The sequence below is a fragment of the Scardinius erythrophthalmus genome (genome assembly GCF_964197995.2).
Source record: "Scardinius erythrophthalmus genome assembly, chromosome: 2".
In the NCBI taxonomy this organism is placed as follows: Eukaryota; Metazoa; Chordata; class Actinopteri; order Cypriniformes; family Leuciscidae; genus Scardinius; species Scardinius erythrophthalmus.
Window position 1 is genome coordinate 51,597,294 of NC_138222.1, and position 72,089 is coordinate 51,669,382.

Here is a 72,089-nt window from a genome sequence, read left to right on the forward strand (position 1 = left end):
TTTTTGTCGTTGTTCTCTGTATTGACAGCACTCCAAATGTGCAAAAAAATGTCAATGTTAGAATTGATCGGAGTTCTCCTTTAAGGTAGTGCTAGGTAACAATGGTGCTCACACAAAATATTGACACTTTGGACACAGTTTTGATATGTTCACATTAGGTGTACTCACTTTTGTTGCCAGCTATTTTGACAATAATGGCTGTATGTTAAGTTATTTTCAGAGGACGATAAATATATGTTGCTATACAAGCAGCACATTGACTGCTCTACAATATATCCAAGTTTCATTTCTATAGTATTTTTCCTTGAGAAGATATACTAAAATGTTTGCTGAAATGTGAGGGGTGTACTCACTTTTGTGAGATACTGTATGTATGTATACGTTTTGTGAGATACTGTATGTACAATGTCATGAGCTTCTTAATTTTTTTTCTGAATTTTACTGTTCATGTTTATTTTTATCAATAGTTACAATACTTATGTATTGTATATTTTTTAATGAATGTAGGCTACATAAATGCATTCCTAGCAGACATGTTAGTACCTGTGTAACTGAGGGGTTGTGGTGCATTAGAGGTTTAATCCTGTTGAATGCAGTGAGTCTGCGTCCTGCTGCCGGACTGTCTTCCTGGTTTCAGTACAGTTTCAGTCAGCCTCCCCTGTCAACACAAGAGCTCGTCTGTCGCCCTGCTCATTTCACCATCTCCAGTATTTTTCGTTTCGACGCCCTCTTTTCTTCTCATCGCTTTGTTATAATGGATACTTACGTGTTCCGGTCGCTCTGACAGGACGTGTTGCAGCGCCAGACACATCTGAGGTGAGAATTCACACAATTTCAGGTCTCGACAATGAATTATTCGGAGCTCTAGTGTTACATAATCGATTTTTTTTAAAGAATATATATGTTTGTCTGATTTAAGAGCATCATTATAAGATAATAATGTTTTTGTATTCATGTTTCATTGACCGACATAATAGAAGAGACGATTCTGTGACGTCACGGCGACATCCCCTTCAGACAATAAACAATTTATTTTTCAGCTCTGTTAATGTAAAATATATTTTTTAATAGAGTTCTTTCTTTGGCTAGTAACTTTGCGCTACATGTCTCTCAACTCTCATTAATTTGCACTAACGTTACATGTCCACTTACTCATTATTCAGAGTAGGCAACTCGAATTTCTATTAGTAGAACAAGTTGACGTTCTTGCAAAGTTACTTATAGTCAGTGGTCAGACTGGTTGTAAAGTAAGTTACATAAGTAAAAGTGGACTGTCGAAATAAAGTACCTTTACTTGTTTTAAAATTATTATTTTTTTTTTTTATCTTTGAACATCTGGTTGCATATTTTTTAAACGTAATGTCTTCCATCTTATTACAGTTAACCAAATGTGACTAATGTCTAATGAGTAAACACCATATCTACACAAACCAAAAATGGAACAATATCAATGTATTTTTCTTTCTGTAAGTAGACTGTATGCACTGTAAATCATTAACTTTTTCAGCATTGTTCCTTATGACTGAGCTGTTCATTATAAAATAACCTTTCACATCTGAAATGATGTTGCTCTACGGGAAGTGGTCAGTATAAACAACATCACTTTTTTTGTCCTGAATTGCCACTGAGGAAATGAAAGCATTTGAAAACTCCTACTTTTTTTGCAATAAACTTTGCGACAGGCACTCAAAATGCTTTAATTATGCCATGAAATGCACATTTAGATATTTTGAAATTCTAAAATAATCTTCCTCCTTCCGTAGATCTCGATTTGTGTTGTTTCTCATTGATCTGACCAGAACGTTTGTTTTACCTGCATACTGCTGCTGACAGATAGGTAATTTGACGCTTTGTTATTGTTTTTGACAACATTTTCACACACATTTGGAACATCAGAAAACAGCATGACATCCCAACGATGGTAACGATGCGCATGTTTCCCAGACAGTTGTAGTGAGCTGCAGGTATGGGCTTTGCGGAGGACTTGTGGTGCCCTCAGGGTCACGCCGCCCTAATGAAACTACAAGACTCTGAGCTGCGTTTGATGGAGGTTATGAAGAAATGGATCACGCAGAGGGCCAAGAGCGATCGCGAGTTCTCCGTACAGTTGCATCAGATGTCAGCCATTGTTGAGAAACTGGAGGGTTCCCAGCCTGGAGGAGGTATCGACTACATCAGCCAGTTCAATAAGGTTGGAAGCGTCTCCTTAGCAAGTATAAAGTTCCCATGGTTGATTTCAATGTATATTGGAGATTTAAGATGATATATTATCCACACTAAAATGGTCTTAAGTAATGCATTGAGTCTGAATCCTTACTTTCCACATGATGTTAAAGGGATAGTTCTCCCAAAAATGAAAATTAGCTCATGGTTTACTCACCCTGAAGCCATCCTAGGTGTATATGACATTCTTCTTTCAGACGAATACAATCAGAGTTATATTAAAAAATCTCCTGGCTCTTCCAAGCTTCATAATGGGAGTGAATGGGTATCAACTCAAGTCCATCAAAACGCATCCATCCATGATCAAAGTGCTCCACACTGCTCTGGCGGGTTAATAAAGGCCTTCTGAAGTGAAGCGATGTATTAGTGTTAGAAAAATATCCATATTTAAAACTTTATCGACTAAAATAACTAGCTTCCGGCAGACGGCCTATGCAAGTCGACTTGCGCCAAAAGAGTAACACTTGACGATGTATGTTGTAGAATGTAGGAGTAGCGTAAGCTTTGACGCCTCTCGCGGTTCACACAAACAGGGCTGGTCAACCGCTTTCGTCTTTACGTTGTGCTTCAAGTTCAAGGGTTAGTCTTTCGCCGTAAGTCGATGCGTACGGCTGTCTGGATATAGCCAAAATGGATATTTTTCTTACACAAACGCATCGCTTCACTTCAGAAGGCATTTATTAACCCACCAGAGCAGTGTGGAGCACTTTTATCATGGATGGATGCGCTTTGATGGACTTGATACCCAAGTCTTTTTTGGATTCTTGCCTTCACTTTAGCACTTACAAGCATTGATAAGTGCACCACAATAAAATATAATCATGCATTCAAATGTTTCAATGCCTTGTAAATCCTAAAATTGCATTAATTTCCTCGTTCTTACAGTCGTGGAATGTGCTGGTCAGTCAGACGGAGAGTCTCAGTCGGATCATGCGCAAGCATTCGGAGGATCTGATGGTGGGACCCCTCAGCAAACTCACCCTCCTCATCCGGGACAAACAGCAGCTGAGGAAGACTTACGGGGAACAGTGGAACCTTCTCAGCCAAGAGATGTGCAGGGTCAGCGCCACACGCACATCACTTCACTATTACGCTCTCGTAACAAGTACATTCTCACACGTACAGATGTGTTTCTTATTAGCGGAGCTTAAAGGCACTTATTGCAACTATTATTAAAAACGTTTTTTATTAGTATTCAATGCCAAATGTAGGACATGAAACTAGAACAGAAGGGAAATGCAAAAAATATTTTATTTTATAGCAATAAACAATGTACATAATCCAATCAAAACTCTCATCATGAGGACAGAAAGTTAACGAGTAATTTCAACGTTTTTTTTTTGTCTTCCCTTGCCATCTCTAAATAGTTTTCCAAATTGTAACATTGTTTATTATGAAATGCTCTTTTTATGCTGATTAATAATACTAAATGATTGAAAGACGCCACACGTTAACTTGTCTCAAACCTGGTTTAGTTAAACAGTCAAAATAAATGTATTAGCTGAATTCTCGATTTCTGCAGTGTTTTAGTTTAGCGAAAGTATCTACTTTTGGCTCTAGATAAAAAATATTATAGATATAGTTCCAAAAGATCATTACCTGAGTCCTTGTTGTGTGAACCGCTCTGTTGTTTTGACGCGCTGCTCACTTTAATCTGTAGAAAATGTAAAATGGTGCAATTATGTCCGCCATTTGAATAACACTGTCGTAAGGCAACATTTACTGTTGCTATCTGTATTAAATGATAATTTTACAGGACACTGTACAGACTGTACTGTAAATGTTTTCTGCAGAACAGTAACTGTTGTAACTATGATAATTTGCTGAACAATTTTCAATATTAATAATTTTCTATATATGCTACCGTTGGAAATTGAGTTCTTTTTGTAATTAACTATTCATTTCTAGTTTTAATAAAATTCAAAAGCATATACGGAAAAAAACTTCACTTCTCCCACTTAAAGGGCTAGTTCACGTTGGAGATTTAACTACTGGAGTTACAATGATTACTTTATTGATGTCTTTACTACCTTTCTGGTAGTTGCGTAGCTGTCAATGAAGGTACAGAAAGCTCTCAGATTCCATCAAAAATATCTTCATTTGTGTTCCGAAGATGAACGAAAGTCTTACTGGTTTGGAATGACATGAGGGTGAGTAATTAATGACAGAATAAATATTTTTTTGGGTGAACTAACCCTTTAACATAAACTGCACATATCCTAAAATAACATACCCTCCCCTGCCCAATTGGACCCTGTACGCAAGGAAAGGGCCCTTAAAGGAACAAATTAATTCTATAAATTAAGATCAGCTACATACTGACATTTTCTTTTCTTGCACCATGACATCGAGCCACTGATAATTCCATATATATGCAATGTCCAAAAACTCAGTATACCACTGTTTTAATTATAAGTACTAAAGCCATTGAAATATCTTCCCAAAAGTTATAAACCCCTTCACAAGACCAACCCATATGTATAAAATGATTTCTGAAGCAACAGAAGATAGTCAAGGGTCAGTAAAAGTAGTTGCACATTAAATGAGGAAGTACTATTTGTGAGTGTGAGTGTGTGTGTGTGTGTGTGTATGTATATATATATATATATATATATATATATATAATGTATGCTCATATCGAGCTTATTTGAGCTCAAAATTTTTCCTTTCCTATTCCCTTTTACATTTACCCTCATTACATTATAAATGTCTATGCTGTCACTTTTGATCAGTTTAATAAAGCAAAGGGAGGAGGCTCTTTTTAGGGCTGGTAATCAACCTCATAGCATGCTAAAATCCACTCGTAACACATTACAAACCACATAGCTCCACCTTTACAGGCTGCTCACTACTATAATATTATTATATGAGCACACATCTGGCTTTGTGTATGTGTTTAGACGTCTGGCAGAATCTAATTTTAGATAGAGGAAATGTATGTGAACAAATAGCACTTCTTTTTGTACTCATTTAGTTTGAGTTTAGAAAATCATTAAATGAGTTTAAATGAACTTTTTAAATAATATTTTATTAAACGAGTTTTCAAAATCATCATTTAGAAAATCATGTAGTTTGATGTCTTTAATGAAGCAATTACCAATGCACGAGTTGCCTGCTGGTCTTTAGATTCTAGAATGGTTTAACGTTGAGAACCTTTTTTTTTTCGTGGGTTTTGTTATGTTTAGCCTGGAGGCTTTAAAAACTATTATTAGCTGAATATGGTGCATATTCTTCCTCATTGCTAAACCAGGCTAATAACATGTGAAATGAATTGTCAGCAGTGAATCTAGCAGTGAATCCTTTCATGATTGCACATGACACGTGTCTCATTTTGATGCACAAACCTGGATTTTTATTTGTTTCTATTTTGTGTCCTGTTGTGGAAGGTTAGGTCACCCAAATCGAACTAGACCGGCTCAAGTCCAGTTACAGACCACTGGTACGGGACGCGACCCAGGCGAAAAGAAAATATCAGGAAGCAAGCAAAGGTATGATGCCTCCATGTTATCTAGTTCTCTAAAAAGCATGGCCACTTTCCTTTCATTTTGACTGAATAGGGTACTTTGTACTGAAAGAGATACACATACATAAGAGGAACTGTTTAATGTTTAAACACGAATGGTTTTATGATAGTATGTGTAAATAAGGCATCTGTTTACTCAATAGGAGAAAAACCTGCCTTTAAACGAAGACACTTGTTTCTATGTAACACTGACAGAGGAAACTAAATGTGGTTTCTCCAATGACCCAAGTGTGAACGCTCCACAGAGCACATTTTGCAGCACTTATATGGGCCACAATGAATAGAACATTAAATATATAAAGCTACAGACAACAGATATGAAGAGCAATGGCAGATATATTTGCACTGTGCAAGGCAGTACTTACAATGAGCTTCAGTGTACTATGATAGATGGGTACTTTATATCAGACTTTTATAGGATAAGCAAAGTGTTCACAACCTTTAGCACTTGGCAGATGGGGGAGTATAGTGGTTTGATGGCTTCCTGATTAAATATAGGCTATGCTCATTTCTACAAAAATACACACTACTGCTCAAAAGTTAAATGGCCCTATCTTGCACCCAGCGCAATTGACTTTGTACACCGACGCATGTATCATTCCTATTTTGCACCCGCGCACAGCGGACTTTTCCCTCCACAGACTCCACAAACGGTTCAGGGCAAAGAGGAGGCGTGTTCCGGCACAAACGTTCCCTGATGCTATTTTGCAGGTTTAGAAAACAATTGCACCACTGACAGGAAAAAAATTGTTTAAAGTCAGTGGCGCGTTGCGCATGTTATTCATATGCTATTTTAAGGGCGCATGCTTGGCCATAATCAATGTAGCGTGTGCACAACGCACATACACTTTGATCCTCTCATCTACACAGAAGCAGCAGTTTTCATTTTTGCAAATCATACATTATTCCGATAGATAGATAGATAGATAGATAGATAGATAGATAGATAGATAGATAGATAGATAGATAGATAGATAGATAGATAGATAGATAGATAGATAGATAGATAGATAGATAGATAGATAGATAGATAGATAGATAGATAGATAGATAGATAGATAAAAGTATACATCTAGCTTACACAATTACCCAAATTATTATACGCCTGTTTAACCGAAGCTAATTTGGGTGGGTTTCTCCATCCCCAATGTCACTTTTCTCTCTTTTACGGCCGTGTCAAGAGTGTTGCTCTCCTTGGCTGTGAACCGCTCCTGGCGTGCGCCTGGCAAATCCGCCGTTATAATAGCAATCTTCTATGGAAAAAGCGCGTCTGCTCTTAAAGCGAATGTGAGATGTCGCTCTGATTGGTTTATTTCACGTTACGCCCAAACCACACATATGAATAATAAAGCTACTTCAGACCAACCCATTTAAGATTTGCGTCGGGTGCAAGAGTCATTTATTCCGCCGGTATAATAGCAACAGCGCCAAGACCCGTCCACAAAGTTACTTGCGTTTTGCGCTTGATACTTGCATTTCAGATCGTTAAAATAGGGCCCAAAGTCTCTTACGCTCACCGAGACTGCATTTATTTGATCAAAAACACAGTAATAATATTGTGAAATATTATGACAACTTAAAATAACTGTTTTCTATGTATATTTTTTAGTGCTGGGCAATGATTAATCACGATTAATCGCATCCAAAATAAAAGTTTGTCTTTACATAATATATGTGTGTACTGTGTATAATTATTTTGTATATATAAATACACACATATGCATGTATTTATTTAAGAAATATTTGCCTGTATATATACTTATACATCATTTATATTATATAAATAACACATTTTCCTTAGATATATACATACATGCATGTGTGTGTATATTAGGGCTGTGCAACGATTAATCTAATTTATTTTGGATGCAATTAATTGCGAATTCATCGTTGCCCAGCACTAAATTTTATTTACAGTTCTAAGCTATTCCATTTTTATTTTTCTGTTTCATTTTTGTTAGACTGAAATGCATTCATTAAATTTACACAATGAATGGTAGGCAATTATTGGACTGATTCCCCCTACCACCTGCACGCATACAAATCCTTCTGCACGAATCACATAAATGACATATTTTTAATATTTTGAATTTTAAATTATATATCATTTACCAAAAGTCAACAACTTTGTGGCATTTATAATTTTGTAATGGTGGAATTTAATTATAAAGTTGCAGGTTACCACTTTTGTTGACAGATATACAGCTGTCATGTCACCTTTCACTTGCATGTTCATTTATGTTTGTGGGTTGCCTTTTGTACAGACAGAGAACGGGAGAAAGCGAAGGAGCGCTACATCAAAGCCACTCTGAAACTGCATGAGCATCACAATGAATATGTGCTGTCGGTGAAGGCCGCCCAGGTGCATCACCAACTCCACTACGGCCAGAGTCAGCCGGCCCTGCTGGGAGCCCTGCAGACGCTGCATGAGGAGATGGTGCTTATTCTGTGAGTGAACATCAATAACACCAGCACTATAATGTTAAACAGGGAAATCAGTCCTTTACAGGGGTTATTAGGTGATTAGGGTGTTATTAGGGTATTTCAGTGGTTAGAATTAGTAAGCTAAAGTTAGATTATTTTTAAATACTATAATAAAAAGCCAAGAAGACCCATTCTCTCACAACTCGCGAGTCAAGTATTGCGGTACACGAGTACACTCTCTTCTCGTTCTGTTCCCGCGTTTTTTAACGCATATGCTAAATAGCAGGCTAACTAAACAAAATGTATATTCAACGTTTTTTTTTTTTAATAAACCCACAATTAAAGGAGTGGGGGGGCTCTAACTCTGACTCTTCAACTATCAACATCTACGCAACTCTGAAAAAGAAACGGCTTCTTCTGCATTAGGTAGGCCTAAGATATTTTTAACTTTTTGTACAGCAGTCGTTCATTGTTAATGTATCTTAAACTTTGAAGATGTATGAAATGTAGAAGATATGATATATAGGGCTGTAACACCATAGAGCAGGGGTGCCCAATCCTGCTCCTGCCCATCAACAGTCCTGCACAGTTCATCTCCAACCCTAATCAAACACACCTGAAGCAACCAATTAATGTCTTCAGGATCACTTGAAAATTAAAGTCAGGTGTGTTTGATTAGGGTTGGAGATGAACTGTGCAGGACAGTTGATCGGCAGGAGCAGGATTGGGCACCCCTGCCATAGAGATTGAGAGGGACAAGTCCCCCCATAAAATTAGAAATGGCCAGTTTTTGATATTCTTGATGCTGCTCTGTTTGTTGTTAGGTTGACAAAAAGTTTTAAAAGTTCAAATTTTTGTTTGCTCGCTGATAGCACACGTACATCACAGAGACATCTATTTGATGTCTGCATTTACGTCTGCAAGATGATTTTTTAGACTGTTTGCTCATCTGCAATACGTTTCTTGTCAGATGTTAAGTAGACATTTAGACATTTGATTAATGTAATTCATAACTGAATATAACTGCCAGCTTGTGCAGTGGTGAACCGTCTGTGGTTGTCGCACCCCAAAGCATAAAAGTGAAATTCACACTATGAACTCGTTGCCTTATTTTAAGAAACACAGCACAGTGACAGTTATAGACTTCTGCTTTTTTGAATGGATGATATGTCATCCTGTTCAGTTCTCACAAGCAATGTTAACAGTCGTTACTCACATAGTTTACAGTTAGTTGAAAAGAAGAAGTAGTTTTGCTGAGCGTCTTGTGCGTTAAAACACATATGACTAGTGTGGTTTACTTGCTTTTTTTTTTAGGAAGGAGATTCTGCAGGAATATTTTGATCTGTCTAATTTGCTTCATGATGAGGTAGTGAGTGTTCACACTGAAATGGCCAACGCCCTGAAGGCCATCCAGCCTCACAAAGAGTACGAGAGCTTCATTCAGCAGAACAGGTACATTAACATTCCCTTTTGTTCCCAGTTTTTGTGGAATGCAATGGGAAACTAGACCAGAAGAACAAAGGATGTTGCACACATTTGCTAACTTCCCGTCTCGTGGAGTCGACATGAAATCAAAATGGATCCTGTTTACTTTCATAAGAAATGTTCCAGGTCTTATTGTGCATGATTCATCAGTGATTATTATTATAAAGAAAAAAAGCTGAGGTCAAACAGTTGCTCACAATCTCAGGCCTTTTAATAGGAAGTACCTTGCTGGTGCATGAGCTGTGTGAAAGTGGAAGGCTACTATAAATAACATAAAATAAGTCAATTTCAAGCTTTTCCTCCAAAAATAAATGGTCATTGGCAAAACAGCTATTATATTGTAATTAAATATTTTCATACAATCATAAATAAATAAGTTGTTTGTGAATAAATGTGACCAAACAAGTGTCACAATGCTAAATGTCTGTCTATATAGAATGAAAATGTTTTTCTTGCATAAACAACCAAATATTAACTAAGGCCATGTGGGCGAGGCAACATAATATAACTAATAACATAGCCCAGTTTTTACAGTCCAATCAAATCATGATTGATAAAATCAAGTCCTTCCCTGCATTATTTCCTGTTAAATATTCTGCTTTATACAATGCATTTGGAATGCATTGCAAATGTCCTTTCATGTTGCCTTTGAATGGCCACATCTTTCTTCATGCACATGTATGTACTATATGTTTCTGTGCAGGTCAAGAGGAGAGATTCCTGCATGTGTGGAGTTTGACAGCAGTTTGTTGGAGGATGCTGAAGGTCTAATGCCTGAAGATCTGCAGCTCAATGAGCTCACAGTAGAGGGAATCCAGCATCGGTGAGTTTATTCTTTCTTTACATCGCTGTGTAGCATAGTAGTGCAAGTGAATGCACATATGTTATAGAAAGACAGAAGTGAAATCACCCACTGGAGCCTTGTTTTTGTTTCTGAAACTGTCATGTGAATTTCTGGAATTGTCTTTTTTGATGTGTGTGTGTGTGTGTGTGTGTGTGTGTGTGTGTGTGTGTGTGTGTGTGTGTGTGTGTGTGTGTGTGTGTGTGTGTGTGTGTGTGTGTGTGTGTGTGGGTGTGTGTGGGTGTGGGTGTGGGTGTGGGTGTGTGTGCGTGTGTGTACGCGTGTGTGTGTGGTTTTTTCTTAACACACATTTAGTAATTCACAATGTGTTCATGCAGAAACCACAAAACCACACATTGATCATGGGATCATCTAAATACTGAAATGCAAGAAAAGTAATATGTTTTTTTTTTAAAGATTTTTTTTTTAAGAAATTATACTTTCATTCAGCAAGGATGCATTCAATTGATCAAAAGAGACAACAAGGACTTTTATTTGACCAAAATATCTGTTGATCTGTTGAACTTTCTATTCATCAAAGATGCATCATGGTTTTCACAAAAATGTCAAGCAGCAGAACTGCTTTCAACATTGATGATAAAATGTTTCTTGAGCAGCAAATCAGCATATTAGAATTATTTCTGAAGGATCACGTGACACTTAAGACTGGAGTAATGATGCTGAAAATTCAGCTTCGCATCACAAGATCAAGTTACTAGGGCTGTCAATCGATTAAAAATTTTAATCGATTAATCGCATGATTGTCATGAGTTAACTCGTGATTAATCGCACATTTTTTATTTGTTCTAAATGTACCTTAAATTAATACTTTTCAAGTTTGTAATACTCTAATCAACGTGGGCATGGATAAATATGGATGCTTTATGCAAATGTATGTTTATTATTGAAACCATAGTCAACATAGAGCATGAAGACGAGACATGTTTCAAAGGTCATAGATGTTTTTCAAAGAACTTGTTCATGTCTATTAGACACATGTAGAAAGAACAAAGAAATACCAGGTTCCCATTACTTCTCTTTCTCTGCACTGAGCAATTAACACAAACATGTTTAGATTTTTGCATGACAGGGCAGCTCTTCTGAAAATGATAAATGTACATTTATTATTTATTATTAGGCTACATTATAGTTTGTCTCTCTCTGTGCCCATTTTGATGAAGCTAAATTCTCAATAAAACTGTTTTCATTGGTATATTTTACTGTTTCTGTTGTCAAACAACAGAATGAATATGAAATGGTGACTGAAACGCGACCCATTAAGGGTCCCACGCGACCCATCTCCCGCGTGCTGGGAGAGCAGTACCGGCGGTACCGGTAGATTCTCAGAAACTAAATAAGGTTTGGGCGCTTTGTTGAAGGGAAAAAATCGCTAAAGGGGTCTGCAATGTCGCTAAGTTGGCAACACTGTGTATCTCCATTTCTCCAACTAGGTTTTGGGCCACGGGTCAAACAGAAAATACACGCTGCGTTGATCGAGCGTAAAAAAAATAGTGCCGTTAATATGATTTTGCGTTAACGCGCTATTAACGCGCTAACTTTGACAGCCCTTTAAGTTACATTTTGAAATATATTAAAATAGAAAACAGAATGATTTTAAAATTTCACATTTTTACAGTTTTTATTGTATTTTTGAGCAAATAAATGCGTGCTGAACATAAGAGACCTCTTTCAAAAATCTTACTGACCCCAAACTTTTCAACAGTAGTATGCAAATATATGCACATGCAAGCAAATATAGTCATGCTCCATGATTCACACACATATTTACATGATGTTATATAATTTGTAACTCACTATTTCTGGCCCTCAGCATTTTGGCTATCTTCTAACGCATCACAACTCATTTTGCGCTGTTGTGGCTTCTCATATTTTCTCTCCTCCAAGGCTCACCGCTGTGGAGGAGGAGCTCTTGTGTCTTTCTAGTACTCTTGGTTCCCAGCAAGCCACTGTCAACCAGCTGGAGTTGGATCTACAGAATGAGGAAGGCTCTGCAAACATAGGCCAGAGGTGAGTCTGTGAGCTCTCCAAACACACCACAGTACGCTTCTGCTTCCCTCGCTGAACTTTCTAAATAATTAAAACATTAACTGAAAAATAGGTCCATTACCTGTTACTGATAAGAGATTAAAATAAAGAACATTAAATGTTAATATACTCCAAAGGGTCAACAAAAACACCAAAATCCAAATGAAACTATAACCAAAGTTAGATTACTCCAGCAAAGAGGAGAGAGGCGTAAAGATCCACCATGAACATCCAACAAAGAGAGAGAACCGCCATTGACGCCATCGAAGCTTTTATAATAGAAATCCAAGCTGATGTCACTCCTCTTTTGAGGATTGGGGAAATCCCTCACAACGTTCATCTATGGACTAAAATAAAAATGAGACACACATTACATTTATGACACAACGCCTCCCCGTCATTGATGGGAAATTTCTGGTAGTGTTGGGCGGTATGACCAAAAATCCAAAATTTTCAAAATAATACTGGTTTCATGCTATATGACATTTTTTTTTTCCAAGCATGACTAGGTGTTAACCATATTTTCTACTGAATGAGAGAGGAAATACTGCGGTTGATTGACTTAGAATGCCCTATTTTACTGTCATGAGTGAATATGGTAGAAAAAAAATCCACACTAGTATTAATACATTAAACAGCACTTTCAACAGTTTTTCTCAGAAATTGCTTACTGCACCTTTAATGGAAGCATTCTGCAATATATAGTATATCAACTAGTCTTCTTGTGCTTCGACTGGCAATAAAAGGAACTGAATCAAAACGAATCTAATCAAATCGTTTTGAAACAATAAGAACATTTAGATTTCACTAAATTCTCAACAAAAAAAAGTGTATTAATGAGAGCTTGTCCTCCTCTGTTTTTTTTGTTTTTTTTAGGGTGTATCAGTTCAGTAAGCGTAATGCTCTGGAGGACAGCAGACAGCAGGTAGTTCTGTCCATGGTGGCTCGCGCTCGTCTGGAGGCCCAGCGGAGAGTTCTTTCCGATAAACTTCAGTCTCTGGGCAATAATGAGGTCTCACCTATAGGCCTGGATGATGATCGGATATCTGTCACCTCCAGCAACTCAGTGAGTCCACTCTCATCTCAGTAAATCTGTCCTGAGAGCTTCAGTTTTTTTGAATAATCTTCTCATAAAAGTTCATTGTTACCGTATAGGAACATATACGGTAGCTTCCATAACTTAAAACTTCCTCCCCAGTGAGGAAAGACTATTAGTTTAAACAAATCTGCAACTTTTTGACGTCAGGTCAAACTGGTCAGGTCAACACAAGGCCATGCATTGTTTTCATGTTTGTTTACATGACACAATTTTTCATCTGAAATTGTCATTCTCATTTTAGAGCTGCTTTACAACAGAATTGAATTCTTTTTGCATTATTGATCATTAGTTTCCTGTTATCACTGTAAAGCTGCTTTGAAACAATCTGTATTGTATAAAGCGCTAATATATAAATAAAGGTGACTTGACTTGACACCTGTAGACTTGGTTCATTTAGTCAAGGTAGAAGGAAGTAGCATAGATAACTAGTAATATTTTTAAAACCCAGAGTAAATAATGATAAGAGTAAAATGTTGGGAAATTAGTCAAACTTGCAGAAGAGGGTGTTTTACAGAACTCTTAAAGGCACAGGAGCAAAAATGTCCCATCTATTTATAAGGGATAAAGAGAAATGGACATAAAAAACTAAATTATTGCAGAAAAACTTTTATAACAATAGAACATTATAACTAGACTGAAATAAAATCACAATATGGCCCGTGTAAAGAATCTAGTGGCTTCTTCAGAGCTGTAAAATGCAGCACCATAATGATGTACAGTAAAGTATCAAAGCCAGTCATGCTGTGTTTTTACATTGATTTTGAAATATGAGAATTGCGCAACCTTTGTTGACTCTGAACTCCTGGTACTCACATGCTGCTGGTTGACCTCTCTGAATATGGATGTTTCTCTTACATATATCAGAAGACTGAGACATGAATTGTAAATCATTTTCATTTTTGTTTGACCTCCCGATTTAACTGTACGTTCTCCAAACAGATATGTTTTGCTTAAAAGAAAAACATATTTCAAGCATGTGCGCTTGGGGGAATATAAATGATGTGAATTTATTTAGTTTAGAATACAAGGTTTATTTTCATTTTCAAAAAAATCATAATTTATTCTATAACTAAATACAACAATCAAAGCATCATGTGCTGAAGTGCAAGAACTTTTAACAAAAGTACTATTTCGTTTATCATGCCGTTGTGTTATTCGTCATGTTGTTTTCCTGCAGGAGCGTGACAAAGACCATAAGCACCTCAACATAGACGTAATCGTGAACCATCTCAGCAGCTTGTTCAAGCCCAAGTATATGGTTAGTGGTGTTGTGTTTGGTGGCAGTCTTTCTCTCTCATCTCCTCCCTGCTCACTGTTGTGTCTACAACTTTCTGTAGAGTAGCGTGTTTTATGCATCTCACCAGGTTCCCCCCGCTCTGACGCCGGTGCCCGAGATAGAGAAGCCCTTGTCCCAGCAGGGCTGGTATCATGGTGCCATCCCCCGTCTGGAGGTTCAGGAACTGCTGAAGAATGATGGGGACTTCCTGGTTAGAGAAAGCCAGGGAAAACAAGAATACGTGTTGTCTGTGCACTGGGGAGGCCAGTGCCGGCACTTCCTTATTCAGAGTACAGAAGTGAGTGTTTTATAGGTGCTTTTGGTAACTCTTTATTTTACAGTGTCCTTGTTACATATGTTACATGTACTTACCATAGTAATAACAGTAAATTAAGCATAATTACATGCAACTAACCCTAAACCAAATCCTAATCCTACCCTGACCCTATAGTAAGTACATGTAGTTGCTTAATATTACTCAGTACTTAAATGTATAATTACTCTGTAACAATGACACCATGAAATAAAGTGTAACCGTGCTTATGGTTAGCTGTCATTTATATGATGATGGCATGTTTATGTGTGTATTTAGGGTGTGTATCGTCTTGACGGTGAGGGCTTCACCTCCATACCACTGCTAATGAATCATCTCCTCAGCTCCCATCAAAACGTCACAAAGAGGACAGACATTGTGCTGAAGAGACCCATCCTCAAGGTTTGTCACTGATCCCAAACCAGTTACACAAGTACTATACATATTACTGCTGAGTAGTGACAGGTTGATATCTATTGGCCAAGGTTATTAATAAAAACTTTTTTTTTTTGAGCGGTATCAGTTCCTCTTTGGCCAAATTAGAGCTTCCCTTTTCCCTGTCCACTTCAGAATGTACTAACTACATGGGCACCAGTGGTCTCTACAATTAACTTAGGCCTGTTCATTTGATTAACTATTCATAAACTGTTTTCAAAATTTTGGGGTTTTATGTATATTTGCAAATGATATTATAATAAATAAAATAATAATATTAGAAAATATTATTAGAAAAAAATCCATAACTCACAATCCAAAAATATTAGTTTTAGTCAGAAATAAATTAATAATGACATTAAGATTACGTTGTTAAACTGTTAAATTATTCAAATATGTAATACATCAATAATAATAATAATAATTGGTATTAATTATTAAATTAACTAATAATAAGGATTTTTTTATTTATTGTTTGTTTGTTTGTTTGTTTGTCCTTTAAGGTTCACCTTGAAAAAAAGTTCATAAATGTACACCTTTTTGTCACAAAGTAACCTTTTTTACGCAAAGATTCTTAAAGAACATTTAAAGGTCCCATGACATGAAATTTTCACTTTCTGAGGTTTTTTAACATTAATATGAGTTCCCCTAGCCTGTATATGGTCCCCAAGTTTCTTGAAATTTTAATCGGTGTAAATCGAGCTTTTGCTATCTTTCTCTGCCTGTGAGAAAATGGAAGCTCAACCGCGCTGATCTTGAATCTCCTCCTTATGACGTTATAAGGAGAAATGTTACCTCCCCTTTCTCTGCTTTGCCCGCCCAGAGAATATTTTCCGCCCATGAGAAAAAGAGCTAGGAAGTAGGATTTTAGTTTGTCCACGAGAGATATCATGGCTTTTGAGCGAGCGAAGCATAATAATTGCTCAATAATTGGATGTACAAATGAACATCGAAGCATTTTTTTAGTTCCTTCATCCAAGCCCCAAAAGAAGAACCAGTGGATTAGTTTAATTTTCTCTGTCTGGAAATGCGCCGACTCAACTTCCCAAAGTTGTGCATGTCTGCGGCAAACATTTCACCGACGACTGTTTCCTCAACTTGGGTCAATACAGAGCTGGGCTTGCTGAACGTCTGAAACTAAAGTCTGGATCAGTACCAACTCTCTTTGGCTCAGCTACACACCTCAGACAACTAAGTCAACTAATGATATCAAATGATAAAGGACGTTTATAGAATTTGGAAGATTACCTTAACGTTTTCAGAAGTTAAAAGTTTATAGTTGAACTTTTATATTTGAAGTGTCTTCTAAGAGAATGGGCATTATAGATATCTAGATATGGGCATTGGCCATTAATATTATTATCAGTCGACCACTGCTGCTGAGTGCTGTGATTGATCAGTCATTATGATGTTTGCATCGATTAATACAGTTTTTGTGGGGGTGTTTTTAGGATAAGTGGGTCTTGGAGCATGACGATGTCATCCTTGGACAGAGCATTGGTCGGGTAAGCCTGGATATCTTCTGTGTTATATAAAAGGATTGAAATTTCAGTAAAGATAAAAAATATGATCTAACTTGCTGCTTGTAACATTTTGGATGATATTAGGGCAACTTTGGTGAGGTGTTCAGTGGCCGCCTGCGTTCAGACAATACGCCAGTCGCTGTGAAAGCCTGCCGAGAGAATCTGCCTGCAGAACACAAGAACAAGTTCCTAATGGAGGCCCGGTTTGTAGATACACTGATTAACACACACATACCGTGTACTCACACATACACACTCATTTAACTAACTTATCTCCATTTTTGTCTCAGGATCCTAAAACAGTACGACCACCCAAACATAGTGAAGCTAATCGGCGTCTGCACTCAAAAACAGCCAATATATATCATCATGGAGCTAGTCCAAGGTACATCTAAACCTTTCATTTAAAGGGACAGTGCACCCAAAAATGAAGACTCTGCCATCATTTACTTCTCTCAAGTTGTTCCAAAGCTGTATGACTGTCATTCTATCACAAAACTCAAAAGATGTTTAGCAGTGTAACAGTGAAAGTAGATCATGATTTATATTGTTAAGCTTAAAAAATGGTAAAAAGCACCATAAACATAGTTCACACGTCTCGTGTCTTATATTGCAAATCCTCTTAATCTATATGATAGGGTTTTTTTTTTTTTTTGAAGAACAAAAGTTTATTTGCTTGTTTATTATTATTAAATTAATATATATTTTTAATTATTAAAAGTATTAAATCATTGAATAAATGATGAACTATTACTTTAAAATGTTCAAGTCTCTTGATGGCGTATTCTTCTGACAGGAGGGGACTTTCTAACCTTTTTGCGCACAGAGGGCCACAACTTGAAGCCCAACATGTTGATCAGAATGGCAGAAAATGTTGCATCTGGCATGGCGTACCTGGAAAACAAGAAGTGCATTCATCGGTGAGAGTTTGAAAATTAAATAGAAAGACAATGAAATATAGTGATATACTGCATAAGATCCTAGTCTCAACGCTGAAAAACTATAGTAGATCCATAAAGCGCTAGCAGACCTCATAAAGAGCTCACAGCTGTTTTTTATTGAATCGAATAAGTAGACTCTAGGTATTTCTCTATTATGGTTAAGTCTTTTTACCAGTGGTTTGCAAGCAATGCCCGATGGGAAGATTTTGGGATAATGAGACTGAGAGGAAATCTGATAGTGCCTGTTTCCCTCATGCTGTGTCAAACGGTTCAGTGTCTCTCGAAAGGATTGAGTTTTAATAGAGCCAGTGCATTCTGTGTTTCTCTGTCTGTCATTCTTATACTTTTTTTTCTAGTGTGCTCTGGTTGCTCTCTCTCTACACTATGCTTTCCTTTTTTTCAGAGCAGCCTACAATAAATCCCAATTTTCCCTGTCTCTCTCTGTAGAGATCTGGCTGCCCGCAACTGTCTTGTGGGAGAGGAGAGCGTGGTGAAGATCAGTGATTTTGGTATGTCTCGTGAGGAGCAGGATGGTGTTTATTCTGCTACTGGAGGAATGAAGCAGATCCCAGTCAAATGGACGGCACCAGAGGCCCTCAATTATGGTACCAACAATCACTTGAAGGAGCCTATTATGCTTTTTTACATTTCTGTAGGGAGATATTTTCAATATCAGTGCGCACTGTGTCTGAACTCCCTGAAACGCCTCGATAAGTCGCGAGTTTTCTTCAGGGAACGTACACATCACAATGTTCCTCATTTAAATAATTAGAGGCCTGGTTGAGTTGCGTCTGTAGTCTAGTCACCTTTATTTATATAGCGCTTTATACAATACAGATTGTTTCAAAGCAGCTTTACAGTGATAACAGGAAAATGACGCATTTCGGCTGTTGTTCTGCTCAAGTCAGTTCAGTGTTGATTCAGCTCCGTTGTAAAGATCATCAGTTAATTTCATCTATAAAGCAGTTCTGCAAAAAAATGATGTCATCGTCCGGCTGAGTTCAGTTCTCATTCAACATCGTCAGTAAGTCAGATCAATAATGTTGTTGAATATTAAGTTTCCACAACTAAGCACGACAGTGGCAAGGAACCCAAACTCCATCAGGTAACAGAATGGAGAACAAAACCTTAGGAGAAACCAGGCTCAGTTGGGTTTCTCCCAAGTTTGTAGTCTGTTAAAGCTCTGGGTTATGGAAACACGCATTTCTGAAGCAGTTGACAAATCACAACACAATGGTCCAGAGCCCAAACAGAGCACATTGCACTTTTTCGTAAAGAGGGGATTCATAGAAACCGGAACTAAACGGAGTGTTACTGACTAATGGGAAGAGAAGTGCTGCATCAATGTAAAATATGTGAAAAATCACACGTTTTTTGAACATTTAAGCATGAAAACCTATTCTACTAGACCCCAAAAACTAAATCAAGACTTTGTATAATAGCTCCCCTAAGCAAACATTGCCAATAGATTGATCCATTAAAAATAGGGTGACCAGACATCCCGTTTTCCCTGGGATAGTCCCGTATTTCAGCTCTTTTTTTAGTGTCCTGACTTATTATGAAAAAAGCATGCTTTGTCCCGTATTTTCTTATTTCCTTAATTGGTATAAAGGGATATTAAAGAGTGTGGAGGAGATCAAGTCAAATGCAATGTCAAAAAAGCATGTTTAACAAATATATTTAAAAAGAGTTTATCAAGTTATAATGCGCAGCAAGTTGTGAAAAAAAAAGATGCCTGTCCATCCCGTTTTGAATTCCACCATGAGAAATCTGGTCACCTTCATTAAAAAAGAACTAAAACAGATGTTAGACACTATATGTGCTGCTTTAGTTCTGTTTCTTAAGTATTTTATGCTAAGTTAAGGGGGATCAGTCTGTACCCGAAGCACACAGTATCCATTATGTTTGACTGGTCACGATTGAGGGTTTCATGTCTCAACGCTGCCCTCTGTTGTTTCATCAGGCCGATACACCACTGAGAGTGATGTGTGGAGTTTTGGAGTGCTGCTGTGGGAAACGTTCTCCAGAGGAGTCACACCGTATACCATACCAAATAACATGAATAACCAACAGACCAGAGACGAGGTGGAGAGAGGTACTTCACATACTGTACACATACTGTACCACACACACCAAACTATGGCTTATTGCCTGTTTGCAAAGCAAGTGTTGTTTAAATCTTTTTTTATGTCTTGTTTTTGTTTTTAGGATATCGTATGCCGGCCCCGAATAACTGTCCGGATGAAATCTATGCCCTCATGTGTCAGTGCTGGCAGTATGATCCAAGAAAACGACCCTCATTTCGCAAACTAAAGGCAGATCTGTATGCTTTAAGTCGGTAACGCACACACACACACACACACATGCTTACAGTGCAGATATTTTAAGATGAGGCCAAAGCAAAGGATTTATTTTTTTAATTTGTGTGCCACAGTTGAAAAAAGCATTCTGAATGAGTATTATTAATAAGAATAGATTATAATTAAAAATATTTGATTTTATATATTAAATTCTGTGTAATGTGGTGTTCCAGATGTTTTTTTGGGTGACATCCCGATGTTTAAATAACAAATAAATTATTTTTTTGCAGATGACAAATGTGATCTTATATAAGTCTGTACATTCGCTGTTTTTTGTATGAAAATACTGTAAATAAATGTAATAATTATTGATAACAATTCGAGTACTTTTTTTATTATTATTATTAATCAGGAGACATTAAAATGTATCAAAAGTGACGTTAAAGTCAATTATAATCTCACAAAATATTTATATTTCAAATAAATGCTGTAAAAGTTCAATCGAACTTTCTATTCATCAAAGAATCCTAAAAAAAAAATACTTTTGGTTTCCTTTAAAATATTAAGAAGCTCAACTGTTTACATCATTAATAATGAGAAATGTTTTTTTTGCATCAAATCTGAATTTTAGAATAAGTTCTGAAGGATCGTGTGACACTGAAGACTGCAGTAATAATGCTGAAAATTATAAAAAATAAATTACATTTTAAAATATATTAAAATAGAAAACAGTTATTTTAAATTGTACTTGATTTTTGAGCAAATAAATGCATCATTGGCGAGCAGAAGAGACCTTTTTCCAAAACCAAAAAATATTTTAACAGTACTATATAATGCTAACATTATCTTCTTAGAGGCAATTTAGTTTTTGTTCACTCCACCAAAAATTAATTTAACTGTTGGTGTATTTCTGGCCTTTCAGTGCTGCAGTTTCACCATGAAACATTGGATAGATTCCATAAAGCATTCCATTCTCCTAAGCATTAATGCACTGCAGAACTCACAGCCACACAGGTGTGAATGGGTGTGTCTATCTGGTCATGTGTCTTATCTGCCTTAGGGATGAAAGAAGACAAAGCAGTCTTATGACATGTGACTCACAGCCAAACCTGCTGTTAGGCTTTAACACTTTGCATAACTGAAATTGATTGCATGATACAAGACTATCATATGACACTTCTTGGATTTTTCATTTCTGCTGATCCAGGATTCATTTTGCTTAGAAAACTGATAGAGATTATTGGGACAAGTCACAGATAACCCAAGCTGAGAGGCTTTACTGCTAACATGCTATAAACATGGGTCCAGAACAGTTTTTGAATTATAAGAAAATACTTCAGTGCATTGTCAAACTGCCAATTTAAACTCTATTAAACCATTATTTAGCATTACCCTTTTTTTTCATCTTTATGTTCTAAAAATGCTCAACATGGGTTAATGCAGTGTGAGGTAATGAAAAAATGGGTCCCACTTTAGTTTGGGGTCCAATTCTTACTATTAACTATTAATTATTTATGACTTTTGCCTTAATAAACTCCTAATTACTGCTATTAATAGTTAAGGGTAGGATTAAGAGATGTACAATATGGCCATGCAGAATAAGTGCTTTATAAATACTATAAACAGCCAATAATAAGCAAGCTAATTGGACCCTAAACTAAAGTGTTTACAAAAGATAAAAATTCTTCTCGCAAAAGAACAACCATTGTTTCTGCACAAATGCAACGTACAGAGGCCATGAAAAGTATTAGGACACTTAAACCAGACTATAATATAATATCAAAGCATGCATTTATTTAACAGATAGCACAGGCACACTGCTTAATCAAAACATTTCACAAAAAGAAGTTTGTTAGGTTTAATTAAAGTCCATAGTTAAACACCATTTGGTTAAATGGCAATGCAAAAACTACGAAAATTCAAGAAAAGATCTAGCATTGTGTGTTTGCAGATTCCAGGGATATTCTATCTATGCAATGACGTTTATAAATTAAGTGAGGGTTAAATGTCTAAATACTTTTTGGGGTCGAAAATCACAAAAAGCCTATTTGGGCTCAGGTCTAAGACAAAAAAAAAAAAAAAAAGAACGATAAATAGAAAAAAACATAATGTCTGCACACTGAAGTTACAGCTTCGCTACTATATATTATTATTTCTGAAAAGCGCAACGTTTCAACAGATCTGTTCATAAAAATATCTTATAGTTGTATTTATATATTCATATTATAGAGCTGTAACTTCATTGTGCAGACATTATTCTTTATTTTTTGGTACAGGTGTATCTTACGGACTTTAAATTCAAATATTTGCAAATATTTCATCATACCTCTACATTTACTGTGTGTGACACATTTGGAGACGTTGAAACTTGATGCTGGCACATATTTGAGCATCTTGAATGAAACCATGTCCACGCGCACAGCAGTCAGAATAAACGCATTCTGATCTATATCAGTTTTTCTGGCGCAGAATAATCAGCTGCATGATGAGAGAAATGAAGATAGAGTACTGTGATTTTTAAAGACGGGTGGATAAATGGGCTTTTCCTCACTTTGTTGTCTCTCAAAGTTGCTTTGCATTTGCTTTTGCAATGTATTTGACAGAGGAGCCCCAAGTTCAATTTATGGAGCGTTAAAGACGTCATCATTGTTCTGAGAGGGTGACATTGATGGTCCTGAATTGATAAACAACATGTCACTGTGACATAATGAGTGTCAGCTGACACATCTCGTGATGCAGCCACACACTACAGCAAATACCGTTTGAAAGGGCCGTAGGTATTCACGCATGGAGCGCCTGCTTCCTCACAACACTCACTGGTTGGTGCTGTCAAGAGTGTTCGATGTTTGCCATGTGTGTTAGGTTTATACAACTTATTTTTTATGCACAAAAAATAAGCACATTGGACAAATGTTCCCATCTAAACGCTTGACAGGATGATCAACCTCAAAGGGGGTTAAGACCAGGCATGTAGCAGGACGCTTTTCTTAAAAGGGCGTTTCAAAGCATTGCCTGTAGCAGATTCTCTAGTGTTTTTTTTTTTTTTTTGTTATGTTTTTGACAGATCTGTGGTCAAATTACACCTTTAATTGGTTGCTTTTGTCCACATGCAATTAAAAATACAGCTCAGGAAACTGGACATATACCAGTTCTGAGTTTGCCAGAGGACGGTACCAGTTTGCCTGCTAGTTCATGTTCTGCAAGTGGTTTTGCTACACATGGAGTGTTATTTCAGCTTCCCTGTATTGATTATTACAGTTCGGATATTAGCATTTGTGTACAGTAGAGACTGAATCTTGAAAGGTCTAGGAACTGCACTACCAAAAAAATTTACACAACTTATCCTATAATTATGAACGAATGGAAAAACATCAAGTATATTCATTGGTCATAAATGTGTCATTAGTATTATTGAGTGTATTTCATGTATTTTGCTATTTATTATACTCTATATGCATGTATGCTGAGCTCATAGGCAGCACAATGAGGGGAATCCGGCAAAAGTCAAAGCCTGTACTGTGCAGATCTGTGGACAACCGTGTGAAATTGCATGTAGTGTAGTGTAGAGGAGCAGTGATTTAACCTTCACCACTTCTCTATACTTCACAAGTCACCCTTAATCATGAGTGAACCTGTGGCATTTGCATTATGAGCACACACACACACATTGTTTATCCTTTTGATCTTTCATTCAATGAAAGGTTAGATTTTTGCTAATTTTTTTCAGTAAAAGAATTGAAAGTGGGGGGTAAATCACATTATGAAATAAATGCTTTTCTCCAAAACATGCTGGCCATAATTATTGGGACTTGGGACTAGTTTAATCCTCAGTTTCCACTGGTTTAGCAGAAACTAGTGTCATAGCTTCACATTTTTTATAACTCAATGCATCTACTCATTGTTTGTTATTATCTTCCACCTTATATAAATATCCAAATTACACATAAGTATGTATTTTTTTTTTTTTGTTAATTTTTTTTTGTTGCTAAGGTCTAGAAATTGCATCTTTTTTTAATATCTATGTCCATGGCGTCACATGCCCAGGCATGTGGCACATAACGTATACTGCACACTGTTACTATAAGCCTCACTATCGGTAAGGCATTGTCTTTGTGACGGTATGACTAGCTGAAATTCGTTTGTCTTTGACGGTTCGCTTCATAGCTTGTCATTCCAGGTAATTCTCCAAACCGTTTGGCTGCTCACAAGGTGAGATCATAAAGATCTGATCCTAATCAAAGCATGTCTATTTCCGCCAAGACTCTCTTCCCAGTTTGTGGGTGTGTTTTTGACAAATTGACCTCACTCCGCTTGTCATTGAGATGATTTAAAATGTGATGGTTTATAATTTTGCTTATGATGGTTTTGTAAGATGCTTTTACTTTCATATCTTGGTCACATGAACTCCGACACGGATAAATGTAGACTACGCAGCAATATATAATGAATGTTCCTGGGAGATCCGTAGTTGCGCACGGTATGTGAAAGCGCGCAAAAGTTCCATAACCTTCTACTGCCTTGAAAAAAAAAAAAAAAAACACGTGCTGCTGGCCGCTGCTTTAGCAGCAGATCAATTTTGTCAAGTTCAGCACAACGTTGGTTGTACAAAAAGTGCCCTGGCCTTGAATGACAAGGTAAGGAAAAAATGTTTGGCACATTGTATAGGTCACTATCATAACAAGGTAATACAATGTGTAATCAAGCGTTTTATATTTAATATGAGGGAAATAGGCTACACATGCTGTGGACATGACACAAAAAAATCTTTAACTTTTAGGTGCCAAAATATTTTTTTGTAATTCTGTGAATTACACTGCAAACCAAAGTAGCCTAATACTACCCACCGGATGAAGAAGGGTTGGCTCTCCACAGAACATAACATATTCATTTTATTTTATTTTTCAGGAAAAAACAATGTTATGGACATGAGTGCTCTGAAAGCAGCACTAAAAGACTGTTTAAAACTTTCACTGAGACCTCAAACAGAAAGCACAAAGCCTTTCTTTAAAATGAATTTCGTTTTGTATTAATTGTATCTTAATTTTAATCCATGTTTCATCAAACAATTGCCTGGATTTAATAAATAAGTAAATATAGTATATAGACAATAGATAATCACGACACGGATAAATGAACATAAATTAACCAAAACTCAGCGTATAAGGGAGCCTACTTGCCTGACAGACCTGATAAATATATCTATACAAAGCTTGGAAGGTCTTCTTTTAAACAGAACAATTCAAAACGAAAGAAAACAAGCTGCTTGTGTAATCCGTAGGCCTATGAAATGTGCATTTCTCTCTGGCGAGTTCACTACTGCGAAGATCGCGAGGATAGCATCGTCAACTTCATCTATGCAGGGCACTGACACAGAAAACACTTCTTTATTAATAAACAATTAAAATGTCTCCTTGCTATATTTTACATATTAATCATTACTTTTGCCAGTTCTTTGTGACAGCTTTTAGGTGCTTTATTGGCAGCGCCACCCTCACATGTTACATGAACGCTCACCACCGCATCAGCACCGAAAACAGGAAATTTTTTTCAATCCCTGTTTTGGCAGGGAAATTTCCCCCGGACGCCCCTAGGGAGAGCCCCTATATATATATATAGGGCTTGGGCGTCGTGACGTCATACTTGGCGTGGCGGCCATGTTGATGGCCTCGCGAATGTAAACATACAGCAAGTCGAACGAGGAGAAGCAGAGTTGGGAGAAAGAAAAAAGATGTTAAAATCCCGAAAAGGATGTGGAATTTACGGGGATACATTAAATAGGGAAACCAGGGACCAGTAAGTTATGTGGACAAATTTTCCTGTAAAATATCCCGTATTTTAATAACTTACTATCATAACATTAATGTTAGCCCTTCCATCGGACCTGTCAGTCTCTGTACTGTTGTCATGTTGCTACCCCCTTGCCCTTCCAGAAAAACAGATGTTTTCAAAGCATCGTTTTGCTTACTTGAAGGCAACCTTAGCGTGATATTGGCCTTTTTTTAGATAACAGCGTGGTTGTTGTGAGAGCACGATTTCACGCCAATCTGTAAGCAAAGTCACGTTAGACCTAGCTTCACAACTCGCTTAGTTACTGCTGCAGTTTTGCAGAGGGATAGCAACAGAAAGATGAATGTTGAAATTGTAATTTTTCGGGATATTTTATAGGAAAATACTAAAACGGGAAGACAGCGGGAAAAGAGCTCAAATACGTGAGAAACCCGGAAAAAACGGGAGGGTTGACAGCTACTTAAACTACACTTTTTTGCCGATTTTGTCCACATACGGGTCCCTTGCTTCCCTATTTAACGTATCCCCGTAAATTCCACATTCTTTTCGGGATTTTAACATCTTTTTTGTTCTCTCCCAACTCTGCTTCTCCTCGTTGACTTGCTGTATGTTTACATTCGCGAGGCCATCAACATGGCCGCCACGCCAAGTATGACGTCACGACGCCCAAGCCTATATATATATATATACAGTATATATATACAGTATATATACAGTGTATATATATATATATATATATATATATATATATATATATATATATATATATATATTAGGGCTGTCAAATTTAGGCGTTAACGCAAAATCATATTAACGGCACTATTTTTTTTAACGCTCGATTAACGCAGCGCGTATTTTCTGTTTGACCCGTGACCCAACCCCTAGTTGGAGAAATGGAGATACACAGTGTTGGCAACTTAGCGACATTGCAGACCCCTTTAGCGATTTTTTCCCTTCAACAAAGCGCCCAAACCTTATTTAGTTTCTGAGAATATACCGGTACCGCCGGTAGCCTACTGCTCTCTCAGCACGAGCGCGCGCCTCTCTCTCTCTCGCTCTCTCTCTCTATCTCTCTCTCTCTCTCTCTGCGTCTCACGCGGAGGAGCAGCGCTTTAATTCAGTTAAACACAGATATTATGTTGCTTCTCTAATTTTACAAATATAGCCGAAATCAGAGCACGGATATTGTCTTTAGCTTTATGTGTATTTGATTTCACCAGACGACGGCTCGATTATCAGAATTTTTGTGCAGATTAACGTCTTGGAAGGGAGAGCTGGTTATGTTTATTTGGTCGCGTTTCAGTCACCATTTCAAATTCATTCCGTTGTTTGACAACAGAAACAATAAAATATACGTTTTATTGAGAATGTATTGATAATTTAGCTTCATCAAAATGGGCACAGAGAGAGACAAACTACAATGTAATAATAAATGCTAAATGTACATTTAGCATTTTCAGAAGAGCTGCCCTGTCATGCAAAAATCTAAACATTTTTGTGTTAGTAAACTGCTCAGTGCAAAGAAAGAGAAGTAATGGGAACCTGGTATTTCTTTGTTCTTTTTACGTGTCTAATAGACATGAACAAGTTCTTTGAAAAACATCTATGACCTTTTGAAACATGTCTCGTCTTCATGCTATATTGACTATGGTTTTAATAATAAACATACATTTGCATAAAGCATCTATATTTATCAATGCCCACGTTGATTAGAGTATTACAAACTTGAAAAGTATAAATTTAAGGTATATTTAGAACAAATAAAAAATGTGCGATTAAATGCGATTAATCGCGAGTTAACTCATGACAATCACGCGATTAATCGCGATTAAAAATTGTAATCGATTGACAGCCCTAATATATATATATATATATATATATATATATATATATATATATATATATATATATATATATATATATACTCACCTAAAGGATTATTAGGAATACCTGTTCAATTTCTCATTAATGCAATTATCTAATCAACCAATCACATGGCAGTTGCTTCAATGCATTTAGGGGTGTGGTCCTGGTCAAGACAATCTCCTGAACTCCAAACTGAATGTCAGAATGGGAAAGAAAGGTGATTTAAGCAATTTTGAGCGTGGCATGGTTGTTGGTGCCAGACGGGCCGGTCTGAGTATTTCTCAATCTGCTCGGTTACTGGGATTTTCACGCACAACCATTTCTAGGGTTTACAAAGAATGATGTGAAAAGGGAAAAACATCCAGTATGCAGCAGTCCTGTGGGCGAAAATGCCTTGTTGATGCTAGAGGTCAGAGGAGAATGGGCCGACTGATTCAAGCTGATAGAAGAGCAACTTTGACTGAAATAACCACTCGTTACAACCGAGGTATGCAGCAAAGCATTTGTGAAGCCACAACACGAGGCGGATGGGCTACAACAGCAGAAGACCCCACCGGGTACCACTCATCTCCACTACAAATAGGAAAAAGAGGCTACAAGTTGCACGAGCTCACCAAAATTGGTCAGTTGAAGAATGGAAAAATGTTGCCTGGTCTGATGAGTCTCGATTTCTGTTGAGACATTCAGATGGTAAGAGTCAGAATTTGGCGTAAACAGAATGAGAACATGGATCCATCATGCCTTGTTACCACTGTGCAGGCTGGTGGTGGTGGTGTAATGGTGTGGGGGATGCTTTCTTGGCACACTTTAGGCCCCTTAGTGCCAATTGGGCATCGTTTAAATGCCACGGCCTACCTGAGCATTGTTTCTGACCATGTCCATCCCTTTATGACCACCATGTACCCATCCTCTGATGGCTACTTCCAGCAGGATAATGCACCATGTCACAAAGCTCGAATCATTTCAAATTGGTTTCTTGAACATGACAATGAGTTCACTGTACTAAAATGGCCCCCACAGTCACCAGATCTCAACCCAATAGAGCATCTTTGGGATGTGGTGGAATGGGAGCTTCGTGCCCTGGATGTGCATCCCCCAAATCTCCATCAACTGCAAGATGCTATCCTATCAATATGGGCCAACATTTCTAAAGAATGCTTTCAGCACCTTGTTGAATCAATGCCACGTAGAATTAAGGCAGTTCTGAAGGCGAAAGGGGGTCATACACAGTATTAGTATGGTGTTCCTAATAATCCTTTAGGTGAGTGTATAACTTAATATAGATATACAGTAAAATTAAATTAAATTGTATTATTTGATTAATATCATATTTTAAATGATGGTTTCAAATATGGAGTTAAGTATGGTGATTATCTCTAAGGTGGACACCCAGCTTATTATTTATTCAGATTACTTTTTTCAAGTAACTAGTATAGTAACGTGTTACTTTTTTCAAATAAGTAATGAAATCGGGAGAAATATTGAGTAATTAATCATTGTAAACATTGTAGTTCATCTCACATGCACAAAAACAGATTCAGTATTCTTCAAAATAAATCAAACCAGAAATGCAAATTCAGAATATTATGCAAACCTGCAATAATTAAATGTTAAATAACACAAATATGCTTTATGTATTGAATCTCACTTTATTTACCAAAGTCTTTGCTGATGATCCAATTCAGCCATACTAATAAGCAAAAATGACTTTAGATAAACACGTTTTTTTTTTTTATTGCTGAAGAGTATTGAATGTTCTTTTCTTGTATCCTATGCTTCTGCGATCCAGAACTTCAGCACATCTGAAAGGTTTTGAGCTGCACCCTTCTGTACAGGTGTGGATTTGCTTTTTCATTTTCTTTATCTTAATGACTTGACTTTGATTGACAGAAAATCATGTGATATCCTTTTGTCATCAGTAATGGAATGTCCTAGTGACAGATTGCAAAGGCCAGGCATAGTCAGGTGATTCCTGTTATTCTTGGAATGCCACCCTGATAACAATCTGAGGACCACACTTTGTCACATGTTCTATACCTGTTTTTTGGTGAAACACACCTCCATAACGCTTCAATAGCCACATGTTCTCTAGCTAAGTGTGAAGAAATGCACATGCACACTCCCCCTTTTTTTCTAGAAGTGAGCCTGACTTTGAAAAAAATTATTCGTTGAATTTAATAAAAAAAAATGATCGTAAGTGGTTGCACACAATTGATTTTAGCTACATTTAAAACAAATGCATTAAGTTGAACTTAATCAATTTTAGTTCAACTTAATGCATTTGTTTAAATGTAGCTAAAATCAATTGTGTGCAACCACTTACGATAAAAAAATTGGATTAAATTCAACGAATCATTTTTTTTCAGTGCACTACCAGGCAAAAGTTTGGACACGCTTGATTGATTTACAATATAGTCTGTTGATCTAAATGTTTCTGACTAATTGCATGAAATTAGTTTTGTATACACATGTAAATTGCTTATGCTTTAATTTCTTACTTATACTTCCCATACTTTCATTGGTGTTATTTCAGTTTTTATCATGTTATCTTAAAGTAGTGTAAATGTTAAATGAGTCATAGTGTATCTTGCATGGATGATGTAATAGAGATTGTTTAATATTAAAGTTTTTTAAATCCAAGAAGAAGAAAAAAGCACAGGTTGTAGTATTTTTTTTTTTTTTTAGATTAGATTTAATACAGCTTGTGGATGCAGTCTAGGGAAATGTATTGTTTGTCTTTAAAAAAAAAATTTAATTCATTTAAAATATTTAATAATGAATACAACTTAAATGGAAATTTAATAAAAGTCCATGCTGCTAAAAGTTAGGGGTAAAACATATCATCAAATATTGTGTTTTCAGAATATTCAGAAAAAAATTCTCTTAATGTCTTAAGTGAACGTAAACAGTTGAGACTAAGAAAGAGTGTTTAACAGTATGTTGGATACATGCAGCTCTTAAAGTGACAGCAGCCTAATAACCCTACAGCTGTCTTTGTCCTTAATGTTCATCTAACAACAAAACACAAAAAGAAAATCACCCGCTGTTCTTGACTGAATAAGTTTTGCAACTTTGGTAAGAATTAATTTATATTTAATGCAGTGTTATTTTACATTTGATTCCTTATTTCAATTTCTGTCACTGCATGAAAAGAGGTGTATCCAGACTAGTAAACTCCTGTATACACCACTGATTTCCGGAAGTGTCCACAAGTACTCTGTTTATATCAAATCAGTCCGGATACTTCCGTAATGACATCAGTTCGGACTACATGCTGCAGCCATTTGTTGCCATGGTAAGTAATCTCCTCGAGGATTTTTACCAGACAGGTATTGGGCCACAGACTTTTCTCAAAAGTCATTTCATTGGTCAACTTAAAATTTATCCCACCCAAAACCCTTACAGCAAAGTGACTTCATTGGTTTCAATTTAAATATACCCCTCCCAAAACCCATAAGGTGAATGTTTTAATGGGTTATCTCTAATATATATCCCTCCCAAAACCCTTACAGGTGAGTGATTTGATTGGTTGCAGGCCAAATATGGTTTAACCAATAATTGATTGTTTGTCTTTATTAGGAAAAATAGTAGATAGTATCCAAAACATAAAAACCACAATTTCAACAGAAAACAACATTTAAAAATACAACATCTACTTTGAATGAAAGATTTCAAAAAAGGCAGTAAATAATAACACATGAGATGATGTATCACTGCAGCTCCTGCATGAATCCACATCAGCAGCATCTTCCTCATCTTACATTGAGCTCCACCATTTCTGTCCTCCACAATGCTCTTTCTGTATTTGTCTTTGCTGACCTCGTCTCCAGCAACTGCAAAATAACAGTAATGTAACCATTGACCATACTCACTACAGCCTATTTAAAAAGAGTTACATCATGTCAACTTCTAAACTTACTGTTGTCTCTCTCTCTGGCTTTTTTTTTTTTTTTTTTTTTTGCCATAACCTTGATTGAGTGTTTCAGCTGGGCCTTTCCGGTAACAATCTATGAATACTTCTCCCTCATAGCCTCATTATAAATCTGGAAGGATACCTGAAAGGCATCAGATATGTTTAGTAACAGAATATTTATTTGGATAGGTTAAACAATGCAAAAAATGGATATTAAAAGATTGCAACAACCTTCTGAACTTCTGTTACTGTTTATAATCTCAGAAGATGAGTTGAGTGGATTATCAGAGAAAAAAAGACGGTATAAATATAGTTAACATTAAATATATGAATTTTACACTGTATAGATAATCAGTCTTGCCTGGTTTGTGCATGATGTTGAAGTGGATACACCTCAGAACTGTGCGGGCTTAGTGTTTCAGTCTGAAAGTGTGGCCGACCGGAGATCAGTGTGTGTGTGTGTGTGTGTGTGTGTGGGAGGGGATCATTTATGGAAGACCAGGGCTGTTTGACACTTTTTAATCTATATTTGAATAGGATGAGTGTTTATTTATATGTAGTTTGTAATTATTAATATATAAATGAATTTATAAATATATTCATATTAGTGCCGTGCAACGATTAATCGCAATGAATCGTTTCCAAAATACAATTTTGTGTTTACATAATATGTAAGTGTGTGTACTGTGTATAATAAATACACACATATGCATGTATATATTTAAGAAATATTTGCTTGTATATACTGTGTGTGTGTGTATATATATATACATAATTTATTATATATATAAATATAAATATTTTATATATAAATACCACATTTTACTTAAATATATACATGCATATGTGTGTATTTATATATACAAAATAATTACACACAGCACACAAACACATATATTATGTAAACACAAACTTTTATTTTGGATGCAATTCATCGCGAATAATCGTTGCCAAGCACTAATTCATATATAGGCTAAATGAGAATATATAAATACTATTTGCTAGTTTTGACTGAACATAACTATTGAACACTTCCACTGTTATTGGCCAGGAAAAGATACACACGTCATAACACACATTGACTTTTGGGGGGTATATTTCACTATAGAGATACAGCTATACACCTCCTCTCCTCCAATAAAGGACCAGGTCTTCATTTCTGTGGAATAATATGGAAAGAAGAATGAAGTTGTGGAGAGAGGATGCCTTCAGATTAAAAAACATCTAGCCTATAGATATGTTCTCTAATGGCTCTGTCAAAAATGCTGCTATGTTAGAGTTCAGTAGTGTTAAGACTATTTTGAGGCTGTTTTGTGAAACTCCCCAGGCTCACCCCCTCCCTCCATCTGAGAACACCGCAAGCACATTATAACTACGGGCCATTAACATGTCAAAGGTCTTCACACCTAACAGCCATCAGTGTTTCAAGCTGTGAATGGCCATGAAATTTCAAAGATTCTTGTAATATGTCCGTGTAGGCCAAGTATCTGGGTATTTCTGGAAATGTACTGCTCTGTGTTACTTAGCTCAGGTTTTTTTACGCATACATCCGGCAAACCTGAAATTACACGTAAGTTTACCATAGCCAGAAATGACCAGATTCGACCCTTTTCATGCAGTGCGCACCTGAAAATTGTGATGTTTCCCTGGTACTCTCAGAAATAAAGGTACAAAAGCTGTCTCTGTGGCGGTACCTTTTCAAAAGGTAGACCTTTGTACCTAAAGAGTGCATATTAGTCCCTCAAAGGTACATATTGGTACCAAAAGTGTACATATTAGTACCTAAATGGTACATATTAGAATCCTTTTGAAGGGTACTGTCCCAGTGACAGCTTTTGTACCTTTTTTTTCTGAGAGCGCGCAATCTAAATATTTAAACCACTGACCCAACCAGGCTAGTAGAAAAAAATCCTTAGCGTTGAGCCCTATAGGAGCAGCTCTTAATATTCACTGTGCTATTAGTTTTTCTCGATTGCTTAAACGCATTTCTTGAACTATGCCTCGTATTCTCAAAACGGTAAACACAAATCCATAACGTCTCACCCAATTCCCCAAACGTGTAGAATTTTGCAGTGACAGTTCAACAAATCTGACTTATGTGTCAAAACAGGGGAATAGTGTTTATAGTTTAGGAAAATGGGTGTGCTTTTTGATAAATGGCGTTATGGTTTTGAAATTTTAGTTCAAAAGCCTGATTATAGTGTTTAAGCAATCAAGAAAAACTGTAAATGTAAGATAAAATATGAGAGCAATGGAATGAACAATGAAAGTAACAGAAGCTTCATTTTAAGCCAACTAATTTGATTCATATTATTTTGGGTTCTATACACAATTTTTTTTTTTTTTAAATTACAAAAGCATTGAATATGCAGGTGTTGAGTATAGACCTCGTGCTGGAAAAAGTGGTATCGGAGAAATCCCTAGTATTTTCATAATGAGGTGATCTGGTTATGTAACACAGCAGTTCAGCGACTTCAGAAACACTGATAGTATCTGTTATGTACCCAACAGAGAACAATGTCAAGCATGAGATATTGACTGTTTAGATGCATCTTATGACTTATGAGTTGAATGCCTGCAAAAGAAGCTTGATAATAACTATTAAACTGGTCATGCTCACCTGGCTATCTCTTTAAGATAAAAAAAAAAAGATTTTGCAGAAAATGCAGATTTTAATAATAATTAATTACATTTATATAGCGCTTTTCTCTGCAATCAAATCGCTTTGAACATATTTATTTTATATGACAGCATCACTCAATTTATGCAACATCATCAATTCAATATTTTTGGGTTAAAATGTACATATAGGTCTACTGTATAAATTAAATAACATTTATGTTTTGTAACTGAGCACTATTGCACTATTACATTCTTAATAATTTTTAATGATATTTTTGCCTTCACTAGGTCCTGTAGTCATTTTTTTCAGACAGATTTTTTTATTAAAAAAGTACAAATATGTAGTCTCTTATTTAATTATTTTAGATATAATTGCTGTAGATAATACTTGTGTAGAGTCCAATGATCAGGAACTGAATAGATATATATACAGTACACATATATATATATATATATATATATATATATATATATATATATATATATATATATATATATATATATTTAAAGGCGATTTGAATTATTCAGATATTTAAAAGAAGTGCAGTTTTTTGCTCTGTAGACCAAGAGAGACCAAGCAGAATAAATAGCGACATTGAAAGTTTCCTACTCTTACGTAACATGTTTGCCCTGATTTTCTTGATTTTGACTGTTTGCACAGCAATCTAAATCGGTTATATTATATAAAGTCGACAACTTCTAGTAGTGGTAAAAACAAAGCAAAGAAAATAATCTCACCTGAAGGTGAATTGCAGTTTTCAAAGAAGATGGTCTGATTTGTCTTTAGTCCAAGTGTAATTATAATTATGTCTAGTAAGACTAGTATGACCTCTTTAGAAAAAAAAAAAATCTCAGTCACAAGGCAAGATATTGATCAGTCTTGTCAGGTGACTGTCAGACACCCTGATTTCATTTCCAGAAGACAGACCTGCACCAGGTGAGCAGTGACACACCTCCAGATCCCCAGCTATAAATACAGCTGCACTTCACTCAGAAATTACAGAAGAACTTCACCCAACAGATCATCTCTTTACTTCACCATGGGGAACTTCGTTGACTGCTGCCGAGGCTTCTGGTGCGGGGCCAAGAACCCTGACGTCCGGATCAGCCTGCCTGTGGTCTGCTTCGTGTGGCAGATCGCCATGATCATCCTGTTCGGAGTGTTTGTGCGTTACGATGAAGAATCAGATGCGCACTGGTCTGAGCACAAACATGAGAAGAACATCACGAGTGACATCGAGAACGACTTCTACTACAGATACCCAAGTGAGTATTCATGTTCTGCAGGGTTGGATACTGATATAAGGCCATTAAAATCAGTTTATAGATCAAATTTGTAATGAATAAAATAGTTTTGTTGAGCCTTCAGTAGGTAGAAAGTTACGGAAGTTAATCATCCATTAACCTTCTTGACCACTTTTCTCAGGTTTCCAGGATGTACATGTGATGATCTTTGTGGGTTTCGGCTTTCTCATGACCTTCATGAAGCGCTATAGCTTCGGTGGGGTGGGATTCAACTTTCTCATCGCTGCCTTTGGTCTGCAGTGGGCTCTGCTCATGCAGGGCTGGTTCCACTCTCTGGACCCGACTGACGGCAAAATCAAGATCGGGATTGAGAAGTACGTTTTGCACCTCACTATCTCCGAATAACTTCTTTTGATTCATTTATTTAAGGTCCTTGGTTCCTCTTGCACAAAAAGAATGTGGCATATAGAGGCATCAGAGGGCCGTTCAAATCACCACATTGCAAATGTGACTTTCTTGAACAATGCATCAGAAGATGGTGACTTGTGTGATCCAGCTGATGTTCATCATTTCCCATCTTGCTTTCACCAGTATCATCAATGCCGACTTCTGTGTGGCGGGATGTCTCATTGCATATGGAGCTCTCCTGGGAAAAGTCAGTCCAGTTCAACTGATGATCTTGACGCTATTTGGCATCACACTGTTTGCGGTTGAGGAACACATTATTCTTTCTATTCTCCATGTGAGTAGCAGTGTTATTTTAGTATTATTTAGAGCTTTTATTGTTATACTTTTCGTATTGGTTTTAGTTACATTTTTATACATTTTGTTTTCAGGGTAATTATGGTTAGCTAAAATTAAAACTAAAACCATATAAACATTTTCTTTTCTTGAAATTAAATAAACATTAACTGAAATAAAATAATACATATTTATATAAAAAATGTACTTATTTTATTTCAGCTAGTTTCAAATGCACCATTTCTCATTTTCTTCTAGTTTAAGCACTAAAATAACAAAAATAACTAAGAACTATATAGACATTAAAAAAGAATAAAAATGACAAAAACAACACAATTACTAAAACTTTGCTAAAAAAAGTATTATTATTCATTTAAATTATTATAATGATACTGAAAATAATACTGTTTGCTATGTGCATTAGTATTTTTTTTATTTGACCATTTAGAATATTTATTTATTTATTTCAGTTTTAGTTTATTTGCAGTTATTTATATTAAACAAAATTAGTTTTTCACCTAGTACTGATATTTTATTTCAGCTTTATTTCAATTAAAAGGATAGTCATCTTTTACTCAGCCTCGAGTTCTTCCAAACCTGTATGAATTTCTTCTTCTGCTGAACACAAAAGAAGATATTTTGAAGAATATGAGGAACCAAAGCTGATGGGCCCCGTTGACTTCATAGTATGGGGAAAAAAATATCATGGAAGCCAATAGCTACCATCAACTGTCTGGTTACCGACATTCTTCAAAATATCTTCTTTTGTGTTCAGCAGACGAAAGAGAAGAAAGAAACTCGAACTGGTTTGGAACAATGTAAATAATGACAGTTCTTGATGATAAACCTGGCGAGTAGCCATCATCCTGAAAATTTCTGCCTAGATCAAGAGATTTTATTAAATTGTTCTTGTGTTTCACAGGCTCGTGACTCTGGCGGAGCCATGGTCATCCACACTTTCGGAGGCTACTTCGGTCTGACAATATCATGGATTCTTTATCGACCGAAGCTAAACCAAAGCAAGCATCTGGGCAGCTCTGTCTACCACTCTGATGTCTTTGCTATGATCGGTATGTCATGACTGAGTCCTTTTTATATGTTACACACCCTTGATAAGATCTTACATGAGCCGCTTTCAAAAAATCCAGTCCTTTATCTGAAGACGTTTCCTCTTACAGGGACCCTCTTCCTCTGGATGTTCTGGCCCAGTTTCAACTCTGCCATCTCAGATCATGGAGATGGTCAACACCGGGCGGCCATAAACACATACCTTGCTCTGGCTTCTTCTGTACTGACTACATTTGCCATATCCAGCCTTTCAGCCAAGAAGGGAAAACTGGACATGGTAAGTTACTGCACTTAAATATGTCACAATTACGTCTGCAGCATCCTATCTGTGACATTTCGTAATATTGCACCTGTTTTGTGCAACATAGGTGCATATCCAGAATGCAACTCTGGCTGGGGGCGTAGCGATGGGAACAGCGGCCGAGTTCATGATCTCACCCTACGGTTCTCTCATTGTGGGCTTCATCTGTGGGATACTTTCCACGTTCGGCTACCTGGTGCTCACTGTGAGTGTGACAGAAGAGCAGATTTGAGCGTCATTTGCGCTGTAAGAACAGATTCATTTATACCTGCTTCCCCCCCCCCCCCCCCCCCATGCAGCCCTTCATGGAGAAGTACATGAAGATTCAAGACACTTGTGGCATCCACAACCTGCATGCCATGCCCGGCCTCCTCGGAGGAGTTATTGGTGCCATCACAGCGGCTGCTGCCAGTGAGAGCGTCTATGGACGTGAGGGGTGAGTGTGACTGTTTACTTTCTATTAGTATACAGTTAAATTGAAACATTTAAATCATACAAAGTTGATTTATTTCTAAAAGTCAAGTCAAATGTGTTTATATAGTGCTTTAAACAATACAGATTGTTTTCAGGCAGCTTCACATTAAAGGTGCACTATCTAGCACCATTACTGTAGACATTACTGTAGCTTTACCCAACCCGATCTCACAGCAATTTGTACGAATTAGCCACCTTTTACTCACTCGTACGAATTGGTCATGTGATAGCGTCATACAGCACACACAGCGCTACAGCAACCATAATCACGATAGATAGATAAAAATATGACGCAAGGGTGAGTGACATATGTATCATAAAGTTACATAGTGTACCTTTAATAAATTGTTTTAATATAGTCCAATCACGAAATGACTTAGTTTCAGCTGTAAAGCAGCTATACAGAAGGCAATAGTGTCATTACTCAGCTTAGTGTTGTTTCAATTCAGTTTTAAAAGTATGTCAGTGTTGCACAGTTCATCAATTATGAAACAAGGTCAGTTCAGCTATAAGCAGCTCTACAGTGGCAATAGTGTCATTATTCAGAAATTCAGATTCAATTTAGTTCAATGTTGCAAAGTTAGTTTCATCATCAAGTTCAAATTTTGTTCTTTTCTCAGATAAATCGATAATATTACTGAATATTGATAGTCCTTTTGAATAGTAAAAGTGTGTATATGTTGCTGATACAAATTCTTTTCTTTTTCAGGTTGGTAAACACCTTTGATTTTAAAGGGGACTTTGCTAATAGGACACCTGCCATGCAAGGAGGCTTCCAGGCAGCTGGTATTTGTGTTGCTCTCGTTTTTGGAATCGTTGGTGGAATTATAGTAGGTGAGCATCCAAAAAAGAAAAAAGAAATGATAGGGATATACTGAAATACAGTCCATCCACACGTAAGAATATAAAATGTAGCAGCTGCACAATGTAATATAAATATATGTCAGTGTTATTTTAGTATCAGGATATTAAATCCTTTACAAATATTTTTGTTGTATTTTCTGTTTTCATTTAATTAATTAGTATCCATAATTATAGGGAGGAATAGATAGATAGATAGATAGATAGATAGATAGATAGATAGATAGATAGATAGATAGATAGATAGATAGATAGATAGATAGATAGATAGATAGATAGATAGATAGATAGATAATTACAGTTATTGTTTATTTTATTCCAAATAATGAAAATGTATTTGTGTTATGGTTTAAGTTTTAGTTAACTATAATAACCCTGGTATATGTATATACAGGTTGCATCCTGAGACTGCCATTCTGGGGAGACCCATCAGATGATAACTGCTTTGATGATGAGGTGTACTGGGAGGTGAGTTTGAATATGTATTTCATTGTTGCACGGCTAGGTGGCACTGTAGAACTCAACTGAGAATGTAATTATATATAAATGTGACAAGTAGCCCGGTTTCTTCTATACAGTGTCAAGGTCTGAGTTGTGTTTAAATAAAACTCATTCTTTTACAGGTGCCTGAAGATGAGGAGAGCATCCCTCCCATTCTAGAATACAACAGCCACATGGTCGGCAAAAGTGCTGACAGGATGTAAGGACGGACTTCAAGATTCTCTTGATGTTATGCAAAGAGACACTATACTGTAACTATTTATAAACGATAGATCAAAATATCAAATGTTTGTCATTTTATTTTGTAAAAATTCTCTATATTACAAGTAAATTGAACTTTGAAGTGCTTCTTGCATTCTAATCCATCACCATGAGATGGCAGTACACACCACATAATAGACTTCCAGCTTTAAGATCACAGTAACGGAATGATCGCGTAACTGTGTAGTAGCATTTCAGTAAAGAAATAAATTGCATCAACTCTATTTTTATACAAAATGACTAAGATGATGTGTCAGATTGACTGTTTTACATTTTGTTTCTGTTATTTGGGAATTATTTAACTATTAATGCATGAATTAATTGTTTTAGTCTAAAATATTTCTTTCTTTTTTTTTCATCCTTCAGGTCAGATACTAACTTCTCTGTGGAACAAAGCTAATGCAAGAATGAAGAAATGCACAATGTCTTTATGACACAAGAAGATGAACCTGATCACATCATATTGGGACAAAATAACAATAATTAAGAGACAGAAAGAATGTTCAGACCAAGTCTGTGCTGAAGAGAATCTAGTCCCTGTAATACCTTTTAGAGGTATTGGCCTGCAAGGCTAAAAGGGTCGGCTCTTAGTTCAATTTCAAGTCTGTGTGTTTTACAGTCCTTAAATTAATTTAATCAAGATGTTAATAAATGTATAATTTCTGAAACTAATGCATATATATATTTCATAATTCACCAGTACTAGTTCTAAACTTAAATTATATTAAGTTTCAATCATTCTGTAAAAGAATGAAATAAGAATGATTGTACTTTATCATGTTTGTAATGTTAAGTTTGATATGATGAATGTGTTAATAATGTTAGTTATTTATCTAGTTATTTTCAAGAGTAGTGATGTGATATTGCTTCCTTCCTGGCTATTATATTTGATCAGGAAGGATTAAATGAGAACTTTTGAGAGCTCAATGTGTCTGCAGACCATGTAGAATGATAGTAATATTATTTCTTTGGATTTTTAAATTATAAAGCTTTATATTCTTTCCTATTTTAAAAATACTATAAAAAATAAAAAGACAATATTACAATCTTCAACTCAATGACTTTACATTGGTGCTAAATGTTTGTTTGTTTGTTTGTTTGTTTAACATTTTACGAATGGCAATACTTATAATTTAACTAACTGTTGCTTTAATTCTCTCAAATATAAATTATGGCAGCTTTGCAAAACGTCCATTTAAACCTTTCTTCTTTGACCAAATCACTTCTATACTTTTTCAAATATTACCTTTTATTAAGTGTGTAATATAGCTGGAAAGTAAAATGTCTGCAGTTATTGTCTCTTAAAAGTAAGAATCGATTCTGAACTGCTGAAACAAGTCGCCTGCAATTCCTGTCTCACTTCCTGTTACAAACCTTTGTAACAAATTTGCATAGTGTAAATGGTCTTCATTGGCTGCCCACAAACAATGTCAACTTTGCCCCGCCCTCAAACACTGTAGTGACTAAGACTAGAAGAGTTTGGTTCGTGTTGTCGACATGTCGAAAAGATGCTTTTCTGTGCTGTGAATCCACTTTGCATGCACTTCAGAAGAATGAGGATTGATACGTAAAAACAGACGCCATTGTTACTGATTATATCGCTGTGTATCAAGTGCTGAGGAGCTGAAATTCAGATATGGTAATAGGTGTATTCCTTTCCAATGCATTGCAAGCGGTAAACCAATCACAACAGACTGGGCCGTCTGACCAATCAGAGCAGAGTAGGCCTATAACTCTATTACATATAAAGGTTTTGACATGGACTTAAAATAATTTGATTGTCTTTTGCCATGGCAGAATTTTTTTAAACAAACAAATCTTGTTAATGAATACATTTGTTTGGTTACTATTAATGATCAAACACTAGATTTCTGGTTTCATTTCATTAAAATTGCTTAAACGTTGCTTTGAATATAGGGTGACCCCCCGTCCCGCTTTGCGTTGTACCGCACAGCATTTTCACCCCTTGTCCCGCACGTCGCATATTGAGAAAATGTCCCGCATTTTCATCAGTCTGTCAGTTTTTAATTATCATATTGAGAAAACATTGTGCATGCTTTCTTTTGCATTTTTAAGAAAGCATTTTATTAATTATTTTTGCGGCGTAGTTTTTCACCTATATTTAACAGCGCTTCGTCAGAAGTACAAATACAACAGCCGTCTTTTAAATCCTATCCAATGGTTGAAAGGAAAGGAGTAAACATGGCCACTAGTAGGTTGTGGCGGCTGTCAATCAAAATGTGGAGCAGTGATTCGTTCTATGTGTTCCCGTCAGAAAACAAATGGATAATTCAGTCAATTAAAATTCAAATTTAACAGAATTGATCACCTTGTCGCCTGCTGTGGTTGTTTTGATTCACATCCTTTCTAAAAATATGAAAGTTTTTGGTTTAATATATAATAATAAATAAGACTGTCAATGATCTAATTTCATGTTGTTTTATATTTTATTAGTTCATTATTTATTTTGTTGGATTTTAATTGGACTTGGTCAGAACTGTTTCAAAAATAGTTATCTGCATGATGCCTGCTGCTCAGTGATGTTGAATTTAAATGACATGTAAAATTAAGACATGTTATGTTACATTGTGATATAATGGTGTTTTCTGGAAGGGACTAAAGAACGATGCATTTTTATCAGCTGAAAGGCAGAATACAAACGTTTTTTCATTAAGTTAGATAAGCATTATATAACAGTTTCAGGTTATGTTTTAGTGTTGGTAACATGTCCCACACAAACTTATACTCGTCCCACATTTGGTTTGTTTGATGGTGGTCACCCAAGTTGAATACCGTGTAACTGCTAGAGACGCGCAGTGATTAGCGGTTATCTAGAGTCTGTCAAAATCCCAACAAAACGTTGTTTAATTGAGCTGCTGGTCATCTGTTAGCGTGCTTTCTGGTCACCCTCAGGCCAGACTCCTCCATTCTAATGGAAATAGACTCCTTGTAGAGGGTCAAACGGGGTCAATTGGGTCATTTCCTGATCAATCAGCGTGACATTTAATGAACTTCAAATACGCACTGCTTTTGTGAATGAGCACAGCAAGACGCCAATGATGATGTTGAGTGATTTCGTGCCTTTATGAAGGACTTCAGTTTGTGCATGATTTCATGTTCATGAATTTAATAGGTCTGCTATTATTAATGCTACTGACTGTGTAATACTGCAGACAAAAACACTCAGAGTTGAAAAATGAATATTATATCTGCAGAGTATATTATGGATATTGAGTACAATGTACATTTTAGATGCATGAAATACACAGAAGACCAATAACAACATTTCCCAAAATGCGCAGTAGAGCACACTGTATCCCACAATGCAATGTGCTCGACTTGACCCTCCATTTCCAGTGTGACAACTGAATTTTGGCTTAATATTTGTTCTGACTGACAAAACTTTAAGCACTGAAAAGTTTGCTTCTTTTTTCTTTTTTTTTATACTCTTTGTTGTTGATTTTTTTGCTTGTATTTGTTTATTTGACACTGTATCCCACAATGCAATGTGCTCGACTTGACCCTCCATTTCCAGTGTGACAACTGAATCAGCCACAATTTTTAACATCTTATTCTTGGTTCATTATTTGCTTTCTGACTGCCAAAGGTTGAGATATTTACACAAAATTGGAACAAAAATCTAAAATATCAGCAGAGATTATTTCCAAGAAGTATTTAAAACCTAGTTTAATTGTTTGTAATTATCTTCCAGCTTATACAAATCTCCAAATTACACTCGAGTATACTGCTTTTTTTCTTTTTCTTTTCTTTTCTTTTCTTTTCTTTTCTTTTCTTTTCTTTTCTTTTCTTTTCTTGTTGTGCACTTCGAAAATATTTTTTGTTTGTTTCTGTTTATTTGAAATTATTATTCTATGCAGTTCAACAGATTGCGGATTCTATCACCATTTTTTTTGTTCCATTTTTACTATAAACTTAAAAAAAAAAAAATCCTGCAAAATCTCCAGTGCTATTTTCCCTCTATGTTTTGCGGTGGCTTTTTTAAAGCCCCCTTGAAGTCAAAGTAAAAAAAATAAAAAAATGAAGTCAAGGCACATATACACAACAGCTCACTCAGGTTTGAGGGATTACAAGGTATAACCGCACGCCGGCACGTCCACTGATTCTGATCGGCTTTCCCATGGGGATGAGGAAGAGGGAGGCGGAGCCCGGAGTTAAGGATCTACCGCCGCATCGGGGCTGAGCGGCTGAAAGCAAGAGAGCCGGGGTCAAATCTCTTCTCCTCTCTAATCAAACAAGTCTGCAGGGGACGGGGGGGGTCAGGGTCTGAGGAGGGGGAGGGTGTCGCTCCTGTAACAGAGATGTTCTGGCTAATCCCCTGTGTGAAGGGGAGCGGGCAGGTGGGCCGACCCAGCCTTAGTTTACTCTGAAAAGAACTGCCAGCGGAGTTAGAGCGCCCAGAGATCCACACTTGGATCACATAGCTCAGAGGCTGTGTGTGGAACCACTTGGCCTGCCATTGTTCTACATGGCCGGTCTTGTCTGAAAAGCTGTAGAAAGCCTGTAATCAGATTAAAGATTGCCAGGATGAAGGGGGCTAGTTTTTCTTTTCTTTTTTTCCTCTTTTTTTTAAGGGAACAGGGAGGGAGATTGCAGCCCCTCTAATCAGTACCTGCCATTGAAGAGCAGGAGAGGAGCTAAATAACTCGGCAGGGAGTGTGGGTACAAGGGCCTCATGGACAAATTGGCCTGTTGTTGCTTGGGTATAATTGTGGGCAGTGAGTGTGGGGGGGTGGGGGGGCTGGAGGAAAGGTGGTGTCTTTCATTCAGCAGTCTTTCCCCTCCTGACCTGACAATTATATCACTCTTAAGGGCTGATTGGCACTGGCTGATTGGTACATCTGTGTCGATAGACCTTTTTACCCAGAATCTGTCACTGAATCCTTCGGTACTTGTGGTCGGGGGAAAAAACACTTCATTTCGCTTGGGTCCCAAAGCCGAAGGTCCTGTTTAAGGGTTAAATTGAGTTTCTGAAGAAATGATGTGAAGAAGTTCTGTGGCTGTAAGATCAAATGGCTGTTTATAATGTAAACACTGCATGACAGATAGTGTGAAATATGTAAATGACAAAATTAAAATATATAGTTAAGTGAGATCGTAATGAAGAAAATGGTCAATTCTTCTTATTTTTAAATTGTTTTTTTTTTAAATATGATTATTTATACAAACAAACATTTTAATATTAAAATATTTGAAAAACTATGCGAAATCAAAGTCAGGTGCAGCCAACATGCAGGAAGCCATTTTGTCTCATAAAACAGGAAGTGATCCTCGTGACTGTGGCTGCATCTGAAATCGCATACTTCCATACTAAACAAAATCATGTTCCATTTAAGCATGTGAATATAAATTAGACCTTTCATAATCTTGGACCCGGTTTCACAGACAGGGCTTAGATTAAACCAGGATTAGGCCTTAGTTCAAGTTGGACATTTAAGTAGCTTTTATAAACAAATGAAAAAAAATATATATATTTTTGGTGTGCACCTTGAGACAAAACAATGGCACCGACATATTTTAAGATATGTCAGTACAAGTTGTTTTTAGTTAAAACAGCTCAAACATGCATTTTAGTCTGGGACTAGGCTTAAGCCTTGTCTGTGAAACCGGGGCCCGGTTTCCTAATAGAGAAATGTCCATATATAGCATCATGGGCTCTCAATCCAAGCCCTGTTTGTCATGCTAATCCTTATTATTTGTCCCCTTGTTAGAGAACCTTCCTTCTCTCATGTGTTGGTTTTCCCAAACTGCTTCTCATGTCGGCCGTTCCTTTATACATATTCATTGGTTTCTACCACCAAGAGCATTAAGCCTTGTTAAAACAGAATCAGGCTTTTTCAGTGCGACATGAATCCATTCGCATGGGTCAAAGGGTCAGGTTTGAGAGAATATGACCCCATGGACAATAAATATAGGCAATGCATAGCAGTCGCTCTCTTTGATTCGGACACAAGAGGAAATTTATGGTGGTGGGACAATAAAGATGGAGCACGAGCAGCTTAAACTAAAATGTTCTTCTAATTAGAGGATCCACCTGCATTGGGAAAACATGAATGGATGTGGGAGGGATGAAGCAAAAGTCCATATAATGGCAGTTCTTTTGAAAACATTATTTGCATTTTCAGTCTGTGCTTGATTGGTGGGATACTGGATGAGAAAAAAGACATTTTAGGATTATGTTGCAAAAAGCTTTTACATTTGAGATATGGCCACATAATAATGAATACAGGTTCCTTTAAATTAGAAAAATAGGCCACACGTTAACGTGCGTTATAAGCACGCGCTGACAGCCAATCAGAATCCATCCTGCTTTAAGAGCTCCAGCATTTAAAGCGGCAGACAACAAAAATACAGAGTAATAATAAACAGAACATGGCGTGTACGCCGCGAGTTATCATTTTTTTGGTGTGAACGGGCCTTTATAGTTGTGGTGTGTACTATTTTTTAAAACTATATCTTTATTGTTATAGTTATTGTCCCTGGTGTGAATGGGCTTTTACTGTGGTTCTCTTCTTTAACACATTAATCTCACCTTTTTTTTTTTATTTGGCCAGTCCTCCTTTTCTCAGCTCTCCTATCAGCTGTGCACTGCTTAATATGGAGGAGGAGAATGGAATCAATAGATGAACACATCTGTCGTGTTTAAAGAGACGGTAGCCTTTCCTGTTCTCAGTTCTACGTTCCCACCCCCAGAGTGACAAGCACTATAAATGAGGATCTTAAGCCATGTCAGCACTAGAATTACAACTAATTAGGAGGTGGAACCGATGATTATGGTCGGCTCCTTTAAGCCAATGCTCAGGGCAAAAAGGGGACTAATTGGTCGGGATAAACTGATTGGCTCCTTTGATCGATTCCTCTGTTAAGTGACACAGACAGGGACAAATTATTTTCCTTCAGTGGACATGGAAAAAGGGTTGCTATACCTGACCAAGAAGAAGAAAAGCAGAGAGCTCTGAAGTAGGGATGGACTTACAGGGCAAGCTGTCAAACAAAAGCACTTGAGCAAAGGAAACACCTCTCTCCCTCTGTTCCACCATCTGCTGGTGTTTAACGTGTGTTTAAGGTGATGTGCAAAGGAGGCACGTAGTCATTAGCTGCATTTTTGCAAGTTTCTTATGTAAAGTTTCTTATTGACTGACGTGTTCTCTGGGTTGTGGGAGAACATTATATTTTCCAGCTCAAATTGAAGAGAATTTTGTTAGTAAAGCAGCAGCACCTGTTTAGCCAGTAATTGTTTACATGACACTAAGATAACGAGAACCATGATAACGTCATGTTTATTTTTTTTCCACATGTACCATGGTAATACCATGGTATTCATTGAAATACAACTGTAATTTGAAAATTAACTAGATGTACCGCATCGCGGTACAAAATATGACCGCCGCTCAGGCCTGCACTGGCTTTCCACAAAAATAAATGACGTGGAGTAATTTGGCTGTATTGCGTGTTTATGTATATACCTACAAAAAGTAGTAGTATGTGCATGTCTGTCTGTGTGTGTGTGTGTGTGTGTATGTGTGTGTGTTTGTGTATGTGTGTGTCTGTGTGTGTGTGTGTGTGTGTCTGTGCGTGTATGTATGTGTGCGCGTGTGTGTTTGTGTGTGTGTGTCTGTGCATGTGGATTTGTATGTGTGTGTATGGGTGTGTGTCTGTGCGTGTGGATGTCAGTGTGTGTGCATGCTTGCGTTTGTTTGTATTCCTGCATGTGTGTGTGTGACAGTATCATCCTAAACCAGCAACCCTTCGCTCAACAGCACCATCTACAGGCCGATGAGTGTACAGTCACTAAATGTGCACATAAATGAATTTATTTTATACCCCCCCATGGATGAAATTCTACGAAACTTAGCAGAGGATACCCCCAGAGGATGTCAAGTTAATCATACACATGAAATATGGTGCAGTTCTGAACATCTCAACTGAAGATAGGGGCGATTAAAGCAGAATAATATTGCATTTTCATTTTTTATGGGAGGGGTGCAAATCACAAATGAGTGATTATGGGCTAGGTTGATGTGGGCCCTTAAGAGCAACATACCATAAACATTTCTTCATCCTCGGTGCCACGGTTCAGGTAGTTATTTAGGAAAAACTGAATTTTTTTGGGTTTGGGGGGGCCCAGCGCGGGGGGGGAGTGGCCCCCGGGGACCAAACGAAATTTTTCCGTAGAAGTGTAGTGGGGCTACATGCCCACCAAATTTCATGTTGCCCGGTGCTTTGGGGTTCCTGGTATCGTTGACGAAAAATTTACGGGGGCCCCAGCGCGGGGGGGGAAGTGGCCCCCGGGGACCAAACGAAATTTTTCCGTAAGAGTCTAGTAGACCAACATACCATAAAAATTTCTTCATCCTCGGTGCAAACTTTGACAATCCCTATATGACCGCTTTCGCTAGCTATGCTAGCGGCGGTCATAATTAGTATTATTTGAATATTATAATATATACATTATATGTCTATGTGGTGTTTATAAGACAGACCATGTGCAAATTCAAAAGTCAACATCATTGCTGAGTATTTTCTCCCTAAAACGGCAGTGAACCAAAGACAGTCTCAAAAACGCAGTTTGAAATCTGCTGTTTCTGACGTCACAAACTACCTTGTAACCATTCACGTCAACGTGCCGGTGGGCTTTAGCATATCAACATTACTATGCTGTGAAATTGGGGAGTCTCAAGAGAAGCCAGGTTATCCTGGCCTATTGTTCTGTTAATGTGAAAAATCAGGTACATTTAGCAATATAGCGTGTGAATTATGTAGGGATATTACGATGTTATGATGAATTATATGCCTGTCTCCACTGATGTTTTATGATGTTCAAAGGGTTTCTAAGGATGCTGATTGTTAGAAGGCAGCTGTCTGAGATGGCGAACAGGAACATGGTTTTTGTTACATTAGCAACACATTAAAAGCTGTTTGACAATGTAGTCAAGCAAAAAGCTAGTCATATTAATTACTGTTATGTTTCCAACGTTGTAACTTGAGAAAAGTTGACCATCTACGAGCTGGTGTGAGTGAGTGGAGGTGGGGCTAATGTGCATATTCATGGGTCAGAGTATACTAAATGATGCAAAAAAATTCACAGGAAAAAACGTTTGTGGTGATCAAATATGAGTGTACATAAAAAAATATTGAACAAAAGTTTGAACAACTTTTGGATTAAAATTTTTGTTATCCCTTCAGATAAAGATGATGGATTCTCTAGCTTTCCTTCACAGGATTTTTCTGAAGAAAAAGATTTGAAGAAAAAGTCACAGCTTCTGAATTCAGACAGCATGCAGTCAAATATAAGTTGGCCTATGTATTAATCAGAAATGAGTGTTTTTTAGATTGGCTCTGATTTTTAGATCTGAGGTTAAGTGCATCTGTGAAGTGAAGAAAGCTGTAAGAGAGATTTTAAAGCATTTTTTTGTGTGTGTGGCTTACAGATAACCAATACTATTTATTTTCAAATGCTGATGCAGAGTTTTGTACATTTTAGATGTTTTCCTCTTTGTTTGTTAATTTTGATTATAAAGTCAGTTCAGATGCTTTCTTTTTCAAGATTACAAAAACTTGATTTAATTGAAATAACACAAAGCAGAGGAACCTACAAGATTCACTATACTGTTAACAAGTTTGGGGGTCAGTAAGATTTAAAAAAAAATGTTTTTTTTTAAATCTTATGCTCATCCTTTATTGGATTAAAATACGACAATATTGTACGTCAGTATTATACTATTTAAAATAAATGTTTTCTATCTGAATATACAGTAGTGGCAAAAAGAGATGTTCAGCCTAAGAAAACTGACATCTTCACTCTTTATTTAAATATTATTAAAAAAGCTTTTGAGAGCATATTGCATAGTTGAGCTTGGTGTCAATTATTTGTAATAATGCATGAAACATGCCTAATTTTCAGCATCATTACTCCAGTCCCATGATCCCTAAGAAATCATTTTAATATGCTGATTTGCTGCTCAAGAAACATTTCTGATTATGATCAATGTTGAAAATAGTTGTGCTGCTCTAATAGTAGTGGGAACTGATTTTGCTTTGTTATTTGTTTTGTTTTTTGATGAACAGAAAGTTCAAAAGTAAAAGTATTTTTTTTCTAACAATATACAAGTTTTTAATGTCACATTTACTGCATCCTTGCTGAATAAAAGTAATTACTTAAAAAAACGGAGACAAACATTTTTATTATGTGAAGTGACAAATAAAATGTCCATAAATTCTTGTATTATTCACCTGCGTATCACACCAAGAGGTTTATTATATGATCTAGATAATTGACAGGTTTTTGTGTTGCAACTGAATATATAATGGACAAAAATCGAAGCTTAAATATTTTTTAAAAATGCAGGGGAAAAAGTTGCATCTCTTCATAAAGTTGTTTCCCGCCCAAATAAAGGCTCAGGAGCCCCTTGTATCCTCATTCCCACCCCTTGATCCAGAGAGGAGACCCAGCATCATCTGTGTGCGCTGCTGCCAGCAGCCCTTGTGAGGTTTTTGTAGAGGCCCCGTCGGATCTTGGAAGCAAAAAACAACAGATTAGTCATGATCTTATCCACCAAGTATCTGCCCCTTTCTTTTCTCCATCTGACAAGTGTCTGAGAGGGGGAGGCTCCGCTTTTCAGAGCCATCAGATGAACTTCACACCAGAAAAAGAGGTGGGGGATGCGGGGAGAGGGACGTCTTTTCAGTCACACTTAGAGAAGCGCCCTTCTCAGTTGCAGGGGCCTTGTTGCTAAGGTATAAGACCTCTCCATCTCTATGCTCTTGTTGCTAAGGATGAAGCCTCTCTGTCACTGGACAGCAGTTGCTAGGCAGGGCAGAAAGTGGAGGAGTGCACGCTATGCCGTCTGGCAGCATTGTTTTCTTGGTTGAAACATCTCTTTCTCCTGACGTTTGCTGAATGACAGGTCGGTTGCGTACCTCACGTGAGACCAGATTCCTTGGGAAGGGGACCCCAGACTTACTGGGTGGTACCATGGAACAAAACGTTGCTTTGAATGCAATGGGCTGAATATGGGCAGGGCCGGTTTCCCTGATTGCTCTTTGGCTGATTTCCACTATATTTCTATATAGACCAGGAGCATTGCTAGCCTTTAGGGCACATGCCCCTATCAATAAAACTGTCCCTATAGTTTGATACTTTTTTATGTACTGTTATGGGTATGGGATATAAATTGTCTTCACCTGCAGTAGAGTCGTTCACAAGCTGCATGTGCAATAAAGAACTGCTTCATCACTGACAAACGAAAGAAGTCACTGCCAAGATCTGTTTACAAAAATGGTTGTAAATATCCATCTCATCCGATGCTCTTTTTGTTTTGTTTTATAAAGTATCCTGATACTATTTCGATGTAAGAAACAGCTGGAAACAATTCAGTCTGCAGAGGTGGGTGGTAACAATGTACATTTACTCCATTACATTTTTTTTTTGTTTGTTTGTTTTTTAGAGTTTTTAAGAGTAGATTTAAATGCAGGTACTTTAACTCGAGTACATTTCTAATGAAAAAAAAGAAGTAGCCTATTTTCATTAGTATTGATATTCCTCTCATTATTTTATTTTAATGCAATGCATGGGTCATTTTTTCTTGGACATAAGTGATTTCCCATTCACAAATAAATCACTCTTTTTAGTCGATTCAAAGACTTGATCAAACAAGTTGGCAAAACTGTCTAAATTGGTTACCGAATCAGTTTGAATGATTTGTTCAGTTTCCTGCACACACTGAATCTTTCTCACTTGGAGTCGTAAAACAGGAAATTTAAGAACATCAAGAGTGCTGGATAAAGTGCCCATGGGCCTACAGAGTCAACTGAAAGTGAATCTGCAAATGCATCCTGTACATAATGACATGATCAATAAGTCATGACCACATATGTTTTAAGTTAAGCCATTATTTTTTTTAAGTTATACAAAATTCAACTATTTTTTTTTTTAAGTCCGTGTAATGTAATTTAGTTGAAATGACTTACACAGTCAAATGTAAGGCAGCAATTGTTATATTTTACAGTGGCCTTTATTAGTTGAACTGCGTATCCTGTTGGTGAACAATTCCACGGGTATAGCTACGCTATTTCATTTCATACAGGTAATACACTTTACAACCAAACAGATTATTTCACTAACTACACGATACCACTACTACAAAGTAGCCCAGTTTTTTTGGACATATAGGCCTACCTTGTATACATTAAATAAGCTACCATTGTTCACAGAGTATGAAATGAACACCCACCAACCCGCAATTTGTGGTATTGTGAAGTGGCGGCGACCTGTTCGTCTTGAAAAGGAATGCCTTTGCTAAGACAAAGTTAACCAGTTAACATGCGCCTGCAGAAATCATCTCCATTGACAGGCAAGGGTCAGTAATATTATACTGGGGCACAGCATATTTTAAGGTCAAGCGATACCCTTATTATATAGATCTTGATTTGCTCAAATGTGTCCAATAAACCATGAGTTTGAAAAGGTAATATTGGAATATGCTGTTTTCTAGCTATCATTGGCAATCTAATTAAATAATTAACATAAACGCTCCCAGGTAAAAACAGACAATATCTTCCACAAAAAGAGCCCCAGTCTCTTGCATCTAAACCAGGGTCCAGAGAATGGTCAATGGGGCCTTCTACATACTAAGTTTCCAGGACATAAAGCAGAACTGCTAATGCACAATCACAACTCAGCCAGACTCCATTTATCTAAGCATGCATATTCATATCTCTGCATGCAGCTCTGAGAACCAAAGACAACGTGAGGCCCCTGGGAAACATTTTGGGGTTCCCAGAGTCTTGCTTCGGCATGACAGCACCACATAGGATGCATGAGGGGAGATACGCCCTCAAAAGCCTCTTAATAGACACCATCCCAGACAGACCCTTGTCTGGAACCAGACTGAGCAATGTTCAAGTGTAAAGACTGCCAGACGAGGATGGGTGGAGCTGGAGGGGTGGAGTCACGTTACTCCATTGACATCACAGACATCACCGTCTGATCAGATTTCTGGCTTTCAAATGTGTATGCTTTTGCCTCCCACTACCATCGGAGGACGCAATTCCCAGACACTGGGGTCAAAAAGTCAGTCTGAGGCAACTAATCTGCCACTCTGTAGACTAGACTGCATTGCAGATGCGCCGTCTATTGTGTTCAATCCATGGGAATTCTCACATGGCGGCTGAAATTAAACCATCAAAATGAAGCTGTTGTTACGTTCTAATCCCTCCAGCATTTCGGGTTACGTATCTAAAGATTCTTGACAGTACTGCAATTGCAGTAATTCATATACGTGATTATATTTGAGCCGTATTCTCTATGACAGAACATTTAATCTCTCCTTCAGACATTATACAAGTGTGTGACAGAAACACTAAGATGGGCTCATGCAGGAGCACATCCATTTACCACTGTGAGGAATTTTTCACAATATATTGCCATTCAGAAATTATTGGTATCCTAAGGCTTTGTACAATGACTCATAATACTGTAATAGCTTAATACTTTGACCTCGAGCAGTGGAACAAATCTATATGGAATAATGAGTCATTTTAACCTTGCTCATACCTTCCATCATCCTGATGGTTTTGCATTTGCAAATCAGTTATTTACTATTGCAAGCTGTTAAGCATGTTGAGGTGTCTAAAATGATTACTTGTGCGATTCATTAAGTGTAATGATTGCTTTGCATTCCAAAGCCAAGGAAGCATTATCGACCCTGCCGACACTCTCATATACTGCTAAACAAATCCAAGAGTGTCTACATGAAGTGTGAAGTCAAGTGCCTTTCATGCCCTTCATAGTCAACAGACATTTATAGGAAACTAGAACAGCATGTGTGAAAGAAGATTTCAAGGGTTTGCCTTCCACATAGTGTAGGATTTTGTAGGCTATCTATTCATCTATCTACAGTAGGACTGATTTATCTAATGAAGGACTGAAGCAAATGATAGCCTTAATTCTCATTAGAGTTTTGATATCAAAATAATTTTTTGTTTTGTATTGTAACTGTTTTATGTAGTTTTTGTTTGGATGGTAAAACCAAATGTTGTAATGACGATGTGAATCTTCCACATACATAAGCCTAAGATAATAAATGTATGACTGTTTTTCAAGGACTTAACATTACTTACTGTATGCATTGTTGATTCATGCAATAGCATTGCAGCCATAGCCTAGTGTAATAAACTGACTACAATAGCCTATAGCATGCAAGAAATGTTACTGGCAAATTGTGGCAATCCAGTATAGACATCCGGGGCTGCACTATTCAACAGTGGTAACCGACATATACAACATGCACTATCACACACAATTCTGATCCTTTGCTAACTAAGAACACACCCACAAACCCGTTTCACAATTTTTCAAAATCTATGAGAGCATTTGGACCCAAACCAGGTCAAAACTCATCCAGCAGCAAGACACACTGGGAAACTGGTGACACAACATGTAGTATTTTATCTTGTTTACACTGTGATTTGTCAAATGTTGTTCAGCAGCACAAGAGTTTCTCTGAGGTGAGTTAGTATCTTTTTGCGTTTAAGTATTACCACGGATTGGTCTTAAATCATAAACTCCAGCTGGGTTCCTTAGTTTGACCTGCCCGAGTGTGCTACTCTAACACCGTGCTAAAGGACTCAATCAACTTCAATATTGATTTTTAACAGTGCATGTGCTTAAAAAAAAACGATCAAAAGATGCAGCAGGTGTCACGAGTTCACCGGTCCTCCTTCACTGCTACACTACCTTATTCACACTCTGGACTGCATTTCCCAGCATCCCTCCTGGTTCTCATCTGCACTCATTCAGCTATCACCCGCACCTGACTGATCATCACCTCACTCAGGGTTCACCAATCTCGGTCCTGGAGGGCCGCTGTCCTGCAGAGTTTAGCTCCAACCCCAATTAAACACACCTGAACCAGCTAATCAAGGTCTCACTAGGCATACTAGAAACTTTCAAACAGGTATGTTGGAGCTGGTTGAAGCTAAACTCTGCAGGACAGAGGCCCTCCAGGACCGAGGTCCTCACTGATAAAAGCACACACCTCGGCTCGGATACACACATTATCTGGTCTCATTTGAGCAAACTCTACTTACCTGCACTCCCATAAGCGCTAGCGTTATCTCCTGTGTGTATTTCTACTCCCTCATCTTCTGTCCTTGTGAGTAGATTACCTGTTAAATTACCTCTACCCAGACAAGGGGTGTGCATCCCCACGCCACTGATCTCCTCAATTACAACCCCCACCATCACCTGCAAAACAGTAAATCAAATTGCTACCATCCATTTATCACCATGAACTGCTAGTAGGCTACTATTCTGAATTACTTGCCTGTTTTGCCACACTGTAAAAAAAAAATAGTTTTTGGAAATGGAAAATTACATTTTGGCTCAATTAGCTTAAGGTCTTCACTTAAAAAAAAAAAAAAAAAAATATATATATATATATATATATATGTATTCACCGAAAATGGTTAATTGTGCTCAATCTATCAAGTCGAAGTGAAAAAGCTTGTGTTGGCTGAGCAAAATGCGCCTGAGGGAAACCGTTGGTATACTTCAAATGCAGATGCGCGGGAGAGCTCAACCATCCGTTGCTGAAGACAGAAACAAACAATCCGAAGAGAATACAAATATTCATCGCCACAAGTTTACAGACATTTGAGGTGAGTATTGAGTATTGAGCACTGAACTCCGAAACCCCGGTAAAAAGTTTAAAGGCATTTTGTAGAATCTCATTGTTTTCATGATCCTGTTTTCGAGGTTTCCATTTCCATTTACAGGGTATACATTTACATAACCCGTAGGCTAATAAACGGTAAAGAAAAATCTATATCGACTGATAGTCATCCTCATTATATAATTAAGTAGCCTAACTTTTGTTTTGTCGTTTGCCAGATGTGATGGGTGGGAACTTTGTCAATAATGTTAGTTTTTATTTTAATTTGCAGGTTTTCAACTGTGCTGCTTTTGAAAGTTTTTCACATCAAGACATCCTGTTATGCGAAAGACTTCTTGAATGTAGGCTATCCAGTGTTTTCCCTAATTTTAATATGATTTTCATCCTGTTGGAATTGATTTATAAAAGTAGCCTATGTGATAAAATGTCAACCCTGTCGTCTGTTTTGTATTTTCCTTAATGTATCTTTTTTTTTTTTTTTTTTTGGGGGGGGGGACAGTGAGAAATGAACAATTGCTATAAATATTTTTTTCTTTCTTTCTAAACGTATTTAATTGAGCCCATGTTAACAGACTTGCCACAATTGATAAAATCCAGTTCACAGAAATTCAAATAGGCCAATTGAAAATTTTAGATGTTAACAGTCACTAGGTGAAGAGGTCTGAAGTTTTTATTACTTACAGTGCATTTGCTCACTTGCTGTAAAGTTCTGCCATTTTCTTTAATCTTTTGTCTTGCGTTTGCTATCCCACAGGCTTATGCTCAATGATTATAAAACCACTCTTTAGTATACTATCATATCTTTGCTAAACTTCATCTCACTGTATTTCCTGCTGTCTCTCACCCAGTCCTGCTATTTAAAGACCCTTTTTAAAGTCATGTCATAAATGGTTTCTTTTCCCCTAACCACCCCAAGATCTAGCAGTTCTCCAGTGCATTTCTTCTCAGCTCTGTGGCAAAGCATTTGAAAGGATGTAATTATGGTTATAGACATAACACTATGTCCCATTAGGGTGTAGTGGTGGGTGATTACACAGGTGCCATGTTGCAGAGCACAGACTGTACTATTAAAGAGCATGACCTATGGTGAGTGTCCACTCATCTCTGCCAACATTAAAGTGAAATGAGTTGATTACTAACCTCTGGCCCCAGGCTGGCTGCTGATTGACATCCAGCTCAGTTCCACACCACTCTGTTGCCCACCAAATGGGACCATTCTTCAACAGTGGTAGCAAGCCATCGTGTTTGAGCATAGAAAAATACAGAAGAACTTTAGTTTCATTCTCAGATCCTAAAACATCAACAACAAAAGTCGACTGCATTGCATTTGTTGAAGATCTGAGCTTGAAACTGGAAAGTTGAAGGTTTGAGACCAGTAAAAGACCAATCTTGACCTGTCAACATTGTGGTTAGGGTTACTGTCACAAATATACTGTAAACTACTTTGCAAAAAACTGTAATGTAAAAGATGAATTAGTAATGACGTGGTTGCCAAGACATTCTGGGTGTACAGTAGTACATACGAAAGCGCTATATAAATGCCCTCATTCATTCTTTCTGGTTTTTTAGCCTATGAAGTTGCTTTAGGTGGTTGTCAAATCAATGATATATTAAAGGTGTTCTAAGTGGTAGCAGATACAGTTAGGGTAGTCTCTAGTCTGGATTGTTGCTGGGTAGTTCTCTGTAGTTTTTAGCATGTTGCTTTGCCAAGGTGGGTGTACTGAGTGGATTGGACATAGATATGCAGTTGCTAAGGTGTTCTAAATGTTGTGAATGCAGTTGATAGGGTGGGCTGCTACTAGTTGCAGTAGGCCTACCGCCGTATACGCAGTTTGTAGGGCACCAAATCCCAGGGGCGGCACCATCTGTTGCTTAAAAAAAAACTTTCATTCTATATTATTTACATAAAAATAAATCTAAGAATACATAAACACTTTGAAGTACTTTTGAAGCACACGCGACGCAACATTCCCGCATCCGCCCCCACCTCATGTTTGCTTCATGGCTGCAAATGATACCAGGAAAAAAACAACAGCAGTCTGGCTTTGAGAAGCGAAAAAGAAAGAAATCCCAAAATGAACCCCAAGCAGTGCATCACTTAGCATAGCATTATTTTTGGCTATTGAAGTTAATGGGCTATATTAATTAAACGTGTTTAACCACGATAATAGTAATTTGACCACCATTATCGCATTTGATTTGATACTAATGCAATTTATAATTTCAAAAAAATCCCGTAAATCCCGTAGTTTTAAAAAATATACATTTTCATTAAAAAGACCCAGTGTATGAGCAACACTAATGCGTTCCTTGGCAACTTATACAACATTAAAACTAAGCTGTAGCCTAAAAACTCTCCAAGCGCGTGCATGCATGAAGGCCAGCGGTGCGTTGCAGCACCAGGCAGAAAGAGGGCAGCCGATTCCCAGCACAACGCTTCAGGACAGAGGGAGATCATTGAAGAGGAGGAGGCAGGGAGGAGTACTGTGAGGGTCTGGGAGTGCGCGAGGGGGTGTTTGGGTGAGAGGCGACAGCGTGAGTATTGTTCCAGCGCCTGACTCGCCACTCTCAAGAGGCTCGAGGTTCCCACGGTCCGCACAGCAAACAAACGCACCTCAGCCTTTCTTCCCCTCGCTTTGCAGTGATGTCATTAATTACCATCAAAATGCGCGCGACGGCGAACGAGAGTGTGAGTCTGCTCGCGAGTGTATATGCGTGTGAGGGAGAAAAAGAGCGAGCGAGGCAGCCATAAAGAAAGGGACCATTGTCTGTGCTGAAATAAAGAAATCTCCACTGAACCATTATAAATGGTTAAGGCTGGAAAATGCACCAAAATGCAGGGTTTGGTGAGTTATAGTTGGGCTGTCACATCTTGTCAGGAGCCCACAAATAGTGATGTTCAAATGCAAACAGCCCTGGCCTCTGAGAGATACCCCTGTTTTATACTATATTCTCAGTTCTGTAACTCTGGCTTGTATTTGAACTTCAAAAAGAGGGAGAGAATGATCTTTCTCAACATTGGCAAAGATACTGTGTGTGTGTATCTCTGTGAGTTTACATAGCTATAATTGGTGGACAGAATTGTCCATTCAAGTTGACTAAATCTGACAAAAGTTCCCTTTGTTGGACATATAAACTCAGCAAAAAAGAGACGTCCCTTTTCCAGGATACTGTATTTTAAAGTAAAATCCCCAAAAAATCTTTACAGATCTTTATTGGAAAAGGTATAAACAATGTTTTTCATGCTTGTTCAGTGAACCATAAACAATTATTGCTCATGCACCTGTGGAACAGCTCTTAAGACACAGTTTACAGACAAATTAAAAGTAGGGTAGACAATTTTTATTTTTTTATAAACACTTTTTGTTATACTGGTTGAATATCTCTTCACATCCTGATAGAAATCAAAAATAGAAGTGGTCCAAATATTAAAACATGTACATTTCTGTGGAAGTCTCAGAACAAAAAAAAGTTCATCCAATCATTGCATTCGGTCTGAATGCAATGATACGATGTCCTACCTGCCTGTCAACATATAGCCCATGTATTTCCATATGTGCAGACATTAAACGTCATCAGTGTGTTCCTTAAGGCTATGCAGAGTTGTAGACAGACGTTCACAGAGCACCACTAACAAACAGCAGCCACCTTTTACAGTTCTTCCTGAACCAAAACAATGAACTTATGCTATTCCCGCCATGTTGTAACCGTAATGCGAGATGGCAACCTGTGATGGTCACGTCAGTCGGATTTATGCGTTTCTAGATCAACACAATCAAGTCCGAAATGAATCTCCAGCTGTCAGGTTCAAGTAAGAGCTCTGTAAGTTGTTTACGTTCATTACAATTGTAATATTATGTGTTTTGAGACATAAAGGTAATTTAACGCCGTCTCTCGTCTCGTGACGGTTTGCAGTTTTGTGTTTTGAAGGAGGCGTGGCTTTGGAGACGCTCTGAAGGGAGGGTGGGATCTCATGCTTTCAAAGCTAGCTTGCTATTGCTAGCCTCTCTGAATTTACCTACCCTACCTTTAAGGTCGCTACTGGCTAAATAATCCTGCTGCAGGGAAGCATGAGGACTGCAGATGTAGCCAGAGTAATAAACTGCAATGTCCATATAATGTAAGACGCCTATAACAGAGAGACAGGAAGGACAGCTGATTGTCCTTAGTGCCAAACCACATGTAACTGTCACCCCAGATGTGTTTGATAATTCATTGAGGGTTAGCATGGGTTAGGTTAATGCCTATATTTAAAAACTAGAAATGTGTATAAATGTCCCCAGAAAATATAATCTGATGGTTCTTTAACTGGAATTATATTTTTAAAAAGATTCATAAAGTAATGGGTTTTTTTTTCTCGTTATAAAAATGCACTTAAGGGGGTTAGTCAGTAAAAATAAAATGTTAGGATTACCAGTAATTGAGGATTGCACATCTTCAATTGCTTTTATTTAAAATTTTGTTTGAATTATTAGAGTAAATGTGTGCATTTTTGTGTGTTTGGTTAAATTTGAAAACCTTTGGGGATTTGGGGATGCCCTCATTTGGAAATATAATTTGTGAATAAAGTTTTTTTTTTTTTTTTTTTTTTTACTTTTAAAAATGCTATGGGCTTATTTAAATAGCTTAGTAAATGTGTGTAGACGTGTATGCCAATTTGTGTGCATTTGTTTGTGTGTTTGCTCGCATTGTCTTTCCTTTAAGTGCCTGAACACTCTCCTAATCAAGTTTTTATGCATGGATAGAAGCATGTTTTTAAGGATGCCCAGTACCGGCGTCTTTCTGAATGCAGCAAATCTCTGACGGGCATTAGCGGTGCCCCGGCAGCATTGTGCCCTGGAATGTGAGTGAAATGACCCGAACCTCCAATCTAGCACTCATTACTTCTGGGTTGCCCAGCGGAAGAATCCACACGAAACACTGTCCTGCCTCATTGTGCTGTGTGTGGACCCACAAAGATTGTTTTTAATGTTCATCCACTGGAAGTGATGGCGAGTCTGCACCATCAAAGCACAAGCAGATAATTGTGGGCATCTGATCTCTCCAAGGACATTCAGTGTTAATTGGGAGCTGCAAAGCGGGCAAAGTGAGGAGAGTGTTTTGTTTGTGCCGTACAAAGCGAGAGGTAAACTTTGCTCAGGCCGTGAGGTACATCTCAGCTCCTGACTGGACGCCTTGTTCTCTTCTGCAGGGCAGGCCTTGTGAAAAGGCACATCTACCTCATTTATTCAAAGGCTCTCGGACATCTCGATAATTTTAAACAATGACCTCCGCTCAGAATGAAGAGTGGGATGGAAAGAAATTATTTTTCCTGCTGATTACTAATTGTTTTTTTGTTTTTAGCTCATTGTTGCAAACCAACCGTGAAAATCGTGTTATGTATTTCCTTATATTTCAGGTCAACTTTATCTACTTGGCACAAAGGAATTGTGGGATAATACTTGAAAGGATTGCTGACTGGCATGATGGGCTTGCCATTACAAGCTTGACTGCCCCTGTTGCCACAAGATGGTGCCACCGTGGCATAATGCTGTCCAGAGACGGGCACTGTTGGCTTGTCTGACACAGAGTTCTGGTCTTCCATCTTCTTATTTCTGTGCCGCAGCTATATTATACACTATTTGAATGTATGAACAAAGTAGAGCTGCACAATTTTTAAAAATAGAGATCACGATTCAGAATAGACAACTAAACAAAATAACATGTAATTTTAGAGATTCTGACCAAATGTTAATTGTTGCAGTCTATTTAAAAAAATATTTAAGAAATCCGAATTAATTACTTTAAAAAAATGTCGATTTAAATGAATGATTAATGACTCACTAAGATTTCACTTGTTTAATTACTGGATGAATCCGCGTTTTTGAACGAATCTCTGGAATGAATGATGATGAATGGAATGGATGAATGGAATGAATGATTCAGTGACGAATACATTTTTTAACAGTCACTTGTCGCCACCTACTGGTGTGTAATTGATGCAATCTTTTATTTGAAGGTAAAGTTTCTTTCAAATGGTGATTTCCTCTATTTTGATCGCTACGTGCGTTTATATCCGAACTATAAACTTTATCCCAGTACTTCTGTGATAATTTGAATGTTTGTTAAGCTGTTTCATACATAGCCTATACATGACAACTGCTCTGTGTGTGTCTGTTTAACGATTAATCGTGCAGCTGTAAAACAAAGGGCATTTCCATAGGAAAAAGATTATATGGAAGTCAGGACTACCGTCATCTGTTTGGTTACCAACATTCTTTAAAATATTTTCTTTTGAGTTCAGCAGAAACTCATACAGTTTTGGAACAACATAAGGGTGAGTAAATGATAACATAATTTTCCTCTTTGGATGAACTATCCCTCTAATGGGGTCTTTTAGTCCACACAAACTTGAACCCTGTTTATTTGCCTTGAGCTTTGGCTGAAGTGATCTTCTAAACATGTTTGCATCTGCATTATGCTAATAGCCACACTGCCCTCAAAATGTGTGGACAATTTATTTAAATATATATTATTCAAGTTAGCTCAAAATATATGTAGCTTCATGATTTACATGATAAAAATCAGTATCAAGTGTATCTGTGCCTCAAGTGTGATGTACAGTAGGCTAGTTCAAAATGCCATTGATTTATTCCTTATTATTCAAGGGAAAGTAAAGAAGGTGCTTCAAATTGCTGTTATAGGCATGACATTTATAGTTCATGTAAGATTGGGAATGAACATAATTGTAATATGAAAGCTTCATGCTCTTAGATGCACTACATTGTTTGTTTTTCTGTTTGGCTTTGGCAAAAAAAGCATAAAATATTTTACAAATATAATTGTATTTGTCACTTAAGGGATAAATAAAGAGACATACAATTCATAGTAAACATTGTATTTGATAAGTTGCATGTTACACCTTAGTCTAAATCTCTGCTAAACTGAAAAATTAAAGATGTGTGCACAGTGTAAAAATAGATGAAAAAAAAAAAATTATTTCTTAAAAATAAAGGTTCCAAATAGGGGTTTTCTATGATGCCATAGAAGAACCATTTTTGGCTCCCCAAAGAATATTTAAGTGACCAGTTCATAAAATAACCATTAATCTAAAGAACCTTTTCACTGTAAAGATCTTTTTTTGCAGTGGGAAGGTTCCACAGATGTTAAAGGTTCTTCATGGAACCATCAATGCCAATAAAGAACCTTTATTTTTAAGAGTGTAACGACAAATTGTTCTACAGTTTATGTAATGTTGCATTTACTTAGAGTTCTAATAATCTCCATTACTTGGACACTTCATGTTCTAAAACTACATGACTCAAATGTACATGCAATATTCTCAGAGAAAGAGTCTCAACGCTTTATTTTGTCAAAACAAACCAAAATAGCTCGGAAACACAGCTTGTCACATACCTGGGTGACACTAACTGACATCTCAGGGAGTTGCCAGAGTCTCAACCCCCCCAAATCTTTCATTGCCTTCCCTCTTTCAATGGGCTACACTTTACTCAATGCAACGCAGGAAGACGAGGACGAAAAAAACAGTCAACAAATCACAACGTCCCCTTGCATGTGAAAAGAACCACAGCAGTGTGTACTTGCTCTCACAACGGCCGGAGTGCATTAACATTCTGTGTTAGTCCTGTGCAGGATTCTGGGCCCTGAAAAGGCGAAGCTGAATCGCTGTATGAGTGTGGTGGTCTGCTGGACAATGACTCCTCTGTGTGACTTCCTCTTTTTTTAACTTCCCTCTTTTGACAAGTAAAAACTCCCTCACTGCACACACAAAATTAATCTAACTTAAATGGCTCATCTTTTCAGGTTTTCTCTTGGTCATCACCAACTCCCATTTTGAATGTCTCTGTGAGTTATGGTGCAAGCTTTGCTGAATGGAATGAAAAGGACACTTTTCTCAACCCTTAGATATATGCTGATTCATTTATCCTCTTTATATAGCCTATTATTATAGGCCTATGTTTGTTGATAATTTAGACAAGCTTTTCTAAATCTAAGTGTTAGTGAAGTAGATTTTGAACTATGCAAATGTGTTGACATTTTCTGCGTACTGACTATGTGGTCTCATATCTGATTGCGTTAATTCTCTTGATTTTATGATTTTGTTTTGTGGTGATAATCCAACTAGCACTATATTCCATTTTAACAGGTATAGGCCTAGTTAAGTTTTTTTTTTAAAGTTTTTTTATCATGTTCTGCACTACAGAATTTTTTTAACGAGTTTGTTTTATAGAAGAGAGAGACATTTTTATGCAATATGCATTTTTTTACATAGAAATACATGAACTTGCAGCTGTTCAAATTATTTATAATCTTTCAGATGCTTGAAACTATGGAGAAATTGTTTTTTAGAGTTTAAAATGTTTTTCTTAATTTTTTTTACAATTTAATATGATATATAAACACATATATACAATATAAAAATAATACCAGTAATAATAATAATTGTTATTATTTATTATTAGTAATAATAATAATAGTTATTATTACATTCAGCATCATTTGAATTGCATTGACATTTCGGAGACGAGTGTCAAATCTCAAAACTGCTGATAAAAAGCTTTACACGTGGAGTTTAGAATGTCTGCGTTCCTTTGTCATCAGGTCTTTTGTCTACTCATTATCGTCTCAGAAAAATCCTATAGACTACCATGAATACTGAATCGTTTCTATAGAGACAAAGACATTATGACTTGTATTGATGCTTTGGCAGCATATGTGGAAAACAGTCATGCCCATAATGCATTTTCAAACTGAATAGAAAATCAAATGTCATTCTTGGACATTCAACAGTAGGCTATAGGTATTATTCGAATTCAAAAGCTTGTTCGTAATAATATTAATACATCAAAAATACACGACATGGCCTATTATACAACATATTTGTTTTAACTGTAGTTACAAGTCACCCTTTTAGTTATTTCGTTCATTTAAAACCTACTGTGAGATGTAAAAGGCACATATTTCTCAGATTAATATTGATTCTTCATTGGTCGCTTTAATGCATTAATTACGCTATAATTTGAAAGAATGAAAAGTGCTTTTACGAAATACGTATATGCTTAAGCTAAATTTCCGATCTCATATGTGAGACAAAGGCTCACAGACTAATGCAAGTGTGCAATTAACCAGAGGCCCATTTGGCAGTGCGCCAAATTAGGGGAATATTTGCATCACGAACAGTAGAGGTTTTCAATGAGAACGAAAGATGAGGGTTCATCTGAAAAACAGCTTTGTAGTATTAGAATGAAAAGTACAGCACATCCTGAAAACTTCATTAGAGCATTTATTTTCTTTACAAGATGAAAACGTTCTTAAAAATGGTATTAATTAATATTATAATTCTTAATGCATGTGCTTTCAAAGATTACGTAATTTGATATTTGTTCAAATAGTTCAGTGGCTACACTCTTCATGTGTTGCTGCATTCAAGTGTCTTTTGATGTGACAATCAATGCTGTTCATTTCCCTCCTTGTGATTTGCTTATTTAATTCAATCTTATGTTGATTCCTCTATTTAAAGGGCCCCTATTAAAAATAGCTGTGGCTTCTGAAAGATGCCAGTGGGAACATATTTTAGAAATATTTGGACAACACTTTTCTTTCGAATTGGAACGATTTATTTTTTCCTGATAAGCCAGTATATATTTGTTTAATTAACATTTAACACATATAATTAGTTAGAACTCATTATCTCAGTGTAAAAACTGATGATTTTCATGATTTGTTATCAAAACATTTGTCAGCATCAAATGATTCAGATAACATAATATGTTGAGTTTCTGTTGATTAAACCTATCTCCTTCATTGTATTAATTCAAATTAAGTTCAGTGAACTCAGAATTAAGGCAACCAAGTTACTTAAATTCTGAGTTTAACCAACAATTTGCTTACAGTAAATAATGTACTTATTTATTTTTTTGCAGTGTATATTTATACATGATCTAAGCAATTATATAATTGTTAATTTGGTTGCATCGTTAGCAGCATATGCATCCATCATGGCGAGGTTTTGTACTGGAGCTCGTCTAGTGTTGGCTACGCGCCAAATGTGGCACCTTCCTCTTGCCAAGTGTTACATTAGCTGTAATTATGTGTAAAGGGTCTTTTCTGTGTGCTGAACACTGCACCACAACCACTAAAAGCCAAGTCAAAATGGAATTACAGCAGCAGACCTCATGAACCGCAGAGACAGGCTATTTATTTAGGCCTCCAGTGAGTTGTCAATCGACAACTCTAAAACTTTTCCTTTCTCTCAGACACGGTCAGATTTTAAAGTTACTGGACAATAAGCCATTAACACATTGTTAACTGCTTTAATAAAAGATGAGCATTATTTTTGTATTAGGCCTACGTTTGATAGGCCATTGTTGTAGGCTAAATAAATGTAGCGCTTTATTCAATAACGTTTAAAATATATATTTTTTCTTCACAATATCTGTGTGATTTTATATGAGAATGGTTGCTGGTGTTTACCAGTACAAGGAAAAGACTGAGGCTGAAAGATCTGTTTATTCTCGCGATACAACGAGGTGCAATGTGACATCACACACAATTAGCCTATGCATAAATTAACTCGCGATAATTAATGTTGTTGATGCCTTGATGTTCACACAGTTTAATATCCACCCAGCAGCATACACCAACGCACATCCCCTAGATGGAGGCGTAGATCACTGTGGGGTAGGCTATCGATACTTTGATTATTTAGGGTTTATATTCATATATGAGCTGTGCCTATAGTTCAGCATAATAGCATGCGTCTGTTTCAGGATAAATTCGAGTGCTTGTTCAACGCCTTGCTCAAAGGCTTGTGTCTTCTATTGTTGTTATTCCAGCCAAAAGATGTCGCCTTTTTCCTTTAGTTCTGCAGATGAGTGAATAGGCAGTACGCGTGGGGTGCACTTGACGGGAAAAAATTGAGGTCTCCGATCCTCAGTGTCTCATTATTATTATTGGAAAGCCATTAATAAACATTTGCTACCTTTAAATCAAATATGCATTATATTGCATTATCAACAAACAATGAAAAGTACAGTAGGTGCCCATCTGCCTCATTAGATATTCGCCATTCATCAAAGAGGCAGGGGCATTTGTTAGACTCTTGCGCACGCGCCTAATGCCTCAAACCTGTCTGTCACTGGGCAATGAAAGAGCCAGTCATCAGCTTCAACTTACTATTTAGTGATAAAAAGAAATCGCTACCCTCATTGATCCATGAAAAAGCATTCAAAGAGTTTGCTTCATGAAGGCAAGCATGCATATCAGTTTGTTACGCGTGGATTTTGACAGTGTTATTGTTGCAGATGTATACTAATTGTACTCTATTTTCATAAAAATGATACTCAAAATATGGGAAGACCATTCACCATGGCTTTTTATGTTAACGAGAGAAAGCTAGTCCCTCAGCAGCCCTAATGACAGGGTGAGGCGACATAGATGCCTACATCAAACTATAGAAAAACTGGACTCATGCAGCCGGGGGCTTAAGATATATTAAATTACCATGATTGGGAATTTAGGCATGGTTCAAGCCTGTTGAAGAGGCTGGGGTGTCTGAAAGTGGTGCTATTCATCTCGGAAAAGAGGGTCAGAAGGTCGGGGAAGTTCACAGGACCTGTTCCTATTCTTATGCTAACTTACAATACAGACTTTAATGCTTACTGGTTTGGAAGATATAAATGATTGGACAATAATCCCGGCGCTCTTGGCTTTGCTGAGCTGCTCTGTTGCTAATTGCTGCTCGTCTGGCTCTTAATGAAAGACTTTCGGTGTCGAGCTTTTTTTTCTCTCCCTCCGTGGATCTTTCAGTATTTTGGGGATCGCATGTAAGGGGAGACCGAGGAGTGTTGCAACGCATTCTCTACGTCATGTAATTCAGTGTTATGTGTCTCAAACTTTGACATACAATTCCAATTTTTCTAGGAAATCTATGACGTAAAATTAATGTCAGATGTGTCAACACAGACAGTTTCAATTTTGTGCATGCATTTGTAGTTGGCTAATCAAAATAATATTTATCTCATCACCACCCACGTACGTCTTATCTCATTTTAAATATTTAAATTAAAAATGAAAATAGCCCATACACGAAACATTTTAACTTAAAATAGTAAATAAAATAGGAAACAAAATCAGAAATAACTGATTAAGATGAACAGTTCTGCCGTTTATTATCAAACGACGTGATCGAAATTCTTTTTTTTTCAGCGATGCCATATAATAACCATTTTTGGTTCCCCAAATAACCTTACGGTGAACAGTTCTTATGAGTTTTTTTTTTAAGTAAAGAACATTTTAATTATCCTATCAATGCTGAAACTTTTTCCACTATATAAAAAAAAACTTTTTGTGTAATGGAAATTGAAAGGTTCCATGGATTTTAAAGGTTCTTCATGAATCAGTGGCAATAAAGAACCTTCGTCTTTAAACTAGACGTGAATTTAATTCTCTCTCTCTCTCAACTTCTACTGTCCCCTCAGGGGGGTGGTCCTCATGATTTTAGTCCTGTATCTTATTTCTAATGTTTAAACGTCCCTCCAATGCTAGTTTGTTTGATTACTTTTCATTATAACGACAAAAAAGTAGTTTTTTTTCCTCCCCAACATCAGGCCTAAAGATTATTTTCTCAGTGCATGCTTTTTTAATAGGTGAGCCCTCAGTGCCTCTTTGTATAATAGTTGCTATTTGTCTGCTTATGACAAGCAGAAAATCCGGGCAGAATAAATGAATGAATACAGACGATCATACAGTGCCACGTGACTTAACACCTAGCGAGCGCACTTGGTGGTGGGTCATTTCCGGCCTTCTTTTTTTTTTTGCGTTCTCATGCTTTATATTTAATACAAAATATGACGCAAGGATATACATGGGAATTCACCAGGATATGAGTGGTGAGGGTGTACAGCCTTATAATAGGCTCATACAGCCTTATAATAGGCTCGTCCTTTGATGTTTGGAAATATTTCGACGCTTATTTTTATTCTCTAAGCTTTAACTGAAACGTATTTGCATTGTTTATTTTGACCAAATAGCTTATTTTGTCCCGACATTGCAGGGCACACGAAATAAATCGATGTTTTGTAGCCTAAATAGAAATATCTGAAGGCCTAAATCTTATGTAGCCTATCTAAGATGCTTTCCGCTAAAATGTCATCTTTTAAAGCAAAAGGAGTAGAGGGAAACAGGAAGCAAAGTCATGTCATCAAATTCATGTCATCTCTTTTATCTTCATTATTCGATTGGCCCTTTGGGAATAACTGGACAAACCACTTGAACCTAGCACATGACCTCTGACCCTTGTGTCAGCTGTGACAGTTCTCAAGAGACTATGTTGACATCAACTTCAAATGACACTGAAGAGCTTCGATGAGGTCCACTCTTCGGACTGTTGGATTGCAGACTGGTTAACATTTCTAATAACCCATTCAAATGGATTTCATGGTGGTCTGACTTTTTTTATTTAGGTTATTTAAGACAGGTATGCATGTTGATTCAGTTGCAGAATTTCACTAATAACAGCCTAACACTTTACACACCCTCCCTCACCAGTTGCCATTATACATTGATGTTATTTAAGAGGCTTGTTTAGAGCAAAGGGCACGTGTCTGGTCAGTGCTGTATCAGTCTGCCCCCTTGGTCCACCATAAACAGGTCACAACCCTCTTCTATTGTCTAAACCGCAGAGGTCAACCAAGACAAGCTGTGGTAAATATAGGGGAGATCATGGAGTGTGTGTGTGTGTGTGTGTGTGTGTGTGTGTGTGTGTGTGTGTGTGTGTGTGTGTGTGTGTGTGTGTTTCGGTCTCCAACATTGATACATCTTCACATAAATATTCTCCAATTTGTTTTTTAATGAAAGTTTTTTTTTCTTCTTCTTTTTTTTACTTTTAAAATTATTGGCAAGAAGTCTACAAAGAGAGCTTGTTACACCTGTCGTGATGGGTTGAAACGTTAATAGAATAGACATTTTGAACATTTTGAACAATAAATATAGGAAACACTGTAAGAAAATACTGTTGCACTTTATTTTACAGTATGCCATGCGCTCTTACGCGCACGTGTACTTACAGTGTACTTAAGAAATGTAATATACATGGGTTAAGGTTGGTTTAGGGGTTCAGGGTTAGTATAAACCTAGTTATTACGCAGTTATTGTAATAACTAAGTACATTGTATGTAGGCCTACATGCGGAATAGGACTGTAAATTAAAGTGCTACAGAAAATAAATTTTAGAACAGGATATATAATACGCGAACAACTCTAAAGACAGTTATCCAGGAGATTGTGCTCAGTCTTTCTGTATAGGCCTACATTAGAAATGGTTACAACCCTTACCGTCTGGTCAGGTAGGCTATAATATTTAGAATTTTAGCCTAAATGAGAAGGTTGAGTGTATTTCAAATTAAACACAATAACCTACTGAATAATGATATCTAGCCCATATCATTTAACATATTTTTAATCAAAATAAATTATAAAGCAGACGTGAACTTATTTTATTGCCTCTTCTTTTTTAGTCTTGTAAATCTTTTATATTTTTTACACTGAGTATTAGGCTACAACTTGATCTTCCACCTCAGATGAGTGATGCTCATGTATTATTGTGATTTCACCCCGTATAGGTGATTTCTAATTGTAAACTAATGGTGTTACACCTTACCCCGTGTTATAGCAGTATTTCCCACAATATTAACTTAATATCCGACGACTAACGAGTCTCCTGTTTCTCCACAGGCTTATGCAGATATGAACGATCTGTGCTTGTTAGGGTTAGATTGCTGGAGAATCTAATACAGAGGTTGTTTAATGCTTACTGTAAATTGAACAGCATACACGCTGGATCTTCGTTCACCCCCCCCCCCCCCCCCCCCCAAATAAATAAATAAATAAAATAAAATAAATTAATTCTGTTGATATTTCAGACCTCTTGTCTTTTTTAATTTATTTCCTTCTGTTTATTTATTTAACCCGAGCCAATTCCGCCATAATATTAATGTAGCCTATATAAACAGGTGGGAAGGATTTTCATTATCCAACAGCATTTCAAAGTTTCCGCATCTCTTTTTAAACTATTTTTTTTTCTCGGATAAAGCTGAAAAAAAAAAAAAAATTCTCACCGTTAACATGGGTCGAAATAGATCATACACAGTAGGCTATTTGTGCCCAACTATTTCAACGTATTAATTTAACGACTGCCTGCAATGCATTTTAATAGATTTAAAAAAGATAAATCTGATAAAGATAAATTCTGAAATAGGCTATATATATTTTTTTTATCTGTTTAGCTCATCTGTAAAGACCTTGCGATCCACAAACACTAAATGTAACAGGATGAGTTTTTTAACGTTTTGAAATATAGGCTACATGATAAGTATTAGAATATTGAACTTCCGACATTGATTTAAAGTATTCCAAGAAAGAGCAGGCCTATCATTAAATATAGCGCACATTAAGCCTAAGCTATAACCGCACGATTTCACCTTGATCACAGAACACACAGAATATCATTGCTAATTTGTATATAAAGGTTTAGCTGAGGTTTGACGCTTAATGAACGATTCATTTACAGGACTCCCAACCCTTCAAATTGTTTTGTGGTTTTGTGATTCTAGAACCGTGGAGGGAAAACCTATTCAAATGCAATTTTACCTAAAGATTAAATCTTGTGAAATTTGGCAAAGAGACATCCATTTTAACTTTATAGATGTGTGAATCATTCTTTTTACGACGCAATGTAATTTAACATTAAGGTGTGTTTCTCATCAGCTGTCAAGGTGTTTAAATGAGTATTCCAGCTTAGTCATAACAAATGTAAAACTAATTTTTTTGCTTATAATAACCTCAATGTTTACTTTACATATTTTGATACTCTTTTAAGTCATTCTACAACTTAAAAATATGCTTCACATTATCTCAGTAAATAGAAACAATCATTGACAGAAAGTCTGCCAATCAAGAAAATCCCATTGAAAATATTTGATCTCCTTCCCAAATCTTAAAAACACAAACACATCACCTTAAGCGCATTAAGCTGACTCATTCTCAGCCCAAATGTTGTTTTTCGTGTGTGTGATTTTGCATCAATAAGGGAGGTGACTCATTGCTCGTTATTTTCCACACTTTATTATGTGCTGTCCAAGGTGCTGACAGGAGTGCCAGAACTCTGAGCCGTCAAGCTGCTTACAAAATAGCCTGTGGCCACTACATGTGAAGCTGTGGTTGACGTCCACATCCCTTTTAAAGTTCATTTCTATACCGAAATGGTTTTTCAATGTCAACAACCATTCAGACTAGCTTTAATGCATGTTTATTAGTAGGCTACAGTTTTA

At 36.9% G+C, this 72,089-nt stretch overlaps 2 protein-coding genes and 1 long non-coding RNA gene across 4 annotated transcripts; all 3 read left to right on the top strand.

The window, feature by feature from the left end:
• Positions 1 to 596: 596 nt before the first annotated feature.
• Positions 597 to 20,802, top strand: fes (FES proto-oncogene, tyrosine kinase). Of its 2 annotated transcripts, none has more exons than XM_081359674.1 (20): positions 597 to 816; positions 1,764 to 1,837; positions 1,945 to 2,191; positions 3,109 to 3,282; positions 5,615 to 5,711; positions 8,011 to 8,194; positions 9,485 to 9,622; positions 10,359 to 10,478; positions 12,402 to 12,524; positions 13,419 to 13,608; positions 14,819 to 14,899; positions 15,006 to 15,215; positions 15,510 to 15,632; positions 17,117 to 17,170; positions 17,273 to 17,391; positions 17,479 to 17,573; positions 17,985 to 18,108; positions 18,577 to 18,734; positions 20,093 to 20,224; positions 20,338 to 20,802. In XM_081359674.1, the coding sequence occupies exons 3-20, from the start codon at positions 1,967 to 1,969 to the stop codon at positions 20,469 to 20,471; spliced, it is 2,481 nt and encodes an 826-aa protein (XP_081215800.1). In that variant the 5' UTR covers positions 597 to 816; positions 1,764 to 1,837; positions 1,945 to 1,966; the 3' UTR covers positions 20,472 to 20,802. The 2 variants fall into 2 exon arrangements, with proteins under 2 accessions (XP_081215800.1, XP_081215801.1); XM_081359675.1 differs by having other exon boundaries at positions 700 to 816; positions 18,015 to 18,108; positions 20,338 to 20,577.
• A 14,855-nt stretch (positions 20,803 to 35,657) lies between these two features.
• Positions 35,658 to 40,011, top strand: rhcga (Rh family, C glycoprotein a; the record flags this gene model as incomplete). The annotated part of the gene is made up of 10 exons (XM_081389979.1): positions 35,658 to 35,883; positions 36,044 to 36,236; positions 36,454 to 36,604; positions 37,526 to 37,673; positions 37,782 to 37,948; positions 38,040 to 38,177; positions 38,272 to 38,408; positions 39,156 to 39,280; positions 39,702 to 39,775; positions 39,931 to 40,011. The coding sequence occupies 10 exons, from the start codon at positions 35,658 to 35,660 to the stop codon at positions 40,009 to 40,011; spliced, it is 1,440 nt and encodes a 479-aa protein (XP_081246105.1).
• Positions 40,012 to 55,010: 14,999 nt separating this feature from the next.
• On the top strand, positions 55,011 to 56,898 carry LOC308679801. The gene is made up of 3 exons (XR_014028849.1): positions 55,011 to 55,242; positions 55,651 to 55,747; positions 56,033 to 56,898. It is a non-coding gene; the product is annotated as an uncharacterized lncRNA (long non-coding RNA).
• Positions 56,899 to 72,089: the final 15,191 nt, after the last annotated feature.

Coding starts and splice junctions, on each gene's coding strand:
- fes (XM_081359674.1), top strand. CDS start 1,967: ATGGGCTTTGCGGAGGACTTGTGGTGCCCTCAGGGTCACGCCGCCCTA. Junction 5,712..8,010: donor ATATCAGGAAGCAAGCAAAG/GTATGATGCCTC, acceptor CCTTTTGTACAG/ACAGAGAACGGGAGAAAGCG. Junction 14,900..15,005: donor TGTTCAAGCCCAAGTATATG/GTTAGTGGTGTT, acceptor GCATCTCACCAG/GTTCCCCCCGCTCTGACGCC.